At 32.2% G+C, this 69,964-nt stretch overlaps 2 protein-coding genes across 2 annotated transcripts; one reads left to right on the top strand and one right to left on the bottom strand.

The window, feature by feature from the left end:
* Window positions 1–55,167: 55,167 nt before the first annotated feature.
* LOC139849935 (coilin-like) lies at window positions 55,168–60,244 on the top strand. The gene is made up of 14 exons (XM_071839546.1): window positions 55,168–55,507; window positions 56,078–56,142; window positions 56,226–56,537; window positions 56,635–56,739; window positions 56,828–56,894; window positions 56,996–57,103; window positions 57,186–57,257; window positions 57,334–57,433; window positions 57,529–57,560; window positions 57,651–57,845; window positions 57,978–58,049; window positions 58,136–58,267; window positions 59,037–59,220; window positions 59,595–60,244. Exons 1-14 carry the CDS (start codon window positions 55,310–55,312, stop codon window positions 60,038–60,040), a joined length of 2,088 nt encoding a protein of 695 aa, XP_071695647.1. The 5' UTR covers window positions 55,168–55,309; the 3' UTR covers window positions 60,041–60,244.
* A 57-nt stretch (window positions 60,245–60,301) lies between these two features.
* LOC139850646 (protein-tyrosine-phosphatase MKP1-like) lies at window positions 60,302–62,847 on the bottom strand. The gene is made up of 2 exons (XM_071840198.1): window positions 60,689–62,847; window positions 60,302–60,593 (listed from the first exon to the last, which is right to left on the bottom strand). Exons 1-2 carry the CDS (start codon window positions 62,594–62,596, stop codon window positions 60,501–60,503), a joined length of 2,001 nt encoding a protein of 666 aa, XP_071696299.1. The 5' UTR covers window positions 62,597–62,847; the 3' UTR covers window positions 60,302–60,500.
* Between the last annotated feature and the right edge of the window lie 7,117 nt (window positions 62,848–69,964).

Raw genomic sequence — 69,964 nt, 5'->3', positions numbered from 1 at the left:
CCAAAGTACCGGATGCTTTAGTACTTCGAAATTTATATCATGTCCGAAGGAGGATCCCGGAATGATGGGGATATTCTTATATATATGCATCTTGTTAATGTCGGTTACCAGGTGTTCACCATATGAATGATTTTTATCTCTATGTATGGGATGTGTATTGAAATATGAAATCTTGTGGTCTATTGTTACGATTTGATACATATAGGTTAAACCTATAACTCACCAACATTTTGGTTGACGTTTAAAGCATGTTTATTCTCAGGTAAATACTAAGAGCTTCCGCTGTTGCATACTAAAATAAGGACAAGATTTGGAGTCCATGTTTGTATGATATTGTGTAAAAACTGCATTCAAGAAACTGATTTCGATGTAACATATTTGTATTGTAAACCATTATGTAATGGTCGTGTGTAAACAGGATATTTTAGATTATCATTATTTGATAATCTACGTAAAGCTTTTAAACCTTTATTTATGAAATAAAGGTTATGGTTTGTTTTAAAAATGAATGCAGTCTTTGAAAAACATCTCATATAGAGGTCAAAACCTCGCAACGAAATCAATTAATATGGAACGTTTTTAATCAATAAGAACGGGACATTTCATATTTCTTCTCTAAAATTCCAAACGAAAAATTATTTTAAGCGGTTAAATTGATAGACATCCAAATTTTCTGGTTCGTAGTAATAGTTGGATTTATTAGTGGCGAGTTGTGGGCTTCCGATTTAAAGGGTCCTGGCTACCTGCTGCATCTATTGGCTATTCGAAACATGGGCAAAATCAGAAAAGTCTTTTAATTTGATAACTTATATAATTTTTAGTTTTATAACTAATAGGATAATTAGTAAATGCACCACATTGTAGCTAAATTTTGGTAATAGCGCATTATGGAAAATCTCGAGAATATTTTGGAAACTCTTTATGACATCCGAAATCAATTTAATCAATACTCTCAAACGGGTGTTGATGACAATTCATTCGGTCAATCTTGGATCACGAATGACGAAACAATAACTGGTTGTGAAATCTGTGGAGATTATCACTCAACATGGGAATGTTATTATTACGTTTCTATGGAAAATTATGCACCCATAGAACCTGAATGGAATGATTATGAGGAATACAATTCAAATTGGAATTATTTCCAAGAATATATCCAAACTCAACAACCAGAAGACGAGGAAAATTATGTGCCTGAAAATTCTTTAGATTATATGAAAATCAAACTCGAAGAACTTGATGCTCAAAATGAACAAATGAGAGAGTTTGTAAATCGGCAAGCTGAAACTCTATCAGATTACACACCTGTTGATCTGAGGAGTCGTGTGCAAGAAAATCTCATATCATCGAATTTTGATGAATTCGAGAGCTCCGAAATCACCAATTATCCCGATGATACTTTTTATTCAGCTTTACCAATTTCACAACATATCGACACATTAGCCTCTACCGACGAAATCATCGATCAATCAATGAATGAAGAAGAAGTAAGGGTGACAAATTGGTACTCTTGGAAAAACGATAACGTTGAAAATTTTACCCCCGAGACCAAAGTAGTGGGACCGATAAGTACCGTTAATGAAGAAGAATCTACTTCAATCCCGAAATTCACCATTCCACAACCTTCCAACCCAATATTCTCAATAGATGAGTCATCCATCGAAGATGAACTACGAGCTGTAATAGATATTGACACCTCGAATTTCACCCAATTGGGTAATAAAGGTGAAACCTTTGATCCCGAGAATGAACGGAAGGAAATGTTAGGAATTGTCTACCCTATAGTATGTATGTCGGTGTATAACGATCCATTTGACCAAGAACCAGAAAAGAGACATATCCATTTACTAAAAGCTACACTTAAAAAAGAATTAAGTAGTGACAATCGGGTGATTCTAAACTTTAAACCCATTGATATATTATACACCACCCGATATGTAAATAACTGGCTCACTATTTTAATTCATGGAACTTATTCTACCGACTTCAAATGTCGCTAGCTAAGTGTGGGGAAGTCTAACCCCACTTAACGTTAAATTAGGGGTTCGGGTTAGTGCATAACTCGTTAATAAAAATGCATGATGAGTTAGGGTAAAGACGTATTTTCAAATATTAGATAACAGTTCAGAAAAGCAACCGTTTTTGAAGAAAAACATGTGTGATAAAACAAGAAGGAATGAACGATGAGGCGCGCCATCAATCATTCGACAAGCTTTGTAATTACAAACTGGGTATTTTCAATCACTTTTCTACACTAATCACCCTCATGAATTTATAATTAGAGTCTGATTTCATGCAAATGAGGGCATTGCATGATCTCAAGTGTGGGGAAGGGTTATAAATTCTCTCGGGTTTATACTTGGCTTATTTTCTAAATATTGTGAAAATTTTAAAATTTTTCAACTAAATGAATTCAAAATCATGTTATACATATTTATGAACGATAAAACTAGGCGTTAATACCGAAATTATTGTTACCCTAAAAAGAGGACATAAATTGAGAAACAACTAGAACGCTTGAATTTATTTATTAAGATATAAAAAGACGCATGAAACAAGCCAAATGTGGGGAGAATGTACCAAGTTATTCAATTAAAAACTATCTATCACATGTTTCTGTAAAGTTATTGCAGGTGCTTTTGTTTTGGACTAAATTAACTGTTTTACCCGATTTATTGTAATACTTTTGAAAGAATAGATGGATCTACACGATAAATCAATTCCATCATTAAAAGGAAGTAAAGTCTTCCGGAAAAGACACACGCTTCTTGATTTAGGTCAAGAAGTTGTCGTCCAGACCAGCTGTAGGTTGACGAAAAATCTAGAAAAGTCATCTCTAAAATCAGCAGGAAATCCACGGATCTCAGCATAAAACAGGGTCGCCAAGTGGTCAGACTTATCCTAACCATGAGAGGATCTGTCTTGTAAAATGGGGAGGACGCCGTGCAAATTAGCTAGATAAGACTAATGAATCAGATCCCCAGAAAGGATAATCTCCTTAAAAGATCAAAAATCAGCTTTTAAGCCTGATATTACTCAATCCTAGAGATGGACCTTAAAGATTGAGAATTACAAACTCATGGAATTCGATGATATCTAAACTCGAGCTTGAACGAGAAAATATTTTGATCAAAATTATAAACCAATTTGTTTTCTGAAAACCCATTTTCAATGCGTTCATTACCATTGAACGTAAAATCCTAGGAATTCACCTGGAATTCATTAGGTCACCTGAACCAAATCGGGTGTCAACCGTAAGAACGGTGGTTGCATAGCATGGTCAAAGACAGGACCTTGTGCCAGACCGAAAAATCATAGGATGATCTTTACTATTGCTCCTACAAAGGATAGTAATAGCATTCGACACGTTTTTGGACCATAATCAAATGCATGTCATTAGACATTGCCTTAACAGTTGCTTGTTCATCGCTTTCCTTTACAACCGGACGGTAGTTTGCCGAAAGATAATATACGGGACAAGTAAACTGGACGTGTTGCTTTCCTAAATACAAGGTTAGCAAGTGGGTAACACAAAACCGCAAGTGTTGAGCTAAAATTTTCAAATCTAAAACCCACAAAACCCACAAAAATATTTTGCAAACACCGGTGAAGGGTTATTCCGGAAAACTTATCTAGGGTAAAAGCTAGATTGAATTTTTAAAAGATCAAATGTTTTCATAAAGATCCAATTTCCTTAAAGGATCTAAATTTTTAATAGTCATGTGGGACTGTAAACCACACCGTTACTATCATTGTTTATACCGCCGTATCAAAATCACTGATGTATAAAGTGTGAAGAATAAAGAAGTGATTCGTGTGATTTAATTTCAAGTTCTGTATTGCTTGAGGACAAGCAACGTTCAAGTGTGGGGATATTTGATAGTGCTCCAAATGAACATATATTTAGTAGCAATATCCTTCCAATATGTAAAGTTTTCAGTTGCAATTGTTCTATTTTCAAGTAATATTCGTTTAATTAAATAAGTGCGAAGATAAAAGGCGAAAACGAAGATTCGAAGACAAAACCGTCCAAAAAGCTCAAATGTACAAGATACAATCTAAGTGGTTCAATTTATTGATAAGAAACGTCTAAAAATGACAAGAGTACAAGTTGCGGAACGCAAAGTACATGATATTAAATTATACGAAAGGACGTTCGAAAATCCGAAACCGGGACCTGAGCCAACTATCAACGCCCGACGCAACGGACTAAAAATTATGATTCAACTATGCACAAGAATATAATATAATATTTAAATAATTATATAAATTATTTATATATTATATATATTTAAATAAAACGTCGACAAGCAAATGGCCAAAAATTGGTGAGCTGCCCCAGGGAACTCCGCACTCGCGGAGCTGTGAAGGCTTAAACCTCCGCACTCGCGGAGCAGCCAAAATCAGAAATGTCCTATAAATGCAACGAGCTTCTGCCGAGTTTTACACAAAAAAATAAAAATAAATAATACTCCCTTTGTAATAATATATATATATATATATATATATATATATATATATATATATATATATATATATATATATATATATATATATATATATATATATATATATATATAGTATAGGTTAGTTTTATATTAGTTAGTTTGGGTTATGTTAAGGTTATTTTACGGGTTTTGAAGTCAAAATTCTATCCGTGTAACACTACGCGATAAATAATCAATGTAAGTTATGTCCTCCTTTTTAAAATTAATGTCTCGTAACTAAGTTATTATTATGCTTATTTAATGCCGAAGTAATCGTGATGTTTGACTAAAAATATTAAAATTGGGTAATTGGGCTTTGTACCATAATTGGGGTTTGGACAAAAGAATGGCACTTGTGGAAATTAGACTATGGGCTATTAATGGGCTTTATATTTGTTTAACTAAATGATAGTTTGTTAATTTTAATATAAAGATTTACAATTGGACATACCTATAAATAACCATATACACTCAATCGGACACGATGGGCGGGATATTTATATGTACGAATAATCGTTCATTTAACCGGACACGAGAATGGATTAATAGTTAATAGACTTATTAAAACAAGGGTGAAATTATGTACAAGGACACTTGGCATAATTGTTAACAAAGTATTAAAACCTTGGGTTACACGCAGTCGACATCCTGGTGTAATTATTAAACAAAGTATTAAAACCTTGTTACAGTTTAAGTCCCCAATTAGTTGGAATATTTGACTTCGGATATAAGGATAATTTGACGAGGACACTCGCACTTTATATTTATGACTGATGGACTGTTATGGACAAAAACCAGACGAACATATTAAATAATCCAGGACAAAGAACAATTAACCCATGGGCATAAAACTAAAATCAACACGTCAAACATCATGATTACGGAAGTTTAAATAAGCATAATTCCTTTATTTTCATATTTAATTGTACTTCTAATTATCACATTTTTATTTATTGTCATTGTATTTAATTGTACTTTTAATTATTGTACTTTTTAATTATCGCAATTTCATTATCGTTATTTATTTTACGTTTTAAATTAAGTTATATTTATATATTTTACACTCGGTTTTAACTGCGACTAAAGTTTTAAAATCGACAAATCGGTCATTAAACGGTAAAAACTCCCTTTTATAATAATAATATTACTTATATATATATTTGTATTTATATAAATTAAAACTAATATAGCGTTAAGCTTTGTTTAAAAGATTTCTCTGTGGAACGAACCAGACTTACTAAAAACTACACTACTGTACGATTAGGTACACTGCCTATAAGTGTTGTAGCAAGGTTTAGGTATATCCATTCTATAAATAAATAAATATCTTGTGTAAAATTGTATCATATTTAATAGTATTTCCTAGTAAAATATAAGCTATTTCATATACGCCTCACATAACATCAAATGCCAATATAATGGTACGCCAAAAGAAGATCCAAACGAATATCTTCGAACCTTTAATAGGATTTGTACTCTATTCAAAATCAGAGAAGTTGAGGATGAACAGATCTATCTCATGTTATTTCCCTGGACTTTAAAGGGAGAAGCCAAAGATTGATTAGAATCGTTACCTGAAGGGGCGATTGATACATGGGATGTTTTAGTTGAAAATTTTCTTAAACACATCTTTCCGGCATCTAAAGCTGTGAGACTTCAAGGAGAAATTGTTACGTTCACGCAGAAGCCAAATGAAACTCTATATGAGGCGTGGACAAGATTTGGAAAGTTGTTAAGAGGATGTCCTCAACATGGTTTAGATACTTATCAAATAGTACAAATATTCTACCAAGGATGCGACATTGCTACACGAAAAGACATCGACATAACAGCTGGTGGTTCCATTATGAAGAAAACCGCAACTGAAGCTTACAAAATTATTGATAACACAGCATCCCACTCACATGAGTGGAATCAAGAAAAAGATATCTTTCGTTCATCTAAAGCGGCTAGAGCCAATTCTAGCCATGACTTTGATTCCGTTTCCGCAAAAATAGATGCTTTCGAGAGACGAATGGAAAAAATGAATAAAGATATTCACGTAATACGAATCAGTTGTGAGCAATGCGGTGGACCACACTTAACGAAAGATTGTCACATTGAACAAATCATGGAACAACGTGAGAATGTTTCCTACATGAACCAAAGGCCGGGAAATAATTATCAAAATAATTATCAACCGCCAAGGCCAAAATTTAATCGAAATCAAAACATTCTTTACAATCCAAATGGACCCAACAACAACTAGTACAACCAACAAGGTCCGAATAACCAACCAACTCAAAACAACACTTTCAATCAACAAAGACCTAGCTTGTATAAACCACCACAACAAACATAAGAGAAAAAGCCAAATCTGGAAGAAATGATGGCAAAGCTAATGGAATCTCAAACACAATTTATTACATCTCAAACCCAAACAAATGAGAGGTTTGATCAGTCATTAAGAACTCAACAAGCTTCCATTTTGAATCTAGAAAAACACGTAGGTACTCTTGCTAGCATGATGAGTGAGAGGGAACAAGGAAAGCTACCGAGTAATACTGAAGTAAATCCTCGGAATGAGAATGTTAATATGGTTTCAACAAATTCTGAAAAACTAGATCCAGAAGATGGGAAGGTTTTAGATGTGAGTAACAATGAGGAAGTTACACCACCACCACCACCACCCGAGTATGTAAAGCCAGTGGTGGCACCATACAGACCACCCATCCTGTTTCTAAGAAAAGGAGTTGAGTATGAGCAAGTAATAGGTAATAAAGTTTGTGATACCTCTGGAAAGAAGAAGAAGAATAAGAAAGTGCAAGAAACAAAAACCGTAAAAATAAATCCGGTGAAGACAGTTCCACCAAAAGTTCCACCCAGGTTGGGTGATCCGGGTGAATTTATTGTTCCTTGTCTACTTAGTGATTGTGTTATGTATGATGCACTAGCAGATTTAGGTGCGAGTATAAGTGTTATGCCTCTTTCATTATAAAAGAGATTAGGAGTAGGTGAGTTTAGTGCAACGGAGATGAGTGTTCGACTATTTGATCAAACCATTAAGCACCCAGTTGGAATTACTGACAACCTACCCGTTCAAGTAGGTAATTTAACCTTTCTGGTCGAATTTATTGTCATTGACATAGAAGAGGACTCAAACGTTACTCTAATTTTAGGTCGACCATTCTTAGCGTCCACCGGGACGTTATTTGATGTAAGAGAAGGTAGAATGACACTTAGTAATGATGAAAAATCGATCACCTTTGTGAGTCAAAAGTCTAAATCTCCACCAACCAAAACCGTTGAACCAACAAAAATGATTGATAAGAACCATATTGTTTTACCAACTCCAACGGTAGTACTTAACAATAATAAAACGCCTAAGTATGGGGAAGATGAAGTAAAACCTAATGATGACTTGATAACAAAGAACCCCATTGTTGATACGAAATTAAATGACCCCTTTATTAATAGTTCAATGAAGAAACTTATTAAACGAATTCGCGATGCTAGAATCAATGGGAACTTTAAGTTATGTAACCGGTTAGTATCCAATCTATCGCCTAAAGAAAAGGCAAAACTAGTTGAATTTGTGGATATTACACAGGAATTCGACCAATGGCTAAAAGCAAAAGTCACAGATATGCAAGTTGATTATGGTCTAAAAGAAATTGACGATGAAGTTAATCACAATTTTGACACCACAATTACCTAAGTATGGGGAGATTCAAATGTTCTAAAAAGAAAACGTTGTCTAGAGTTAGTTGTTCTGTTCTCGTGTAGTTCCGAGAATGGAATCCGATTGGTCTTTTCCACTAGCAGACACTAAAGAACTAGTTTTCTCCCCCCATTCTGAATTTTTTTTTTGTTTTGTAGGTTTTGTATGAAATTAATACGCTTTTTAAAATTAATGTTTTGTGTGAATTTAAAAACAAAAATTTACTTTATTTCATTATGTTTAAAAAAAATGATTTCTAAAATTCGTCGTAAGTTAAAGACTAGGTCATGGAACCGCAATTGCTTTACTCGAGGGCGGGGCGACAAATTTTGTTATCATTATTTTTAATATTATTGATCTAAAGTATACAAAAAAAAAAAACCCAAAAATCTATGTTTTTAAAACGATCGCTTTAAAAACGACACATTTTAAATTTTGTCGAGGGACAGACTAGGTAAACATACCGAAACTACCTAAAGTAAAAGGAAACAAAATTTTAAAAAATTATTCATTTAAATTGTTTTAATAAATAAAGGTTTTTTAATATATATATATATATATATATATATATATATATATATATATATTATATGTTTGTAGTTTATCTTATGTACAAAACAGGGTAAAACGGCGCACTTTCAAAGACTGGCATTAAAGTTCAGCAAAAGCTACTAATTTTGACGACAAGACGCAAAATATCAAATGTGATATAAAATAATATGTTTGCAAACTCGGTATTTTTAATCACTTTTCTACACTAATCACCCTCATGAATTTATAATTATAGTCTGATTTCATGCAAATGAGGGCATTGCACGATCTCAAGTGTGGGGAAGGGTTATAAATTCTCTCGGGTTTACACTTAGTTTAATTGCCAAATTTTGTGAAAATTTGAAAAATTTTCAACTAAATGAATTCAAAATTATGTTTATACATATTTATGAAAAATAAAACTAGGTGTTAATGCCGAAATTATTGTTACCTCGGAGAGAACATAAATGGAGAAACAACCCAAAACGTTAGAATTCATTTAAAATGGAATAAAGGAGAATAAAAAGGCAAAGAAATAAAATAAAAAGCTAAGTGTGGGAAGAATTTACTAATTTCTTTAAAACACATATCACATATTTGGTACAGATTATTGCAGGTACTTTTGCTTTGGACTAAACTAATCAGTTTTACCCGATTTACTGTAATATATTTGAAAGAAAGATGGATCTACACGATGAATCAATTCCATCATTAAAAGGGAGTAAAGTCTTCCGAAAAAGACACGCGCTTTTTGATTTAGGTCAGGAAGTTGTCGTCCAGACCAGTTGTAGAGTCTACGAAAAACCTTGAAAAGTTTTCTCGAAAATCAGCTGGAAATCCACAGACCTCAACATCAACAGGGTCGCCAAGTGGTCAGACTTATTCTAACCATGAGAGGATCTGTCTCGTAAAATGGGGAGGGCGCCGTGCAAATTAGCTTGATAAGACTAATGAATCAGACCCCCATAAAAGATAATCTCCTTAAAGATTAAAAATTAGCTTTTAAGCCTGATATTACTCAATCCTTGAGATTGACTTTAAAGATTGAGAATTACAAACTCATGGAATTCGATGATATCTAAACTCGAGCTTGAACGAGAAAATATTTTAATCAAATTAAAACCGATTTGTTTTCTGAAAACCCATTTTCAATGCGTTCGTTACCATTGAACGTAAAATCCTAAGAATTCACCGAAATTCATTAGGTCACCTGAACCAAATCGGGTGTCAACCGTAAGAACGGTGGTTGCATAGCATGGTCGAAGACAGGACCTTGTGCCAGACCGAAAAATAATAGGGTGATCTTTAATATTGCTCCTACAAAGGATAGTAATTGCATCCGACACGTTTTTGACCATAATCATCTGCATATCACGAGACATTGCCTTAATAGTTGCTTGTTCAACGCTTTCCTTTACAACCGGACGGTAGTTTACCGAAAGGTAATATACGGAACAAGTATACTGGACGTGTTGATTTCCTAATACAAGGTTAGCAAGTGGGTAACACAAAACCATAAGTTTTGAGCTAAAATTTTCAAATCTGAAACCCACCAAACCCACAAAAACATTTTGCAAACACCGGTGAAGGGTTATTCCAGAAAACTTATCTAGGGTAAAAGCTAGAATGAATTTTCAAAAGATCAAACTTTTTCATAAAGATCCAATTTCCTTAAAGGATCTAAATTTTTATAGTTATGTGGGACTGTAAACCACAATGTTACTATCATTGTTTATACCGCCGTATCAAAATCACTGATGTGTAAAGTGTGAGAATAAAAAAAGTGATTCGAGTGAAGTGTGATTTAATTTCAAGTTCTGTATTGCTTGAGGACAAGCAATGCTCAAGTGTGGGGATATTTGATAGTGCTCCAAATGAACATATATTTAGACACAATATCCTTCCAATATGTAAAGCTTTTAGTTGTAATTGTTCTATTTTTATGTAATATTCGTTTAAATAAATAAGTGCGAAGACAAAAGAAGAAAACGACGATTTGAAGACGCAAATGACTAAAAAGCTCAAAAGTACAAAGTACAATCCAGGTGGTTCAATTTATTGATAAGAAACGTCTCAAAATTACAAGAGTACGAGCCGCGAAACGCAAAGTACAAGATATTAAATAGTACGCAAGGACGTTCGAAAATCCGGAACCGGGACCAGAGTCAACTCTCAACGCGCGACGCAACGGAGCTAAAATTACAAGTCAACTATGCACATGAATATAATACAATATATAAATAATTCTTAAAATTATATATATATATATATATATATATATATATATATATATATATATATATATATATATATATATATATATATATTATATAATAAAACGTCGGCAAATAAGAAAACAATAATATGTGAGCTATCCCAGGCGGCCATGCGATCGCATAGCCAAAAGGCACAAAATCCATGCGATAGCATGGGCATCAGAACCTGGCCAAATGCTATAAATAGCCACGAATTCGGACGAGCTCAACACCTCTTTTTCATTTTCCTTTCTTTCTGTAAACAATATAATATATATATTATTAATTATAATTTTAATTTTAATTTAAGTTAATAATAATAAGGTTATTGTAAGAATGTTTTACGGGTTTTAAGTCGAAATTCTGTCCGTGCAACGCTACGCGATTAATCACCACTAAAAGCTATGTTCTTCCTTTTTAAATTAATATCTCGTAACTAAGTTATTATTATGCTTATTTAAGCCAAAGTAATCGTGATGTTGGACTAAAAATTAAGATTGGGTTATTGGATTTTGTACCATAATTAAGGTTTGGACAAAAGACATACACTTGTGGACATTGGACTATTGACTATTAATAGATAGGGGGTATTGTCTAATCGAATGACAACTCATTAGAATCTGTCGAACCTATCTTCAAATTAGTTAATCTAATAATTATTAAAATGATTATGTATGTTTTATTTAGTGACGTTTATACGACATCTTTTACGATCATTTAATTAATTATTCGGGTTAGGTAATTGATTATTCATTCTGATCAAGTGGGTAAATTAATATTCATATCTCATTAAAACAGGGGTGGATTACATACAAGGATAATTGGTGTAATTGTTAACAAAGTAATAAAACCTTGGATTACACGCAGTCGATAACCTGGTGTAATCATTAAACAAAGTATTAAAACCTTGTTACAGTTTGAATCCCTAATTAGTTGGAATATTTGACTTCGGGAATAAGGTTAATTTGACGAGCATTTTATAATTATGACCGATGGACTATTATGGACAAAAACCAAATAGGTATCAAATAATCCAGGACAAAGGACAATTAACCCAGGGTAATAAATTAAAATCAAAACGTCAAACATCATGATTACGGAAGTTTAAATAAGCATAATACTTTTATTTCATATTTCATCGTATCTTTATTTACTGTCATTTTAATTACTGTAATTTACTTTATCTCAATTTAAATTCTGTCATTTATATTATCGTCATTTATCTTTACGCTTTATTTAAAATCGACAAACCGGTCATTAAACGGTAAAAACCCCCTTTTATAATAATAATAATAATACGACTTATATATAGTTTTTAAAAAAATAGCGTTAAACTCAGCCATCTCCCTGTCGAACGAACTGGACTTACTAAAAACTATACTACTTTACGATTAGGTACACTGCCTATAGTGTTGTAGCAAGGTTTAGGTATATCCATTCTATAAATAAATAAATAACTTGTGTAAAATTGTAGCATATTTAATAGTATTTTGCATTAAAAATATAACTATTTCGTACACCTCCGCTCGCACATCAATAACACAAGTGTACATGATTCGATGTATTTTATTGATACTAAAAGGTCTTGCTAGGTGTTTTAGTATAGCCCAACAACCTTGAAGAACACTGAAAGCTCGTTCCACGTATTTTCTCTCGGCTTCTTGAAAACGTTTAAACTTTACATTTTTTGGCTCAATTGGACATTTAAACGACTTGACAAGTGTTGCCCATTCTGGTTGCATCGTAACGTTGATCAAAAAATTTAAAATAATCGAGTCACAGTTGAGAATCATATGATAGAATAGCATGACCAATACGATTAAACAATGACTTACTCATTCGGAATCGATTTCAAAAATAATCACCCGAAAATGTTGGATTATCCGAGAAATAATCATTGTACAAACGACTACCGGTATCAATCCGATCTCTTTGTAACCGGCGTCTTCTTATAATTGTATGAGAATTTCGAGCTTCATCTTCTTTGTCCATTGCATCAAGCGAATCGAGTAAGTTAAGCGTGTTGTAACCGTCTTGAATTAAATCTTCATCGGAATCGAACTTCGCGCTATCACTATCCGTCACGCTCTCGCTCTCACTTTGAGAATTCAATAAATCATCCATATCCATTCAATTTTTTTTCAATTTGTTTGTAATATGATTAGAATGTTGGTGTGATTTTGTTTATTTGAAGTGGTAATATATATAGTAGTGGTAGTTATGTACTAAAAGATAAAAAATAATAATATAGCCGTTTAAATTAAAAATAAAAAACATAAAAATCACGTGGGGCCCACCAAAAGAGTCGTTACCTTCGTCACAGGACCCACTGGCGAGCCAGTGACGAGTTGCTGGTTATGGTGGTGATCGGTTGGCGATGGGTGGGGACCCCGGTGTAGAGACCCGTCCTAATCCATCTGGACGAAGTCATCAACATTTGGTTACATCGCGAGGTACTTGACCTCTATATGATACATTTTACAAACATTGCATTCATTTTTAAAAGACAAACTTTCTTTACATCGAAAGTTGACAGCATGCATACCATTTCATAATACAACCAACTATAATTGACTTAATAATAATCTTGATGAACTCAACGACTCGAATGCAACGTCTTTCAAAATATGCCATGAATGACTCCAAGTAATATCTCTAAAATGAGCAAATGCACAACGGAAGATTTCTTTTATACCTGAGAATAAACACACTTTCAAGTGTCAACCAAAAGGTTGGTGAGTTCATTAGTTTATCATAATCATTCATTTTCATCATTTTAATAGACCACTAGATTTTCATTTCCATTTCTCATAAATATACGTCCCATGCATAGAGATAAAAATAATCATTCATATGGATTGAACACCTGGTAACCGACATTAACAAGATGCATACAAGAATATCCCCTATCATTCCGGGACATCCATCGGACATGATAAAACAACATCGAAGTACTAAAGCATCCGCTACAACGGATGGGGTTTGTTAGGCCCAATAGATCTATATTTAGGATTCGCGTCAATTAGTAGATCGGTCTACTAATATAACAACCCTCATATTTTCATACCTGAATTGACTAATTTGACTATAGGGTTGTTATCCATACATAATATATAATTAAATTTGACATTGATCAAATATTTATTTTTAGTCGACACTTTTTGTTAACTAAAGTTTACACTAATTATATAAAATAACTTTAGTTAATATTAATGTGTATTATATTTAAAACTATATGTAACATAATTATTAATTAAATGATAAGTTATTTTAATCATTATATATATTTTTAGTTTATAAAAAAAATAAAATTAAAAAGAAATAAGATTTTTTTTAATAAATTAAATAATGAGCCCATGAATTTTGACTAAATATTTTCAAAAATAAAAACTTATTAAAAACATTTTTAACATGTTTTTATTATTTTGTCAAAATTGTCACCTTTATTTTATTATTTTTTTTCTTTTCACCAACCATTTTTTACCTATAAATACATGTTTCCTCATTCATTTTTTCTTTCCAAACACAAAAACTTAAGTTATTCTCTCAAAACTTTGAAGAAAATTTGAGGTACTTTCTATTTTTATTAATTTTTTTCAATATTGTCATTTATATTTATATTTATTGTATATTCTTTGTAAAATTCAAAATTAATTATGTTTATATGTTATAATTAGTATTATAAGTGTTATGATGCATAAAAATAATTTTGATAATTTATGGAATATTATTTATAATTAAATACGAATTATGTAGTGTTTAAACGTAAAAATAATGTAAAATTCATAATAAATACTTTTAACCAAAAATAAAATATATATAATTTTTTTCTGAGTTTTTAAAAATTATATAGATCTGAAAAAAATTATAAAAATAATTACTTGAGTCGAATTGGTATTTATTATATAATTAAACTCTATTATTATGTAATTCGAAGGTAAATTAAGAATAAATATAAAATAATAAAAAAATATTTTTTTAAATATTTTTCTACAGGTTATTAGACTAATATAAACTTATAAAAATTATAAAAATAATTATTTGGGTTTATTTAGTAATTATGTAGAATTAAAATTGTTTTGTGAATACATTAAGGGTAAAAATAAAAATAAATACAAAAATATAATAAAAATGTTTTCTTAAATTTTTCTACTAATCTATATGATTAACTAAGACTATAAAAATTATGTATGTAATTTTTAGATATTTAATTTATTATTTAGACATTTTTGAATAATGTTCGATTAATAAAACACTATTATTTTTGAAGTAATTTAGGTATTTATTTAAAGGTAATTATATTTAATATATATAAGACGTACTAAGGTATAATAACTAAATATTAAATAAAACTTAGGTTATATTATCACATATATAATTATTAAGTACATTAATAATTCGTTGTGTGTATACACCTAAAGTGAAGGTTAATCAAAGATAATGTGTAATTCATGTGAACTTCATCGCTACTCACGGTCGTAAGTGAATGATGTCTAGGTTGCCATTTATGGGTAAGCTTGTGGATCTCGAATGCCATGACTTAGATTCTGGTCAAGAATCCTGGGCCCCCGGTTACATCTGGTCATTCCTGACTTATTTGATAGCAACGAAGTTTGAGTAGAGTTGTACAACATCTTGCTAAAGATTAACCCGAACTTTCTAAAATTAGAAAATTACTATAAGTGGAAACTTTCCATAAATAGTAACCTTCCGAAAATGGAAATTCTTTAGTGAACCATTACTATCAATATAGTACTATATACTATTGTCTGTTAGGCAATGTCTGATCATACGTTCTATCTCTAGGTTGAGATCTCGGTCACGTCCTTCCGTTCAATTCTTTCGTGTGCTACTAAGGTGAACTTCATAGCCCCACTTTTTACTATTTCATAACTGTTTTACAACTTTTGGGGTGAGACACATGCTTGCTTTATAACTGTTTTACGCTTAGACACAAGTACTAAATTGTTAACTATGCTGTCATGCTTTGATTCATGCTAAATCCCTACCGTAATATCGTCAATTGATACGTTTAAATGCAAACTTAATTATTGTGAGTAGGCCTATTGAGAGTAACGTCTCTAACCATTCGACCGTTGGTCTTTGGTTACATAATAATGATTCCACGACACTGAGAGTACAAGGTGTCATAGGGTAAATTGTTTAGTAGCGATATTACAAACTACAGCAACACTTTTAGATTGATATTTCTATATCAATCAACTTTAAACTAAATCTTGTGGTCTAAAACTTTGGATATTATTTATAAACCTATGAATTTCACACAACCTTTTTGGTTGACACTTTAAGCGTGTTTTGTCTCAGGTGATGATTGAGCTAGCTGCTACTTGCTACTAGATGATTGATGTATGCTTTGCTGCTTGCATGGAGTCCATCATTCATATTTATCATTTTGTTTAAGACATTTTCCATTTACTGTACTATTATGATGTAAAACTTTGAATAATGCTTCCGCTGTTTATTTAATAAATAAAACGTCTCATTTAGAGTCGTTCTCGCTTATACAACTGTGTTATGATATGATTGGTCACAATTACCCCTGGTCCATTTTGGGGGTGTGACAGATTGGTATCAGAGCAGTGATGTTGTAGAGAAACAGGATTGCATTTTAAGTGTGCCTTATACAATTAGGTACCCTAGCAATGTAGGACTACAACTTTCCTTGACTATAGGGCCTTTAATTGTTGCCTTTAATTGTTAAATGCTACACTATACTTTAAAAACTTTACTTATCTTAGAATGCCAAGTCAATCTAAGAACTCTGTTCACTTTTCTAAGTATTATCCAATTACGCCATCGCGTTTAAATGTGACACTACGATTTCTGAAATTCTTGACATTCCTAAGTCATCTATCATGGTTTGTGTATTACATATGTATTACATGAAATATTATCCATGAATTTTGAAACTCCTATATTTGTTACTATTCATACTCAAACGTATATAACTCCCTGTTATATCACGTACCTATATGCCTTATGCATTTATGCATCGGTTTGTGAACCAGAAAATGTTATTGAGTTATCGAGAATCTCAAAGACATTATAATGTCATCACTATTCATATTCATTACTTTCTTTGCTTTCTTATTGTTTTGATCATTGAATTTTCCTGACGGATGACGTCTACGAAACTATAGAATAGTAAGCGTTTGGATTACTGATTTAAAGGATCCTATAGCTCAAGCCCCTAGACCTGAATAGGACATTACGAATTGAAAATCTTTAATCAAAAGATTACCAGATTACATACTTATCATCTAGACACATCATACTACCATTATTAGCGTATAGACACATCATATCTTATTATATCTTATCGTATCTATCTCAATAATCTTTGTCTAACACTTTTCCTAAATTTCCTCTATAAATTACGGAAATCTTTTTGCTACATATACATATTCAAGGAGATGAATATATCATCCAGTATTCAACACTAATCTCATATCAAACCCTAAATCAAATCACATAATATGGATTTCTCAACCGATTCCTCGAGCTCCAATGGCAGTGTAACCGGAACAAACGAACCAATCAGCCATCATCTATTTTGGATGAATTGGGGATGGATTCATAGTAAACTTAATCAATGGAGACAAGAAGAAGGTAATCCCTTCCACCAACCGAATTCACCTCGTGGTGAAGAACCTGAAGCATTTACCAGCGAACCCGTTTGGAACACTATTTTCACCCTCATTTCCAGGATATCCAGTCACGAATATATAATATCTAAAATTCTAGATCTTATTCATCCACTTGTCCGAACCGCCAATCATCCCGGAATAATAGAAGAAGTCAACGAGCTTCGCGCTCGAGTGGTGGCTCTGGAGAATATGGTGCGAAACCTACGAACACCAGCGGTAGCACCAACAGCATAACCAGTACCATCAGCATCACCACTAACAGCATCAGCATCACCAACAACAACATCTGCATTTCACGCCTCAACATCACACTCAGTACCTCGGATATCAACATCATACGCCCCATAGATACCAAGGAATATTAGTAATAATGAGTTAAGATGTATTGACTCATTCTTCCTGAAGAATTATATATGTATACTTTATATATATATGGTTTGAAACAATAATAAATCTTTTCGTACTAATCTATTACGTGTAAATCTTAACTAGTATGTACTACTTGGTTAATTCATATCACTAATATGCTATAATGTACATCCTTCGTTAATGACTTAATGATCGTTAATCACTGCTTCAGCACAATAAACTCCATTTCATAATAAATCAAGTGTATTATTCAAATACATGTCTGATTTTACACTTCCATTTTCGATGTACTCGAAACTTTTTAGAAAACATTATTCGTGTCTTGTGAATTTCACAAGAATTCCACGAGTACCAACATCATATACCGAGGCATATCAATAACAATGAACGATGAAGTATTGATTCATAACTCCATTAAAGAAATATTCTGCGACGATTATGTAATCTCTCAAGTTTTGAAGATTATTTATTCTTGTTCCAACCGCAAATCAAATGATTTTAATATTATATTAACTCATTAAATCTATATTATATTTGAAGATTACATATATGAACGTATATCTCCATAAAGATTGTAATTAAAGTTCTTTTGTACAAACTGTTAATTGTGAAAATATTTTAACGGGTAGGTAATACCCGAGAAATATTTATATCTCACATTAATATGTTGCATTGTACATTCTTCAATTCTGATTCAATAAACAGTAACTATACTACTTACGTTCACAAGATATATGTATCCGTTCACTAAAGAACAACCATTTTCGTACAAATTCAATTACATATTCTAATTTTGACATATCAGAATCCAAGTAAAGCTTTAGCAGGTGTTATCTTCCTAAAGATTACTAAATTCATATATATATTCATTCGTATTCTATGATGAATTATCACATCAAACCATCGAAATTATCGTTCATTTCTTTTGAAATCAACAACGCCTATTCATCAACCATTAGATCCGTTGACGATTACAATCAGCGTTTAATCATCCAAAAACGAAATTTCTTGAAACCATCTCGGATTGATAACCAATGATTCAAATATGGCTGCATTAAATGCAGAGGAAATAGCAAAATTGTAGATGGTCTCAATGGCAAAAAGTTTTATAATAAAGAATGGTACGTTGGAAAAGCTCAAAAGAAAATTTGGAACTGAAAAATGGATTGAGCTAACCATGGAGGAGACCAAGGACAAATACAAGGACCAAACCCTATATTCAAAGAATCCAGGTAATTCTGGATCCGATGAATTCTTTAGAGAATATCTTGCTCCGAAGTCATGTTAAAAGCTTGCGAAAAAATTTTCTTCATCAACTTTCGAACTTAGAAATTCCAAAATATCATCATAAATATCCCCTATATTTCTGATGATATCATCATAATGATTCTTGTCCGCAATTAATTATCTCTTTGCGATATCTTTATAATATCATAAAGGAAACTGTATTAGTTTCTATATTCTGTAAAATTCAAGTTTAAATTATGAATGATTTGCAGAAGTGTTGGGAATTGAAGCATGAGTTAGTATAATATAATGACGTCAGGCCAACGTGATTATATTACAGTAAGTCATGCTAAATTTTTAATGGAAGATGATGATTCATAGACTGTATAAATCACCATTCGCCATGTTACACGACTCTTACATTCTATTTAACCTCTAAACATATCAAGAAAATATTTTTCTTAATGATTCGGTCTTTTCCGAATATTCTGGTAATTTGACAAATCAAATCGCGCTATTACCTTTCCTTTCTAATTTATAAATTATGATCATTCGAAACTTCATACCTACGAGTTCTGGACCATTATTCGCTTGACTTGAAGTCGGGAAGAAGAAACAAAAGCATAAAGCACCAACATATAAGGGAAAATATAAAGCCCGATAACGACTCCAAAACTACAAACCGTGTATATCAATGTGTATAGCAATATAAAGACACGGGAGAATTAAAAATACTATAACCCCAAGAGCATAGTAGAAGTAAACAGATTCCTCTGGTAGTAAAATAAAAAGAAGAATGACTGCATATATGGTCAATATAATAACAAGTATCAATACAGGATTGAGCATATTAACAAATCTTTTGGAAGTATGAATTTAGGAAGAAAGTATAGAAGTGGTGAAGATAATGAAACGAAAGAAGCTAATTTATAGCAAAATTTTCAAACACGTCAATCAAGGCAATTCACCGCATTTAATCAAAGAAATCTCAAAATTCCGTGAATACCGGAGAATCAAATCTTATAGATTACGAAGATTTCTTTTAATCCCTTGAATTCCGGAAATCAATCGTGACTACGTCAAAAGTTAAGGCGAACATTTAATTTTCTCATTCACTCTTTTACGATAGCTTCGTTTATACGCTTCCTATAATCGAATCATTTTATCCATATTATTAAATAGTGATAAAACTTTATTTTTCAACTCATATTCATCATTAAGATATTCTTGTTGTAAACAATGATGATCTCTATCAAATTTCATGAATATGATTTCACGAACTCCTCTCTGTCTTATCTGCCCCAATATTGTGGCATAAACGCTCAAGGTTTTAAATGAGCACAATATTATTCATAACATATTTCATGTATCTAATTTACTGAAATGACTTGTAAAACATCATCATTTTGAATGATCTCCGCATTAATAATAAAATGCACTTCGTAGAAGAACTTGTAGAAATTATGGTTTGTATGATTTTAATTCTTGAAACAGAACAATATTCTATCCGTTGGAATTCACGCAAGGCCCCGAGCATACCTGGAAACGTGAAAATCAAATAAAACGTAAATATCCTCGTCTATGTATGAACAACACCGATTAATGGCAACAACTAAATTTCGGGACGAAATTTCTTTTAACGGGTAGGTACTATAATAATCTTGATGAACTCAACGACTCGAATGCAACGTCTTTCAAAATATGCCATGAATGACTCCAAGTAATATCTCTAAAATGAGCAAATGCACAGCGGAAGATTTCTTTTATACCTGAGAATAAACATGCTTTCAAGTGTCAACCAAAAGGTTGGTGAGTTAATTAGTTTATCATAATCATTCATTTTCATCATTTTAATAGACCACTAGATTTTCATTTCCATTTCTCATAAATATACGTCCCATGCATAGAGATAAAAATAATCATTCATATGGATTGAACACCTGGTAACCGACATTAACAAGATGCATACAAGAATATCCCCTATCATTCCAGGACATCCATCGGGCATGATAAAACAACATCGAAGTACTAAAGCATCCGCTACAACGGATGGGGTTTGTTAGGCCCAATAGATCTATATTTAGGATTCGCGTCAATTAGTAGATCGGTCTACTAATATAACAACCCTCATATTTTCATACCTGAATTGACTAATTTGACTATAGGGTTGTTATCCATACATAATATATAATTAAATTTGACATTGATCAAATATTTATTTTTAGTCGACACTTTTTGTTAACTAAAGTTTACACTAATTATATAAAATAACTTTAGTTAATATTAATGCGTATTATATTTAAAACTATATGTAACATAATTATTAATTAAATGATAAGTTATTTTAATCATTATATATATTTTTAGTTTATAAAAAAAATAAAAATAAAAAGAAATAAGATTTTTTTTAATAAATTAAATAATGAGCCCATGAATTTTGACTAAATATTTTCAAAAATAAAAACTTATTAAAAACATTTTTAACATGTTTTTATTATTTTGTCAAAATTGGCACCTTTATTTTATTATTTTTTTTCTTTTCACCAACCATTTTTTACCTATAAATACATGGCTCCTCATTCATTTTTTCTTGCCAAACACAAAAACTTAAGTTATTCTCTCAAAACTTTGAAGAAAATTTGAGGTACTTTCTATTTTTATTAATTTTTTTCAATATTGTCATTTATATTTATATTTATTGTATATTCTTTGTAAAATTCAAAATTAATTATGTTTATATGTTATAATTAGTATTATAAGTGTTATGATGCATAAAAATAATTTTGATAATTTATGGAATATTATTTATAATTAAATACGAATTATGTAGTGTTTAAACGTAAAAATAATGTAAAATTCGTAATAAATACTTTTAACCAAAAATAAAATATATATAATTTTTTCTGAGTTTTTAAAACTTATATAGATCTGAAAAAATTATAAAAATAATTACTTGGGTCGAATTGGTATTTATTATATAATTAAACTCTATTATTATGTAATTCAAAGGTAAATTAAGAATAAATATAAAATAATAAAAAAATATTTTTTTAAATATTTTTCTACAGGTTATTAGACTAATAGAAACTTATAAAAATTATAAAAATAATTATTTGGGTTTATTTAGTAATTATGTAGAATTAAAATTATTTTGTGAATACATTAAGGGTAAAAACAAAAATAAATATAAAAATATAATAAAAACGTTTTCTTAAATTTTTCTACTAATCTATATGATTAACTAAGACTATAAAAATTATGTATGTAATTTTTAGATATTTAATTTATTATTTAGACATTTTTGAATAATGTTCGATTAATAAAACACTATTATTTTTGAAGTAATTTAGGTATTTATTTAAAGGTAATTATATTTAATATATATAAGACATACTAAGGTATAATAACTAAATATTAAATAAAACTTAGGTTATATTATCACATATATAATTATTAAGTACATTAATAATTCGTTGTGTGTATACACCTAAAGTGAAGGTTAATCAAAGATAATGTGTAATTCATGTGAACTTCATCGCTACTCACGGTCGTAAGTGAATGATGTCTAGGTTGCCATTTATGGGTAAGCTTGTGGATCTCGAATGCCATGACTTAGATTCTGGTCAAGAATCCTGGGCCCCCGGTTACATCTGGTCATTCCTGACTTATTTGATAGCAACGAAGTTTGAGTAGAGTTGTACAACATCTTGCTAAAGATTAACCCGAACTTTCTAAAATTGGAAAATTACTATAAGTGGAAACTTTCCATAAATAGTAACCTTCCGAAAATGGAAATTCTTTAGTGAACCATTACTATCAATATAGTACTATATACTATTGTCTGTTAGGCAATGTCTGATCATACGTTCTATCTCTAGGTTGAGATCTCGGTCACGTCCTTCCGTTCAATTCTTTCGTGTGCTACTAAGGTAAACTTCATAGCCCCACTTTTTACTATTTCATAACTGTTTTACAACTTTTGGGGTGAGACACATGCTTGCTTTATAACTGTTTTACGCTTAGACACAAGTACTAAATTGTTAACTATGCTGTCATGCTTTGATTCATGCTAAATCCCTACCGTAATATCGTCAATTGCTACGTTTAAATGCAAACTTAATTATTGTGAGTAGGCCTATTGAGAGTAACGTCTCTAACCATTCGACCGTTGGTCTTTGGTTACATAATAATGATTCCACGACACTGAGAGTACAAGGTGTCATAGGGTAAATTGTTTTGTAGCGATATTACAAACTACAGCAACACTTTTAGATTGATATTTCTATATCAATCAACTTTAAACTAAATCTTGTGGTCTAAAACTTTGGATATTATTTATAAACCTATGAATTTCACACAACCTTTTTGGTTAACACTTTAAGAGTGTTTTGTCTCAGGTGATGATTGAGCTAGCTGCTACTTGCTACTAGATAATTGATGTATGCTTTGCTGCTTGCATGGAGTCCATCATTCATATTTATCATTTTGTTTAAGACATTTTCCATTTACTGTACTCTTATGATGTAAAACTTTGAATAATGCTTCCGCTGTTTATTTAATAAATAAAATGTCTCATTTAGAGTCGTTCTCGCTTATACAACTGTGTTATGATATGATTGGTCACAATTACCCCTGGTCCATTTGGGGGTGTGACAGATTGGTATCAGAGCAGTGCTGTTGTAGAGAAACAGGATTGCATTTTAAGTGTGCCTTATACAATTAGGTACCTTAGCAATGTAGGACTACAACTTTCCTTGACTATAGTGCCTTTAATTGTTGCCTTTAATTGTTAAATGCTACACTATACTTTAAAAACTTTACTTATCTTAGAATGCCAAGTCAATCTAAGAACTCTGTTCACTTTTCTAAGTACTATCCAATTACGCCATCGCGTTTAAATGCGACACTACGATTTCTGAAATTCTTGACATTCCTAAGTCATCTATCATGGTTTGTGTATTACATATGTATTACATGAAATATTATCCATGAATTTTGAAACTCCTATATTTGTTACTATTCATACTCAAACGTATATAACTCCCTGTTATATCACGTACCTATATGCCTTATGCCTTTATGCATCGGTTTGTGAACCAGAAAATGTTATTGAGTTATCGAGAATCTCAAAGACATTATAATGTCATCACTATTCATATTCATTACTTTCTTTGCTTTCTTATTGTTTTGATCATTGAATTTTCCTGACGGATGACGTCTACGAAACTATAGAATAGTAAGCGTTTGGATTACTGATTTAAAGGATCCTATAGCTCAAGCCCCTAGACCTGAATAGGACATTACGAATTGAAAATCTTTAATCAAAAGATTACCAGATTACATACTTATCATCTAGACACATCATACTACCATTATTAGCGTATAGACACATCATATCTTATTATATCTTATCGTATCTATCTCAATAATCTTTGTCTAACACTTTTCCTAAATTTCCTCTGTAAATTACGGAAATCTTTTTGCTACATATACATATTCAAGGAGATGAATATATCATCCAGTATTCAACACTAATCTCATATCAAACCCTAAATCAAATCACATAATATGGATTTCTCAACCGATTCCTCGAGCTCCAATGGCAGTGTAACCGGAACAAACGAACCAATCAGCCATCATCTATTTTGGATGAATTGGGGATGGATTCATAGTAAACTTAATCAATGGAGACAAGAATAAGGTAATCCCTTCCACCAACCGAATTCACCTCTTGGTGAAGAACCTGAAGCATTTACCAGCGAACCCGTTCGGAACACTATTTTCACCCTCATTTCCAGGATATCCAGTCACGAATATATAATATCTAAAATTCTAGATCTTATTCATCCACTTGTCCGAACCGCCAATCATCCCGGAATAAAAGAAGAAGTCAACGAGCTTCGCGCTCGAGTGGTGGCTCTGGAGAATATGGTGCGAAACCTACGAACACCAGCGGTAGCACCAGCAGCATAACCAGTACCATCAGCATCACCACCAACAGCATCAGCATCACCAATAACAACATCTGCATTTCACGCCTCAACATCACACTCAGTACCTCGGATATCAACATCATACGCCCCATAGATACCAAGGAATATTAGTAATAATGAGTTAAGATGTATTGACTCATTCTTCTTGAAGAATTATATATGTATACTTTATATATATATGGTTTGAAACAATAATAAATCTTTTTGTACTAATCTATTACGTGTAAATCTTAACTAGTATGTACTACTTGGTTAATTCATATCACTAATATGCTATAATGTACATCCTTCGTTAATGACTTAATGATCGTTAATCACTGCTTCAGCACAATAAACTCCATTTCATAATAAATCAAGTGTATTATTCAAATACATGTCTGATTTTACACTTCCATTTTCGATGTACTCGAAACTTTTTAGAAAACATTATTCGTGTCTTGTGAATTTCACAAGAATTCCACGAGCACCAACATCATATACCGAGGCATATCAATAACAATGAACGATGAAGTATTGATTCATAACTCCATTAAAGAAATATTCTGCGATGATTATGTAATCTCTCAAGTTTTGAAGATTATTTATTCTTGTTCCAACCACAAATCAAATGATTTTAATATTATATTAACTCATTAAATCTATATTATATTTGAAGAATACATATATGAACGTATATCTCCATAAAGATTGTAATTAAAGTTCTTTTGTAAAAACTGTTAATTGTGAAAATATTTTAACGGGTAGGTAATACCCGAGAAATATTTATATCTCACATTAATATGTTGCATTGTACATTCTTCAATTCTGATTCAATAAACAGTAACTATACTACTTACGTTCACAAGATATATGTATCCGTTCACTAAAGAACAACCATTTTCGTACAAATTCAATTACATATTCTAATTTTGACATATCAGAATCCAAGTAAAGCTTTAGCAGGTGTTATCTTCCTAAAGATTACTAAATTCATATATATATTCATTCGTATTCTATGATGAATTATCACATCAAACCACCGAAATTATCGTTCATTTCTTTTGAAATCAACAACGCCTATTCATCAACCATTAGATCCGTTGACGATTACAATCAGCGTTTAATCATCTAAAAACGAAATTTCTTGAAACCATCTCGGATTGATAACCAATGATTCAAATATGGCTGCATTAAATGCAGAGGAAACAGCAAAATTGTAGATGGTCTCAATGGCAAAAAGTTTTATAATAAAGAATGGTACGTTGGAAAAGCTCAAAAGAAAATTTGGAACTGAAAAATGGATTGAGCTAACCATGGAGGAGACCAAGGACAAATACAAGGACCAAACCCTATATTCAAAGAATCCAGGTAATTCTGGATCCGATGAATTCTTTAGAGAATATCTTGCTCCGAAGTCATGTTAAAAGCTTGCGAAAAAATTTTCTTCATCAACTTTCGAACTTAGAAATTCCAAAATATCATCATAAATATCCTCTATATTTCTGATGATATCATCATAACGATTCTTGTCCGCAATTAATTATCTCTTTGCGATATCTTTATCACATCATAAAGGAAACTGTATTAGTTTCTATATTCTATAAAATTCAAGTTTAAATTATGAATGATTTGAAGAAGTGTTGGGAATTGAAGCATGAGTTAGTATAATATAATGACGTCAGGCCAACGTGATTATATTACAGTAAGTCATGCTAAATTTTTAATGGAAGATGATGATTCATAGACTGTATAAATCACCATTCGCCATGTTACACGACTCTTACATTCTATTTAACCTCTAAACATATCAAGAAAATATTTTTCTTAATGATTCGGTCTTTTCCGAATATTCTGGTAATTTGACAAATCAAATCGCGCTATTACCTTTCCTTTCTACTTTATAAATTATGATCATTCGAAACTTCATACCTACGAGTTCTGGACCATTACTCGCTTGACTTGAAGTCGGGAAGAAGAAACAAAAGCATAAAGCACCGACATATAAGGGAAAATATAAAGCCCGATAACGACTCCGAAACTACAAACCGTGTATATCAATGTGTATAGCAATATAAAGACACGGGAGAATTAAAAATACTATAACCCCAAGAGCATAGTAGAAGTAAACAGATTCCTCTGGTGGTAAAAGAAAAAGAAGAATGACTGCATATATGATCAATATAATAACAAGTATCAATACAGGATTGAGCATATTAACAAATCTTTTGGAAGTATGAATTTAGGAAGAAAGTATAGAAGTGGTGAAGATAATGAAACGAAAGAAGCTAATTTATAGCAAAATTTTCAAGCACGTCAATCAAGGCAATTCACCGCATTTAATCAAAGAAATCTCAAAATTCCGTGAATACCGGAGAATCAAATCTTATAGATTACGAAGATTTCCTTTAATCCCTTGAATTCCGGAAATCAATTGTGACTACGTCAAAAGTTAAGGCGAACATTTAATTTTCTCATTCACTCTTTTACGATAGCTTCGTTTATACGCTTCCTATAATCGAATCTTTTTATCCATATTATTAAATAGTGATAAAACTTTATTTTTCAACTCATATTCATCATTAAGATATTCTTGTTGTAAACAATGATGATCTCTATCAAATTTCATGAATATGATTTCACGAACTCCTCTCTGTCTTATCTGCCCCAATATTGTGGCATAAACGCTCAAGGTTTTAAATGAGCACAATATTATTCATAACATATTTCATGTATCTAATTTACTGAAATGACTTGTAAAACATCATCATTTTGAATGATCTCCGCATTAATAATAAAATGCACTTCGTAGAAGAACTTGTAGAAATTATGGTTTGTATGATTTTAATTCTTGAAACAGAACAATATTCTATCCGTTGGAATTCACGCAAGGCCCCGAGCATACCTGGAAACGTGAAAACCAAATAAAACGTAAATATCCTCGTCTATGTATGAACAACACCGATTAATGGCACCAACTAAATTTCGGGACAAAATTTCTTTTAACGGGTAGGTACTATAATAATCTTGATGAACTCAACGACTCGAATGCAACGTCTTTCAAAATATGCCATGAATGACTCCAAGTAATATCTCTAAAATGAGCAAATGCACAGCGGAAGATTTCTTTTATACCTGAGAATAAACATGCTTTCAAGTGTCAACCAAAAGGTTGGTGAGTTCATTAGTTTATCATAATCATTCATTTTCATCATTTTAATAGACCACTAGATTTTCATTTCCATTTCTCATAAATATACGTCCCATGCATAGAGATAAAAATAATCATTCATATGGATTGAACACCTGGTAACCGACATTAACAAGATGCATACAAGAATATCCCCTATCATTCCGGGACATCCATCGGACATGATAAAACAACATCGAAGTACTAAAGCATCCGCTACAACGGATGGGATTTGTTAGGCCCAATAGATCTATACTTAGGATTCGCGTCAATTAGTAGATCGGTCTACTAATAAAACAACCCTCATATTTTCATACCTGAATTGACTAATTTGACTATAGGGTTGTTATCCATACGTAATATATAATTAAATTTGACATTGATCAAATATTTATTTTTAGTCGACACTTTTTGTTAACTAAAGTTTACACTAATTATATAAAATAACTTTAGTTAATATTAATGCGTATTATATTTAAAACTATATGTAACATAATTATTAATTAAATGATAAGTTATTTTAATCATTATATATATTTTTAGCTTATAAAAAAAATAAAAATAAAAAGAAATAAGATTTTTTTTAATAAATTAAATAATGAGCCCATGAATTTTGACTAAATATTTTCAAAAATAAAAACTTATTAAAAACATTTTTAACATGTTTTTATTATTTTGTCAAAATTGGCACCTTTATTTTATTATTTTTTTTCTTTTCACCAACTATTTTTTACCTATAAATACATGGCTCCTCATTTATTTTTTCTTGCCAAACACAAAAACTTAAGTTATTCTCTCAAAACTTTGAAGAAAATTTGAGGTACTTTCTATTTTTATTAATTTTTTTCAATATTGTCATTTATATTTATATTTATTGTATATTCTTTGTAAAATTCAAAATTAATTATGTTTATATGTTATAATTAGTATTATAAGTGTTATGATGCATAAAAATAATTTTGATAATTTATGGAATATTATTTATAATTAAATACGAATTATGTAGTGTTTAAACGTAAAAATAATGTAAAATTCATAATAAATACTTTTAACCAAAAATAAAATATATATAATTTTTTTTTGAGTTTTTAAAACTTATATAGATCTGAAAAAAATTATAAAAATAATTACTTGGGTCGAATTGGTATTTATTATATAATTAAACTCTATTATTATGTAATTCGAAGGTAAATTAAGAATAAATATAAAATAATAAAAAAATATTTTTTTAAATATTTTTCTACAGGTTATTAGACTGATAGAAACTTATAAAAATAATAAAAATAATTATTTGGGTTTATTTAGTAATTATGTAGAATTAAAATTGTTTTGTGAATACATTAAGGGTAAAAACAAAAATAATTACAAAATTATAATAAAAACATTTTCTTAAATTTTTCTACTAATCTATATGATTAACTAAGACTATAAAAATTATGTATGTAATTTTTAGATATTTAATTTATTATTTTGACATTTTTGAATAATGTTCGATTAATAAAACACTATTATTTTTGAAGTAATTTAGGTATTTATTTAAAGGTAATTATATTTAATATATATAAGACTTACTAAGGTATAATAACTAAATATTAAATAAAACTTAGGTTATATTATCACATATATAATTATTAAGTACATTAATAATTCGTTGTGTGTATACACCTAAAGTGAAGGTTAATCAAAGATAATGTGTAATTCATGTGAACTTCATCGCTACTCACGGTCGTAAGTGAATGATGTCTAGGTTGCCATTTATGGGTAAGCTTGTGGATCTCGAATGCCATGACTTAGATTCTGGTCAAGAATCCTGGGCCCCCGGTTACATCTGGTCATTACTGACTTATTTGATAGCAACGAAGTTTGAGTAGAGTTGTACAACATCTTGCTAAAGATTAACCTGAACTTTCTAAAATTGGAAAATTACTATAAGTGGAAACTTTCCATAAATAGTAACCTTTCGAAAATGGAAATTCTTTAGTGAACCATTACTATCAATATAGTACTATATACTATTGTCTGTTAGGCAATGTCTGATCATACGTTCTATCTTTAGGTTGAGATCTCGGTCACGTCCTTCCGTTCAATTCTTTCGTGTGCTACTAAGGTGAACTTCATAGCCCCACTTTTTACTATTTCATAACCGTTTTACAACTTTTGGGGTGAGACACATGCTTGCTTTATAACTGTTTTACGCTTAGACACAAGTACTAAATTGTTAACTATGCTGTCATGCTTTGATTCATGCTAAATCCCTACCGTAATATCGTCAATTGCTACGTTTAAATGCAAACTTAATTATTGTGAGTAGGCCTATTGAGAGTAACGTCTCTAACCATTCGACCGTTGGTCTTTGGTTACATAATAATGATTCCACGACACTGAGAGTACAAGGTGTCATAGGGTAAATTGTTTAGTAGCGATATTACAAACTACAGCAACACTTTTAGATTGATATTTCTATATCAATCAACTTTAAACTAAATCTTGTGGTCTAAAACTTTGGATATTATTTATAAACCTATGAATTTCACTCAACCTTTTTGGTTGACACTTTAAGCGTGTTTTGTCTCAGGTGATGATTGAGCTAGCTGCTACTTGCTACTAGATGATTGATGTATGCTTTGCTGCTTGCATGGAGTCCATCATTCATATTTATCATTTTGTTTAAGACATTTTCCATTTACTGTACTCTTATGATGTAAAACTTTGAATAATGCTACCGCTGTTTATTTAATAAATAAAACGTCTCATTTAGAGTCGTTCTCGCTTATACAACTGTGTTATGATATGATTGGTCACAATTACCCCTGGTCCATTTTGGGGGTGTGACAACTAATTCCTAGGTTACCAAGCAAAAGGGGCATATTCGGCTTCGATCATTCAACCATAGAATGTAGTTTCGATTACTAGTGTCTATTTCGTAAAACATTTATAAAGCAGCGCATGTATTCTCAGTCCCAAAAATATATATTGCAAAAGCATTTAAAAAGGGAGCAAATGAAACTCACGATAATGTATTTTGTAGTAAAAATACATATGATGACATTGAACAATGCAGGATTGGCCTTGGATTCACGAACCTATATCATTTGTATATTTATTAATACACATAGTTGTAATCGAACAATTATATATAGATTTTATTAGTTATATCCTTTTTATATTAATAATATATATACATTATTTATGTAAGTGTAGTTATATAAAATTTATACTAAATTCCATTTAAAATTATATATTTATATTATATCTTAGATTATGTGTTATATATGTTTATTTTATATATATATATATATATATATATATATATATATATATATATATATATATATATATATCATTTATTTGTTAAAACTTTACTTTTAGTATTACTAATGATAATATCTGAAATAATACCAATAATAATACTAATATCAATAAAATGCTAATATTATTATAATTCTATTAATAATATTATTAATGATAGTTTTTAATAATAAATCTCATGATAATGATAATATCAGTAGTTTTTAATAATTTAATAATAAAGACTAGGAATATAATACTGTTTGATATTAATACTTAATAATAATAGTTGTAACAATCTTATTACTAATGGTAAATTTAGTAATAATTCTTTTATTAATAATAATGATAAAAATTATAAGATGATACTAATACGAATTTTAAATAAAATAGTAGTAACTTTTTATTGTTTTCATCATAATACTAATAATAATAATAATACTAATACTTAATAATAATAATAATAGTATTAGTAACATTGGTAATGATACTACTGATAACATTAAGAATGATGTTACTCAATTATAATATTAGTAGTGATAATAATAGGAACTATATTACTGATACTAATTTTTAATAATCATGTTATTAATAATAATATCGATAATAATTAATAATATCATAATACCAATCAATAATATTAATAGTAATAATAATAATAATACTAAATAATAATACTTGATATTAGTAATAATAATCATAACATTCTTAACAGTAATCATACTAACAACCATAATAATATTGATACATAATAATAACATTAATAATAATAATAATAATAATAATAATAATAATAATAATAATAATAATAATAATAAAATAATAGTAATAATTATAATAATAATGATAATAATAATAAACTACCTCAAGTAACAAGTCCTAAAAAGATTAATGTCCCTGCCAAGGTTCGAACACGAGACCTCTTGTTCACACCCAACACTCCTCTTAACCATTGAGCTGCTGCTCTTTTTCTGATTAATACCCAAAACTAAATTACATAACTCGTATCATCATAATATCCATCATCTTAATCATTTTGAAATAACATGATCACAGTTTAAACCCCAACACTCGCAGCCCAATACTCTAGTACACAGCCCAATATAGGCTCAACCCAACTGCATGTTGTATTGGCTCAAGATCACGGCCCAATAATGCAATAACAACGGCTAGATTGTTAGGCTCCCACCATGCCTTCGAGTACCATCACAGCCCAACAGTGCCCAGCGGCCCACAGGTACAATTCTTAGAATTTGTCTGTTACATCTAAAAGGCCTACGTCCCAAAATAGTTTCCCAACCTACTACAATTAAATTACGATTCCTTTATTTTTTTATAACAGAAAAAAATAAGCCGCCACAACAAATCCTCTTTATCATTATTTTAAGCCTTTTATAAATCAAGTAGAACTATATTTTTAGTGGATGTCGGCCACATTCATAAAATAAATAGATATGAATGGCGTTTTTGAATTGGGTGTGATCAAATAGAAACAAAATCCTCCAGTTGTGGTGTAATTAAACAGAATCTAGAAATATAGCAGTTATATTGAAATTAAATGGGTTTTGGATGGTGTTCTTTTGTGGCTTACGACTGTAATAGAAACAGAAAAAGAAGATAACACGCAGAAGTTTCAGTTTGGTGGTGAGGATGATCAAACAGTAGCAACAAGTTGAAGAATAAAGGTTAGGGTTTTATGTTAAAATTAAACTTGCAAATTTAATAGGTTTTATGCCTTGATCCCTTCACGAAAAGAGTTGTAATTCTTCCAAGTAATAATCGTAGATCATCTCATATTCTGTAATAGTGATATGTAAACGTGAAATAGCATAAATGGGTTTCGTTGATTTTAATGGTGATCAATATGGTGGGTTTCGGTTTAGAGATTTATGGTAGTAACCGTAACGAAGAGGAACCTGGACAACATCGTAACAGTAGTAACTTTGATGGCATTTTTATTCATGTAAACCAGCGAGTAGAAGCATGAAACAACGGGCAAGAAAACAAATATTAATGATGATGGTGTTCAAACAAGGAGGTGGGTTTGGATCGGTTCCATGGTTTTTGGGTTGGGTTGAGACGGCAAGAACCGAAACAAAGAACACAAGGGTGATGGTTTGTTGGTGATTTGTTCAGAAGGTATGAAATGGGTTCGTTGGATTGAAAGAAAAAAAAATTGTGAGTGTTGGGAAAGGTGGTTGTTCATAAGTGATTGTACATGGTGGTTGTGTGGTTCCTCGTTTGCAAAAAGAAAACAGAAGACAAAGGTGTAGCAGCAGCTGATTCATAAAAGAAAAACTGAAAAAGGTTTGCAATTTTGGTGATCGAACAAAAGAGAAAACACTCGTTTAAACTACTACTCTGGACCCATTTTCCCAGTGATCGCGACTTATCACTTTACAGCTCATTTACTAGTTTGTCAACATGGGTTCACGAGAAAAGAAAAAGGAATGGACTATTTGATAAAGATGTTTAACGGATTTCATCTAATTATGTAATTAATATTAATAATTTATAAATATAAATTTAATAATAATAATAATAATACTTTTAATATTAGTAATAATAAATAAAGTACTAATATTAATGATAATAATAATATGTTGTATTATAATAACAATTATAATAATTTTAATAATTTTAGTAATAATGATAATACTAATAATACTAATAATAATATTAATAATTATATTAATGATAATAATAATTAATAATAATAATAATAATAATGATTTTAATTAAATTAATATTAATAATAACAATATTAATAACAATTATATTAATAATTAATAATAAGTAACAATGATAATAATAATTAATGATAATAATAAGCATACTACGTGACAACCCGTTAATTTTCGACCAAATTTAAACTTTATCTTTAAATGATGTAATATTTTTGACACGATAAGCAAAGTCTGTAATGTTGAAATCTCAAAACTTTGAACTGTGTTCATGTAATCAATTACCTTTTGACTGTGCTCGACGATTCACGAACATTTATGTGTATATAGATACGTATATATAATATAGTTATATTAATTGAAAACGTTAACAAAGTATTAGATGTATAATACTTTACATAAACGTATTTGTTTCAATATATGTTTAATATATTTATCGACGGAATTAAAAGATAATATCAAATGATTGAATTATCAGATACATTGTAATATGATTACGGGTCTATGTTATGAGGTCCACCGTGATTTAAGAAATCTATTCTTTTTGACAACATTCGAAAAATGGTAAAGTGATTTATAAGTAAGAACAAATGTGTCAATTAACGGGAACTAGACAAGGGTTAGTGGAGTTTCCTGTTCAATTTCCTATATAGGTGTTAACTAGTTAACTTTCATATTATTTAGGGTGAAAGTGAAATTTGGGAATATAGATAACTTAGGAAATAGATATCGAAAAGTTAAGTAAATCGACATTTTACATTAAGATGGTTTCATACGCTTATATTAATCATTGGGCTTTATCCCACGTTTCACTAACAAACGGTAATATAAAAAAAAAAACTTGAAACCTATTATGAGTATATTTAATTCTACTTTTCTAAAACATTTTATGATATAACGATTTCCATTATTTTAACCTTTTAACAAAATGATTCTTAAAAATATTTAGTTTTGGAAAACAAAATTATCATATTTAATTGATTTAGTTTCAAACGTACAAAAACGTTTTCAGTTTAAAAAAAACTTTATTACTAAAACGTATATAACTTTTATAAATATCTAGAACCACTTTTGACAACTCATTACTTAACCAGTATGATAAAGATAATGATATTTATATTTTATTTTATTAAATATCTATAACTATTTAAATTAATTTTATATATATTTATACGCGTATTATACGTACATAGTTTTATACTTTTTAACTTTACCTTTACTTTACTTTTACTTTACTTTAACTTTAATAATTCACTTTAATAATTCATACTTTAATAATTCACTTTAATAATTCATACTTTAATAATTTACTTTAATAATTTATACTTTAATAATTCACTTTAATAATTCATACTTTAATAATTCACTTTAATAATTCAAAAATCTATTATAAATAGAATTAAATAGGTTTCATTATTTCATAGAAACTTGAAAATATATTTCTCTAAACTCTCTCAATCGATTTACATATATATATTTACTCCACATTATTATTAGTATTATACATAAAATATTACGACGAGGTCATGAGCGGGTTATTTCAAAACGGGTTTCTCAAGCGGGATGGAATTAAGAAAATTATGGGTTATAGCTATGGAGGTGATGGATATTATTCGGGGGTATACTCGTGAGGGAAATCTAGTGTTTATCATCTCCGTTGCATCTACGTACCTTTCCTGCAATATTGAATGTGATGCCCCGTACAAAACCATCGTGTACGAATCATCAACAACAGGATCATTACAAGGTCAAACACTATATGCTATTTCAAAATACGTTTGCATTCATGAAAAAAATTGATGTCTTAACCAACATCAATGTTTAACAACCAAAGTATGCTTCAATGAATAGAAGCAAGGATAGTAGTATGTGACCCATAGGTCGTTACAAATCATAGTTTCAAAAGTAATAATGTTTATGAATGCAAGATAAACGTTCATGCAGTGACATCTCTAAAGCAGCGGGTGTCTACAGCAAGACTAGTACACAGCGGAAGCTAGCAACCTTAAGCACCTGAGAAAAACATACTTAAAAATGTCAACACAAAGGTTGGTGAGCTATAGTTTAAGTATAACAGTATGTAAGGTAGGCCACGAGAGTTCAGTGCTACAAAGAGCGTTTCAAAACAGTATGATAAAGTATATGTTTAACCGTGGGCACTTGGTAACTAACTTAACGTTTATACCCCTAAAAGTACACTTGGAAAGTGCTATGTATACGAAGTATTAAACACTCGTTAAATGCTAGCGCGACTAGCCCAAGTGGGGATGTCAAACCCTATGGATCCATATCTAAGATTCGCGTTCACCGGTTCAAAAACCAATGACTAAACGTTACCGAGCTAAAGGGAATGTTTATGCCGTTGTATAACCCACACATATATAAGTTTAAGTACTCATGCCTAGTATGTAAAACATAAAATGCACATGTATTCTCAGTTCCCAAAATAGTTAAAGTAAAAAGGGATGCTATAACTCACAGTGGTAAAGTAGTGGTAAAGTCGAGTCGGGAAATAAGCAAGTACGTAGGTCCGGAAAGTCCTCAACCTAAGTCAAATAGTACTAAGTCGGTAAATCATCCGAATAGGTTTAAATGTATGTAAACTAGGTCTTAAGGGTCATCATCATTCATCATCAAACAAAAGGTGTAAAGCAAGTTTCGTTCATGAAAAGAGTTTAAAACAAAGGCTGAGTTCGATCAGTCACCACGGCCTCTATACCTACTGAAATAAGGTGAGACCAGTGGCCATGGATCCGTATATGAGTCCTTTAGTTGTGGTAAAAATTCCAGAAGCAAACTCATCTTCGTTTGACCGTGGTGATGGTCTAAGTGCGAGTAGGTCAGAATTTTCAGCACAACGTTAAAAGGACATAGTGACGATCGGAGGGCCATAAATCCTAAACCGTAACTCGGATTAAGACGATTCCTAAATGAAAAGTTATCTAATAGAATAGAGCTAACTGAAAATCATCTTTACAGTAGCCCAGGTCGTACTAAAAATCATCTTTACAGTGCGGTTCCGGTGGGTTTCTTGGTACTCGATGCTTATCACGGTTCTCATCCTTGATGCATATAGTTTCAAGTGTACAACTCGTTGATGTGTTTGCATCATCTTAACCAAGGTTTCACCATCATAACACTTGTGTAAGTCTAAGACATGTAGCACAACTCAATTAAGTGTTGTATGTAGTTTGATGAATTAAAGTTACATCAAAGTCTTAGATTTAACACATACACGAAATATAAGAGTAATATTGAACTACAAACTAGAAAGTAAACTAACTAATCAAGATCTTAAGTTGTAGAACATAGTTCTTAGTTAGATCTTGAAGATCCAAGAACCAAAAGTCTAGATCTAAAGTTATTAAGTTAAATCTAACACAAGTGTATAAAGTTATAACTAAAGAGTTACACTTCCATGTTCTTGAACTTTCAAGTTAACTTTTGTTCAAGGAAAATGAGATCAAAGTTAACTAGTAACATTTGACCAACAACAACCAAAATCACGATTTTTAAACATGAACAAGTGAAGAAATAAACTTAAATAAACAAGTAACAAGTCATGGTTGTTCATACTTTAAAGATTCAAGCCAAAGTCTTGATCTTTAAGAAAAGTAAACTTTAAGTTTACAATCATGAATCACAAGTATGATTTACAACATATGAACTTACAATCTTTTAAAACAATAAATGTAGAACATAACTAGTAAGTTAGGTTCTTGTGTGTTCTTGTAAATACAAGATAATATGAAGAATTAAACTAGGTAGTTTGATTCTTGTAACTTGTAAGTAACAATTAACAAAGACAAGTAACTAAACAACAATCAAGAACAAGTGATAAAAGCAAACAAATGATGATGATATGAGATGCAAGGTTTCGGTTTTTGCAAGGAAAAGAAGAGAAGAAAAAGTTCATATTACTTACAAGTATTTGAGAGAAAAAGAGAGAAAAGTTGAGAGAAATTGTGAAGTGAGTTTGTGTGTGAAAAGTGAAACGAATACAAGTAAGTAAGTAATGTAAAAAAAAAAGATTTGAACACCCCTTCCTCCAAGGGTGGCCGACGGTTTTGGGGTTCCGGGGGGGGGGGGGATTAGTCCACAAGGTCCTTGCATGTAAAAGCTTAAAAAGTTGGTTACAAGGTGTATTTGCATAGGAAGTAGCATGTAACTAGATGTAATTGTGTAGTAACAAGATTCCATAAGCATTAAGCAAGCTAGTTAAGTTTGAAAGTAATACTAGCATAAATAAATGGGCTAACTAGTCCATTAAAGAAGTAGGGTGGGCTCCTTAAGTCCATTAACACTAATAAAAGCCCAAGTTCCATTAATTAACAAATTAATCCAATAAAAGCCCAAGTAACTAACTAATAACTTTAGTTAATTAAAATGATTAATAAAATTAATCATGAATGTAAATAATACTTGAAAATATTATTCGTGTAATGTACGCGTGTCACAAAGATGTTTCGGGGCATCTAAAAGTCAAGTATGGTAACATGTTAATGTATATAAACAATACATTCATTAAATCACAAGTATTAATAATAATTATTAATAAATAAACGTTGGAAAATCCAGGGTCGTTACATTGAATCTCAATATTGATACGTGAGCACTCATAACTTAACTTTTATATATTATTAGTGTATCCCTGACTAGTGCTCGAGTATATAGGATCATGCATGCTTGTATGTTTATTATTGTCGTTAGATAGGTTATGTTGAAACCTGAATTAAATACATATGCTACTGAGATAAGGTATATGATATGCATGTCGTTGGAAAGCTAGCGAAAAATTAAGAACTTTTCCTTTAGAACTCGTGTGATTTCGATGAACGGATTAAAAGATATAGTCAACTGAATTATTATTAATTTTAGTATATTTATTGTTAAAATGATTATTATTACTATCGTCGTTATTATCGTCGTTATAATTATTATCTAATAATAATAATTATTATTATTATTATCAATATCATTATCGTTATAAGTATTATTATTAAGAATTGTCATTTTTATTAGTATTACTACCGTTATTATCATTAAAATTATTATTTAACATTATCATTACCATTATTACTATTATCATTATTATTATTATTATTATTATTATTATTATTATTATTATTATTATTATTATTATTATTATCATTATTATAAATGCGATATAAAAGAGGATTAAAAACTATTAAACAAATCGATTAGGAAATAATGAGTATGAGTATCATGATGAAATTAAAATATGGTAAGATATTGATTTAGATAAAAATATCATTTTCAATATTTTTATCATTACTATTACTATTAAAAGTATTATTAATATTAAAACTATCATTTTTACTAAACCTATTATTGTTAATAGAAATATCATCGTTATTATAAAATATCATTTTTATTATCATTTTAGCATTATTATTAATAAAAATTATCATTTTTAATAGAATTATTATTTTTATGAAATATTATTATTATTACAATTAATATTAAAAAGTTTCGTTATTATTAAGATTATCATGATTAGAATTATCATTTTATCATAATTAATATCGTCTTTAGTAAATATAAATATTATTATTATTATTATTATTAGAATAATAATAATTATTATTATTACGATATAATACAACTTTTACTTATTATTGTTATTATCAATAACAAATAAATATGTGATACAAAGATATTTTTACCACACGTAATATAATTTACATTAATATTACATACCACTATATTTTTATGATATTAAGTGAACTTTATAAATTATATTACTTAAGATATATACAAGTATATTTTTAGCATATATAAATTTTAATATAAATTTTTATTTATTAATAAATGACTTGTATTATTTTTACTTTAATGAAATCTGATAAATATATTTAAATATATAAAATGACTATTTAAGTTATATAATAAACATGAATAAAATTTTGTAAATCATCTTGAGTCAAATAGACTTTTGTTGACTTTTGTATATCGATCTCGAGCATTAGGATTGCGATACACTATGACCTGATCTAAATTATTAGACAGTTATTGACCAACATATAAATATATATATACTTAATGTAGGTTCGTGAATCCGAGGCCAACCTTGCACTTGTTCAATGACGTCATATGTATTTTTACTATGAAATACAGTATTGTGAGTTTCATTTGCTCCCTTTTTAAATACTTTTGCAATATATATTTTTGGGACTGAGAATACATGCGCAGCTTTTATAAATGTTTTACGAAATAGACACAAGTAATCGAAACTACATTCTATGGTTGGATTATCAAATCGAATATCACCCCTTTTAGCTTGGTAGCCTAAGAATTAGGGAACAAACACCCTAATTGACGCGAATCCTAAAGGTAGATATTGTAGTGACCCAAACTTTTCCATGTTTATATATATTAATTGAGATTGATATTTACATGATTAAATGTTTCCAACATGTTAAGCAATCAAACTTGTTAAGACTTGATTAATTGAAATATGTTTCATATAGACAATTGACCACCCAAGTTGACCGGTGATTCACGAACGTTAAAACTTGTAAAAATTATATGATGACATATATATGGATATATATATAGTTAACATGATACTATGATATGTAAACATATCATTAAGTATATTAACAATGAACTACATATGTAAAAACAAGACTACTAACTTAATGATTTTTAAACGAGACATATATGTAACGATTATCGTTGTAAAGACATTTAATGTATATATATCATATTAAGAGATATTCATACATGATAATATCATGATAATATAATAATTTAAAATCTCATTTGATATTATAAACATTGGGTTAACAACATTTAATAAGATCGTTAACCTAAAGGTTTCAAAACAACACTTACATGTAACGACTAACGATGACTTAACGACTCAGTTAAAATGTATATACATGTAGTGTTTTAATATGTATTTATACACTTTTGAAAGACTTCAATACACTTATCAAAATACTTCTACTTAACAAAAATGCTTACAATTACATCCTCGTTCAGTTTCATCAACAATTCTACTCGTATGCATCCGTATTCGTACTCGTACAATACACAGCTTTTAGATGTATGTACTATTGGTATATACACTCCAATTATCAGCTCTTAGCAGCCCATGTGAGTCACCTAACACATGTGGGAACCATCATTTGGCAACTAGCATGAAATATCTCATAAAATTACAAAAATATGAGTAATCATTCATGACTTATTTACATGAAAACAAAATTACATATCCTTTATATCTAATCCATACACCAACGACCAAAAACACCTACAAACACTTTCATTCTTCAATTTTCTTCATCTAATTGATCTCTCTCAAGTTCTATCTTCAAGTTCTAAGTGTTCTTCATAAATTCTACAAGTTCTAGTTACATAAAATCAAGAATACTTTCAAGTTTGCTAGCTCACTTCCAATCTTGTAAGGTGATCATCCAACCTCAATAAATCTTTGTTTCTTACAGTAGGTTATCATTCTAATACAAGGTAATAATCATATTTAAACTTTGGTTCAATTTATATAACTATAACAATCTTATTTCAAGTGATGATCTTACTTGAACTTGTTTTCGTGTCATGATTCTGCTTCAAGAACTTCGAGCCATCCAAGGATCCGTTGAAGCTAGATCCATTTTTCTCTTTTCCAGTAGGTTTATCCAAGGAACTTAAGGTAGTAATGATGTTCATAACATCATTCGATTCATACATATAAAGCTATCTTATTCGAAGGTTTAAACTTGTAATCACTAGAACATAGTTTAGTTAATTCTAAACTTGTTCGCAAACAAAAGTTAATCCTTCTAACTTGACTTTTAAAATCAACTAAACACATGTTCTATATCTATATGATATGCTAACTTAATGATTTAAAACCTGGAAACATGAAAAACACCGTAAAACCGGATTTACGCCGTCGTAGTAACACCGCGGGCTGTTTTGGGTTAGTTAATTAAAAACTATGATAAACTTTGATTTAAAAGTTGTTATTCTGAGAAAATGATTTTTATTATGAACATGAAACTATATCCAAAAATTATGGTTAAACTCAAAGTGGAAGTATGTTTTCTAAAATGGTCATCTAGACGTCGTTCTTTCGACTGAAATGACTACCTTTACAAAAACGACTTGTAACTTATTTTTTCGACTATAAACCTATACTTTTTCTATTTAGATTCATAAAATAGAGTTCAATATGAAACCATAGCAATTTGATTCACTCAAAACGGATTTAAAATGAAGAAGTTATGGGTAAAACAAGATTGGATAATTTTTCTCATTTTAGCGACGTGAAAATTGGTAACAAATCTATTCCAACCATAACTTAATCAACTTGTATTATATATTATGTAATCTTGAGATACCATAGACACGTATACAATGTTTCGACCTATCATGTCGACACATCTATATATATTTCGGAACAACCATAGACACTCTATATGTGAATGTTGGAGTTAGCTATACAGGGTTGAGGTTGATTCTAAAATATATATAGTTTGAGTTGTGATCAATACTGAGATACGCATACACTGGGTCGTGGATTGATTCAAGATAATATTTATCAATTTATTTCTGTACATCTAACTGTGGACAACTAGTTGTAGGTTACTAACGAGGACAGCTGACTTAATAAACTTAAAACATCAAAATATATTAAAAGTGTTGTAAATATATTTTGAACATACTTTGATATATATGTATATATTGTATAGGTTCGTGAATCAACCAGTGGCCAAGTCTTACTTCCCGACGAAATAAAAATTTGTGAAAGTGAGTTATAGTCCCACTTTTAAAATCTAATATTTTTGGGATGAGAATACATGCAGGTTTTATAAATGATTTACAAAATAGACACAAGTACGTGAAGCTACATTCTATGGTTGAATTATCGAAATCGAATATGCCCCTTTTTATTAAGTCTGGTAATCTAAGAATTAGGGAACAGACACCCTAATTGACGCGAATCCTAAAGATAGATCTATTGGGCCTAACAAACCCCATCCAAAGTACCGGATGCTTTAGTACTTCGAAATTTATATCATATCCGAAGGGTGTCCCGTAATGATGGGGATATTCTTATATATGCATCTTGTTAATGTCGGTTACCAGGTGTTCACCATATGAATGATTTTTATCTCTATGTATGGGATGTGTATTGAAATATGAAATCTTGTGGTCTATTATTATGATTTGATATATATAGGTTAAACCTATAACTCACCAACATTTTTGTTGACGTTTTAAGCATGTTTATTCTCAGGTGATTATTAAGAGCTTCCGCTGTCGCATACTTAAATAAGGACGAGATTTGGAGCCCATGCTTGTATGATATTGTGTAAAAACTGCATTCAAGAAACTTATTTTGTTGTAACATATTTGTATTGTAAACCATTTTGTAATGGTCGTGTGTAAACAGGATATTTTAGATTATCATTATTTGATAATCTACGTAAAGCTTTTTAAACCTTTATTGATGAAATAAAGGTTATGGTTTGTTTTAAAATGAATGCAGTCTTTGAAAAATGTCTCATATAGAGGTCAAAACCTCGCAACGAAATCAATTAATTTGGAACGTTTTTAATCAATAAGAACGGGACATTTCAGTTGGTATCCGAGCGTTGGTCTTAGAGAACCAGAATTTTGCATTAGTGTATCTTATCGAGTTTGTTAGGATGCATTAGTGAGTCTGGACTTCGACCGTGTTTACTTGAAAAATGATTGCTTAACAAATTTTGTTGGAAACTATATATTTTTAACATGTGAATATTATGTGATATATTAATCTCTTAACGCGTTTGATATTATGTGATAGATGTCTACCTCTAGAACAAGTCCCATTGACTCACCTAATAATAATGAAGAGTCAAATGTAAATTGGAATGATTCGTGGACTGATTCACAAGTTCTCGAAGAGGAACCGGAAGAAGAGTCGGAACCGGAAGAAGAATTGGAACCGGAAGAAGAATCGGAACCGGATGAAGAAATAGAACCGGTGGGGGAAATAATAAAATGGTTAAGTAAAAGAAAATCCTCAACCAACCGACCAAGGTTAATTATGGTCAATGGTGTTTCCGCCAAGGAAGCAAAATATTGGGAGGATTACCAATTCTCCGATGAATCGGATTCCGACGAGAATTCCGATGATGTTATAGAAATTACCCCAACTGAATTTAAAAAGGCAAAAGAAAATAATAAGGGAAAGGGCATAAAAATAGAGAAATCTAATTCCAACCCCGATGAACTTTATATGTATCGTCAACCCCCGAAGTCCTTAAGTTGTAACAATGACCCGGGAACCTCTAAACCACCAGGTTTTTCTAAACCAATGTGGAAAACGACGGCTCGTATTAGGGGAACATCATATATCCCTAGAAACTTGGCAAAACGAACCAAAACCGAAGAAGAAGAAACAAGCGAGTCGGAATAATATAGTTGTATTCGTGTGGTGTAATATATGTAATATAGTGTGCTTATGCTTTATGATATATGTAAAAATTGCTTGTATTAATAAGTATTTTTTTTATGAATCTAACTCTTGTCTATTTTACAGTATAAAAACACAAAATGGATAGACAACCCAATATTTTAAGAGACCTACCCGGAGACATGATTGATGAAATCTTGTCTAGAGTCGGTCAGAATTCTTCGGCACAACTATTTAAGGCGAGATCAGTTTGTAAGACATTCGAAGAACGTTCCAAGAATGCCTTGGTTTATAAAAGATTTTCGTTCGAAAGATGGGGGATATCACATTGGGAAATCCATAAGTTACGATGTGTTTACTTTGACGCATATATTGCGGGGAACCCAAATGCTATTTTACGCAATGGGTTAAGAAATTATTTTGACTCAATATATCCGAATATTGGACTTCGTGATTTAGAAAAAGCGGCTAACATGCAACATAAAGAAGCATGTTATGCTTACGGATTAGTAATGTTCGCTTCTCACCAAAGTGAGAACAAGAACATCGGGCTACAACTATTAAACAAAACGTTTCCACAAGTGACGGAGTAGGTAATTGGGGTAAGAAATGAGGTTTTTAGATTGTTACGGGACTGTTGGACATTACGTAACCCTCGTCCCTTTGACGACGTTACAACACGCTGTCTTATCAACGGCCATAACGGTTATGTTCCACAAGACCAAGGATGGGAAGTAATCCTAGTAAAATCAGAATGCATGACTTGTTTCTGGACGTATGAATTACGTGTCTTTATTGCTTTTGCTGAACGACTTGTGTACTAGCTAGAATTATCTTCACAACCATCTTGTATCAAATTTATTGTGTGCTATATTTCATGCTATATGTAAAATAAGCAGTATTCTAAGTTTGTAAAATATTGTGTAAAAGTTTGAACGCGAAATATTATTATAATCAGTTTTTCATATAGAATTGTAGTAGTTGAATTGTATATTAGCTACTAAGTATGAACTTAACGGGTAGGTACTACCCGAATTTAAACTTATAAAACGCTAATATGAAGAAAAAGCTTTTATAAATGAGTTCATATTATGCTACGAAATACTATTAACTACTCTTAATATTCTGTATGATTAACTTGTTCCATTTGACTATTTTGAAGGAAATGGCACCGACTACTCGACACACCGTGAATATGAATGAAGAGGAATTCCATACTTTTCTAGCTTCAAACATAGCCGCAGTATAGGCTGTGCTACATACCAACAATAACCTTGGATCTAGCAGTACAGGAAATCGTGTAGGATGCACCTACAAAGAATTCACTGCCTGCAAACCTTTAGAATTTGATGGAACCGAAGGACCGATCGGATTGAAACGGTAGACCGAGAAGGTCGAATTGGTGTTTGCCATAAGTAAGTGTACTGAAGAGGACAAAGTGAAGTACGCTACGCATACCTTCACAGGTTCTGCGTTAACATGGTGGAATACCTATCTAGAGCAAGTGAGACAAGATGATGCGTACGCACTACCGTGGTCAGCATTCAAGCACTTGATGAACGAGAAGTACCGTCCCAGAACCGAGGTCAATAAGCTCAAGACACAACTTAGAGGGTTACGAACCCAAGGATTTGATATTACCATGTACGAAAGACGATTCACAGAATTGTGCCTATTGTGTTCGGGAGCATTCGAAGATGAGGAAGAGAAGATCGACGCGTTTGTGAAAGGATTACCGAAAAGAATCCAAGAAGATATAAGTTCACACGAGCCCGCCTCCATACAACAGGCATGTAGAATGGCTTACAAACTAGTGAACCAGATTGAAGAAAGAATTAAAGAACAGACTGCTGAAGAGGCCAATGTGAAGCAAGTCAAAAGAAAGTGGGAGGAAAACGGTGATAAGAATCACCAATACAACAACAACAGCAATTACAACAATAATCGCAACAATTATCCCAACAATCGCAACATCAATCGCAACTACAACAAATGGCCCAACAACAACAACAACAACAACAACAACAACAACAGCAACTACAACAATCATCCCAACAACAATAATAACCGCAACAACAACAACAATCAGAAGCAGCTATGCCAAAGGTGTGAAAAGTATCACTCGGGGTTCTGCACCAAATTTTGCAACAAGTGTAAAATAAATGGTCATAGCGCGGCGAAGTGTGAGGTCTACGGACCAGGGGTTAATAGAACGAAAGGAACAAATGGTGTCGGAACGAGTAATGGCGGAGCAAGTAGTGTCGGAGCAAGTTATGCCAATGTAGTTTGTTATAAATGTGGAAAACTGGGCCACATTATTAGAAATTGCCCGAACCAGGAGAACACGAATGGACAAGGCCGCGGAAGAGTTTTCAATATTAATGCGGCAGAGGCACAGGAAGACCCGGAGCTTGTTACGGGTACGTTTCTTATTGACAATAAATCTGCTTACGTTTTATTTGATTCGGGTGCGGATAGAAGCTTTATGAGTAGAGATTTTTGTGCTAAATTAAGTTGTCCATTGACGCCTTTGGATAGTAAATTTTTACTCGAATTAGCAAATGGTAAATTAATTTCAGCAGATAATATATGTCGGAATCGAGAAATTAAACTGGTTAGCGAAACATTTAAGATTGATTTGATACCAGTAGAGTTAGGGAGTTTTGATGTGATAATCGGTATGGACTGGTTGAAAGAAGTGAAAGCAGAGATCGTTTGTTACAAAAATGCAATTCGAATTATACGAGAAAAAGGAAAACCCTTAATGGTGTACGGAGAAAAGGGCAACACGAAGCTACATCTTATTAGTAATTTGAAGGCACAAAAACTAATAAGAAAAGGTTACTATGCTGTTCTAGCACACGTCGAGAAAGTACAAACTGAAGAAAAGAGCATCAATGATGTTCCCATTGTAAAAGAATTTCCCGATGTATTTCCGAAAGAATTACCGGGATTACCCCCACATCGATCCGTTGAATTTCAAATAGATCTTGTACCAGGAGCTGCACCAATAGCTCGTGCTCCTTACAGACTCGCACCCAGCGAGATGAAAGAACTGCAAAGCCAATTACAAGAACTTTTAGAGCGTGGTTTCATTCGACCAAGCACATCACCGTGGGGAGCTCCTATTTTGTTTGTCAAGAAGAAAGATGGTACATTCAGGTTGTGTATCGACTACCGAGAGTTGAACAAACTTACCATCAAGAATCGCTACCCACTACCGAGAATCGACGACTTATTTGATCAACTACAAGGCTCGTCTGTTTATTCAAAGATTGACTTACGTTCCGGGTATCATCAAATGCGGGTGAAAGAAGATGATATTCCAAAGACTGCTTTCAGAACACGTTACGGTCATTACGAGTTTATGGTCATGCCGTTTGGTTTAACTAATGCACCAGCTGTGTTCATGGACCTTATGAACCGAGTGTGTGGACCATACCTTGACAAGTTTGTCATTGTTTTCATTGATGACATACTTATTTACTCAAAGAATGACCAAGAACACGGTGAACATTTGAGAAAGGTGTTAGAAGTATTGAGGAAGGAAGAATTGTACGCTAAGTTTTCAAAGTGTGCATTTTGGTTGGAAGAAGTTCAATTCCTCGGTCACATAGTGAACAAAGAAGGTATTAAGGTGGATCCGGCAAAGATAGAAACTGTTGAAAAGTGGGAAACCCCAAAAACTCCGAAATACATACGCCAGTTTTTAGGACTAGCTGGTTACTACAGAAGGTTCATCCAAGACTTTTCCAGAATAGCAAAACCCTTGACTGCATTAACGCATAAAGGAAAGAAATTTGAATGGAATGATGAACAAGAGAAAGCGTTTCAGTTATTGAAGAAAAAGCTAACTACGGCACCTATATTGTCATTGCCTGAAGGGAATGATGATTTTGTGATTTATTGTGACGCATCAAAGCAAGGTCTCGGTTGTGTATTAATGCAACAAACGAAGGTGATTGCTTATGCGTCTAGACAATTGAAGATTCACGAACAAAATTATACGACGCATGATTTGGAATTAGGCGCGGTTGTTTTTGCATTAAAGACTTGGAGGCACTACTTATATGGGGTCAAAAGTATTATATATACCGACCACAAAAGTCTTCAACACATATTTAATCAGAAACAACTGAATATGAGGCAGCGTAGGTGGATTGAATTGTTGAATGATTACGACTTTGAGATTCGTTACCACCCGGGGAAGGCAAACGTGGTAGCCGATGCCTTGAGCAGGAAGGACAGAGAACCCATTCGAGTAAAATCTATGAATATAATGATTCATAATAACCTTACTACTCAAATAAAGGAGGCGCAACAAGGAGTTTTAAAAGAGGGAAATTTAAAGGATGAAATACCCAAAGGATCGGAGAAGCATCTTAATATTCGGGAAGACGGAACCCGGTATAGGGCTGAAAGGATTTGGGTACCAAAATTTGGAGATATGAGAGAAATGGTACTTAGAGAAGCTCATAAAACCAGATACTCAATACATCCTGGAACGGGGAAGATGTACAAGGATCTCAAGAAACATTTTTGGTGGCCGGGTATGAAAGCCGATGTTGCTAAATACGTAGGAGAATGTTTGACGTGTTCTAAGGTCAAAGCTGAGCATCAGAAACCATCAGGTCTACTTCAACAACCCGAAATCCCGGAATGGAAATGGGAAAACATTACCATGGATTTCATCACTAAATTGCCAAGGACTGCAAGTGGTTTTGATACTATTTGGGTAATAGTTGATCGTCTCACCAAATCAGCACACTTCCTGCCAATAAGAGAAGATGACAAGATGGAGAAGTTAGCACGACTGTATTTGAAGGAAGTCGTCTCCAGACATGGAATACCAATCTCTATTATCTCTGATAGGGATGGCAGATTTATTTCAAGATTCTGGCGGACATTACAGCAAGCATTAGGAACTCGTCTAGACATGAGTACTGCCTATCATCCACAAACTGATGGGCAGAGCGAAAGAACGATACAAACGCTTGAAGACATGCTACGAGCATGTGTTATTGATTTCGAAAACAGTTGGGATCGACATCTACCGTTAGCAGAATTTTCCTACAACAACAGCTACCATTCAAGCATTGAGATGGCGCCGTTTGAAGCACTTTATGGTAGAAAGTGTAGGTCTCCGATTTGTTGGAGTGAAGTGGGGGATAGACAGATTACGGGTCCGGAGATTATACAAGAAACTACCGAGAAGATCATCCAAATTCAACAACGGTTGAAAACCGCCCAAAGTCGACAAAAGAGCTACGCTGACATTAAAAGAAAAGATATAGAATTTGAAATTGGAGAAATGGTCATGCTTAAAGTTGCACCTTGGAAAGGCGTCGTTCGATTTGGTAAACGAGGGAAATTAAATCCAAGGTATATTGGACCATTCAAGATTATTGATCGTGTCGGACCAGTAGCTTACCGACTTGAGTTACCTCAACAACTCGCGGCTGTACATAACACTTTCCACGTCTCGAATTTGAAGAAATGTTTTGCTAAAGAAGATCTCACTATTCCGTTAGATGAAATCCAAATCAACGAAAAACTCCAATTCATCGAAGAACCCGTCGAAATAATGGATCGTGAGGTTAAAAGACTTAAGCAAAATAAGATACCAATTGTTAAGGTTCGATGGAATGCTCGTAGAGGACCCGAGTTCACCTGGGAGCGTGAAGATCAGATGAAGAAGAAATACCCGCATCTATTTCCAGAAGATTCGTCAACACCTTCAACAGCTTAAAATTTCGGGACGAAATTTATTTAACGGGTAGGTACTGTAGTGACCCGAACTTTTCCATGTTTATATATATTAATTGAGATTGATATTTACATGATTAAATGTTTCCAACATGTTAAGCAATCAAACTTGTTAAGACTTGATTAATTGAAATATGTTTCATATAGACAATTGACCACTCAAGTTGACCGGTGATTCACGAACGTTAAAACTTGTAAAAACTATATGATGACATATATATGGATATATATATATAGTTAACATGATACTATGATAAGTAAACATATCATTAAGTATATTAACAATGAACTACATATGTAAAAACAAGACTACTAACTTAATGATTTTTAAACGAGACATATATGTAACGATTATCGTTGTAAAGACATTTAATGTATATATATCATATTAAGAGATATTCATACATGATAATATCATGATAATATAATAATTTAAAATCTCATTTGATATTATAAACATTGGTTTAACAACATTTAATAAGATCGTTAACCTAAAGGTTTCAAAACAACACTTACATGTAACGACTAACGATGACTTAACGACTCAGTTAAAATGTATATACATGTAGTGTTTTAATATGTATTTATACACTTTTGAAAGACTTCAATACACTTATCAAAATACTTCTACTTAACAAAAATGCTTACAATTACATCCTCGTTCAGTTTCATCAACAATTCTACTCGTATGCACCCGTATTCGTACTCGTACAATACACAGCTTTTAGATGTATGTACTATTGGTATATACACTCCAATGATCAGCTCTTAGCAGCCCATGTGAGTCACCTAACACATGTGGGAACCATCATTTGGCAACTAGCATGAAATATCTCATAAAATTACAAAAATATGAGTAATCATTCATGACTTATTTACATGAAAACAAAATTACATATCCTTTATATCTAATCCATACACCAACGACCAAAAACACCTACAAACACTTTCATTCTTCAATTTTCTTCATCTAATTGATCTCTCTCAAGTTCTATCTTCAAGTTCTAAGTGTTCTTCATAAATTCTACAAGTTCTAGTTACATAAAATCAAGAATACTTTCAAGTTTGCTAGCTCACTTCCAATCTTGTAAGGTGATCATCCAACCTCAAGAAATCTTTGTTTCTTACAGTAGGTTATCATTCTAATACAAGGTAATAATCATATTCAAACTTTGGTTCAATTTCTATAACTATAACAATCTTATTTCAAGTGATGATCTTACTTGAACTTGTTTTCGTGTCATGATTCTGCTTCAAGAACTTCGAGCCATCCAAGGATCCGTTGAAGCTAGATCCATTTTTCTCTTTTCCAGTAGGTTTATCCAAGGAACTTAAGGTAGTAATGATGTTCATAACATCATTCGATTCATACATATAAAGCTATCTTATTCGAAGGTTTAAACTTGTAATCACTAGAACATAGTTTAGTTAATTCTAAACTTGTTCGCAAACAAAAGTTAATCCTTCTAACTTGACTTTTAAAATCAACTAAACACATGTTCTATATCTATATGATATGCTAACTTAATGATTTAAAACCCGGAAACACGAAAAACACCGTAAAACCGGATTTACGCCGTCGTAGTAACACCGCGGGCTGTTTTGGGTTAGTTAATTAAAAACTATGATAAACTTTGATTTAAAAGTTGTTATTCTGAGAAAATGAATTTTATTATGAACATGAAACTATATCCAAAAATTATGGTTAAACTCAAAGTGAAAGTATGTTTTCTAAAATGGTCATCTAGACGTCGTTCTTTCGACTGAAATGACTACCTTTACAAAAATGACTTGTAACTTATTTTTTCGACTATAAACCTATACTTTTTCTGTTTAGATTCATAAAATAGAGTTCAATATGAAACCATAGCAATTTGATTCACTCAAAACGGATTTAAAATGAAGAAGTTATGGGTAAAACAAGATTGGATAATTTTTCTCATTTTAGCTACGTGAAAATTGGTAACAAATCTATTCCAACCATAACTTAATCAACTTGTATTGTATATTATGTAATCTTGAGATACCATAGACACGTATACAATGTTTCGACCTATCATGTCGACACATCTATATATATTTCGGAACAACCATAGACACTCTATATGTGAATGTTGGAGTTAGCTATACAGGGTTGAGGTTGATTCCAAAATATATATAGTTTGAGTTGTGATCAATACTGAGATACGTATACACTGGGTCGTGGATTGATTCAAGATAATATTTATCGATTTATTTCTGTATATCTAACTGTGGACAACTAGTTGTAGGTTACTAACGAGGACAGCTGACTTAATAAACTTAAAACATCAAAATATATTAAAAGTGTTGTAAATATATTTTGAACATACTTTGATATATATGTATATATTGTATAGGTTCGTGAATCAACCAGTGGCCAAGTCTTACTTCCCGACGAAGTAAAAATTTGTGAAAGTGAGTTATAGTCCCACTTTTAAAATCTAATATTTTTAGGATGAGAATACATGCAGGTTTTATAAATGATTTACAAAATAGACACAAGTACGTGAAACTACATTCTATGGTTGAATTATCGAAATCGAATATGCCCCTTTTTATTAAGTCTGGTAATCTAAGAATTAGGGAACAGACACCCTAATTGACGCGAATCCTAAAGATAGATCTATTGGGCCTAACAAACCCCATCCAAAGTACCGGATGCTTTAGTACTTCGAAATTTATATCATATCCGAAGGGTGTCCCGGAATGATGGGGATATTCTTATATATGCATCTTGTTAATGTCGGTTACCAGGTGTTCACCATATGAATGATTTGCGGGTTTTGACGGTGCAGAGGAGGTGATACTGATGCCTGTGCCCCTCTTTCCTCTTTCATCGCACTCGGAGTACTCTTCTTCAATAATCTTTTGTTTATCTCTATGTATGGGATGTGTATTGAAATATGAAATCTTGTGGTCTATTATTATGATTTGATATATATAGGTTAAACCTATAACTCACCAACATTTTTGTTGACGTTTTAAGCATGTTTATTCTCAGGTGATTATTAAGAGCTTCCGCTGTCGCATACTTAAATAAGGACGAGATTTGGAGTCCATGCTTGTATGATATTGTGTAAAAACTGCATTCAAGAAACTTATTTTGTTGTAACATATTTGTATTGTAAACCATTATGTAATGGTCGTGTGTAAACAGGATATTTTAGATTATCATTATTTGATAATCTACGTAAAGCTTTTTAAACCTTTATTGATGAAATAAAGGTTATGGTTTGTTTTAAAATGAATGCAGTCTTTGAAAAACGTCTCATATAGAGGTCAAAACCTCGCAACGAAATCAATTAATATGGAACGTTTTTAATCAATAAGAACGGGACATTTCAGATATACAGGCACTAACTCCCCCATACTGAAAAATGGTATGCTTTAGTACTTCGAGTTTATATTATACAGATGGATTTCTGTTTTGGGGATATACTATATGCATGATGTTAATGTCGGTTACCAGGTGTTCAATCCATATGAATGAATTTTAAACACTTGCGAGTGTATGATTATTGAATAAATGAAATCTTGTGGTCTATTAAAATTATGGAAATGATTGATTACGATAAACTAATGAACTCACCAACCTTTTGGTTGACACTTGAAAGCATGTTTATTCTCAGGTATTAAAGAAATCTTCTGCTGTGCATTTGCTCATTTTAAAGATATTACTTGGAGTCATTCATGGCATATTTCAAAAGACGTTGCATTCAATTCGTTGAGTTCAATAAAGATTATTATTAAGTAAATGACAGATTAAGTCATTTATAGTTTAGATATATTATGAAATGGTATGCATACTTGTCAACTTTCGATGAAATGAAAGTTTGTCTTTTAAAAACGAATGCAATGTTTGTAAAATGTATCATAATGAAGTCAAATACCTCGCGATGTAATCAACTATTGTGAATCGTTTATAATCGATATGAACGGGGCATTTCATACTAATTAATTGTACTGATGATAATAATAATATGATATTATTAATAATAACAATAATGATAATTTTAATAAAATTGATAAATTTAATAATAATTAATAATAATGATAATGATAGCTATAAAAATGATAATAATAATAATATTGTTAATGATAATAATATAAAATTATATTATTTTCTAATAATTATAATAATAATGATAATGATAATAATAATATCTAATACTAATATTAATTATAATAACATATATATATCTATATACATATTTAAATATAGATGTATCTATTTACATATAGTTGATCGTGAATCGTCGGGAATGGTCAAAGGTCAATGATTACATGAAAATAGTTCACAGTTTTTGAGACTTAACATTATAGACTTTGCTTATCGTATCGAAATCGTATAAGAATGAAGTTTAAATTTGATCGGAAATTTTCGGGTCGTCACACCCGGGTAAGGAACCATAGCATCCGGCCTAATCATGTTTAGTTTTATCAAAAAGAATGAAGAAATCATTAACCCAAGATATAATTACGGAGCTTAATTAATTAAGATCTGTACGTTTTTTTTTATTTTTATTCCATATAGCACGTTGATCAAGACATCACCATCACTGTAACTAAAATTTCACGGGGATGGGGTTTTAGACCACGGAGGAGCACGGCGGACGTCAACCACTCCAAAATCCCCCTAAATTCCATCAAACACACTCTCTCAAGTATCTCTCGTTCTCTTTCCATTAAACACCGTTTCTTTCTAAGACTGCATGTAGTAAAATGGGAACGCCATCGTTACGCCTCCGTTTAGTTTTCGAAGATCGATCAATACTCACCAAAATACAGAGATCAGATGGAATGAATCAGAGCTGGATCCTTCTTAAATCACAACAATATCGCACTATTTCTGATGTCTGCACTTATCTTCTTCACATTTTCCAACTTCATCGTTCGTGCCCTAACGGCATCATTCTCTCTGTAACTACCTCTCTCTCTCTCTCTCTCTCTCTCTCTCTCTCTCTCTCTCTCTCTCTCTCTTTTTTCCTTTTCTTTTTTTCCTAATATCTCTATATCTAAGTATAGCTCTATGTACCAGTGATAATGTAATGTATATGTATATTCTAAAACCCTAAATTCTCATATTTCAGTTTAAATTTAATAATTAATTTTGGTAAGGCTTTGTACTATTCTAAACTTTCCTCTGCCTATAATTATGTCATTTTAGTTTATTATCATTATATTTGTACTTATCATTTTTTTTTTTTTTTTTTTTTTAAGTTCATCGTTTTGAAATGTTAAGCTGTTAAAAGGTAACAAAAACAAGGATGCTAAAAATATAATTTTATACACATGTTTGTTCCATTCTCTACTGTCCTGTTTGTATGATTTATTTCGTGTATGACCATTTGTTTAGTTGTTTGAAATACGCGTGATTCGAAATTTGCAGTTAATGTTGAGTTGCTGTGAAATAAGTGAACTTTAGTGTTTGTTATGCTATTTTATCTGCAAGTTATGTTGTATGGGTAGTTACTTTTCCGTTCTTTGCAGATGGATGGTTTTGCATTGCCACCATTCGAGTCAACTGAAATATTACAAGATAAGGAAATTATCAGGTTAGTTTAACTAATACCTATTTAGTATCATTATAACTATTCTTGGTTAATTGGTTAATATGTACGATTCTTGTTGTTACTAGTGTGAAAAAGAGAGGTGGGGCAACCTTAGAGGTGGCAGATGGTGATAAGTTGCTCGACGAGGCTGAAAATGATAAAGGTTTACTACTTCTAGCTAATGATAAGGAAACAGGGGAATACGAAAGCGAATCTGAGTCTGAACGGGTCGATGTAGAACACTCTGAAGATGAAGAATTACCTGTAGATGCAAATTCTAGGAAAAGAAAAGCCAATGAGAATCTTGAGAACGTGAAGTTAGTCCTATCTTTTATACCCTTGTTTTGTTATAAATTGTTTTTGCTCGCCATTTTGTCTCGAGTTACGTGCAGCAATCAGTTTCAAAACACAAATCCAACACCCCGTATAATGACTGTGTTTCCTTAATTTGGTACTATATGTTTCTGTGTGTTGCATATTTCTTTTCTTTCACAGTAAGAAGATGAAGATACCAGACTGTAAGAGTAAAGCAAGTGAGGAAACTAACACAATTGCTGCAACAAGTAGTAAAAAAGTTAAATCTTCCTCTATTATAAAACGGTAATAATAATAATAATAATAATATCATTAGCATGTATGGACATTTTTGGTTTTAGGTAATTTTTTTCTCATTTATCATGTCTTACAGGAGTAAAGAGCTTCAAGAGAAAATTGAAGAAGCCAATCAAGAGACTACTGCTCCAGGGGCCAAAAAGGTTTGTAATATTAAATTAGCAATATTAGGACATAATTTATGAGACTAAGTGTTGTATGACAGAATTTTTAGTTAATCATTTTCTGTTAATGAGTTTAATAGGGGCTAACACTGAATTTTAATAAATACCAGCTCATTAGTAGATCTGCTAGACGAAAGAAGGCTAAGAGACAATGGATGCGAGAGCTAGCTAAAATTGGAAAGAAGAAGGTAAGTGTTTGACTTATTTAGTCAAAGAATATCCAAAAACGTTGAACTTTTAATATGCATTTCCTGTATGTTGAAATTGCAGACACAGCCTTCTTCAAAGCCTGAAGTAACAAGAGCTAAAAACAAAGAAGCTAATGGTCAGCCAAAAGGACTCGTAAGTAATTAATTGTGCACCAAACTTTTTATAATATAAAGTAGAGTATTTATTGATTTATTCTTCCAACTTGCAGCTACACTGGAAACAGGCATCTAAAATGCCTGTGCAGAATGGAGATGTGGGCCCATCTGGGACAAAGCCTGGCCATATTCGGTTTGAATACACGAATGAAGGTGGATGCTTAGATACGTTGTACCGTAAATGCATGTTGTACATTGATATTTTATTGTCATTGCTGAGTGCTAATTATCATTCTTGTTTCTTTCAGATCAACCAAGAAAACAGATTGGAGTATCAAGTGTATGTTTATCATGCTCATATTTAACTCTGAAAAAGTTGTAGATAGCTTCTGATAGTTAATTATTTGGCTCTTAAACCTTTGTGTTTTAGGAAATTTCTAAGTGGAAAGGTAGCAACAACAAGAGAAAGGGTCAAAATTGGAGTAGAGATAAGTTTTCAACAGCTCGAAAGAAAGAATCTAGAAGATCAACTATAGAATCTTTCAAAGTGTTGTTTAAAAATGCACAAGTACCTGTTATTGATCCAAATGATTTTGACAAGCTTCCTCCTTGTTCTGAACCTAACGTATCTCTCTCTCTCTCTCTCTCTCTCTCTCTCTCTCTCTCACACACACACACACACACACACACACGCGTGCACGCAAACGTGCACGCACACGTTTAATTGCCTGATTATGTAAATTTCTGTAATTTGCAGGAAGGTGATGTGATTGCATATCGTCTTCTGGAATTGAATTCTTCATGGATACCTGAGTTTTCATCTTTTCGGGTACCTTGATTTATAGAAGCAACTTTGTTGAAAGTGTCTGATATTATTCGTTTATTTGTTGGGTTAAGAGTCAACTTACATTGCAGGTTGGAAGAATATCATATTATGATGCCAGGGACATTGTTTTGATTCAAGTTCCAGAATACCCTATTGCTCCAGAAAACATCAATGAAGATGGGCCCAATGGCTCTGTCTATGGAGAAGATGGTACTTTAGAGGTACTTAAACCTTTCAGCACGTGCTAATGTTCTCTAGAGTTAGCAATTTTGATTACCTAAATGGGTCGATTTGGTTGTCTTGTATCTCTAATGGGTTAAAATTTAAAGATGAAAGGATCTAACTAGAAATGCAGTGGGTCAAATGGATCTGAAAGTCTCAAAGTCCATTCAAATTATTCATAACAACATCCTTAATCATTTAATGAACAACAACAACAACAACAATACCCAATTCCACCAAAGTGGAGTATGGGGGAGGTTAGATGTAGACAGTCTTTCCTCTACCCTAGAGTAAAAGGGAAGTCATCCCTCTACCCACGGCTACCTATCGGTCAGCGGGTAAAAAAAGTCGTCCCTCCCTATACTAGAGGACAGAGAGGCTGCTTCCTATGGACCTCCGGCCAGAAAAAACCATGAGGTTAGCACATTGAATGAAAAAAGGTTATATTTTTTTGTAATATTGTTTTCTCAAATATGTTTAGCACATTGTTTACTTGTATTTTTATTGAATACACTTAAAGAATAAACAACTTTGTTTTCGGGTCGCCCTGTACCTGTTCAACTTTGGATTGAAGTTTTTAGATTTTGCCCAATGTCTAATATGCCGTTTTGCCACCTTTAGTGCTATCTATCTCTCTATTCTACTGTGTCTGTTCTATTTGTGTGGTTCCTCATTTGGTCCCCAATGTCTTGCTTATCGAGACCTTTGGCCTAGTACTAAAAGTGAAATGCCTCATCTTTAGGTACTAAAAATTTCTCTTTTGTGTAGATAAACTATTCAGCTCTTGTTGATGTACGCATCGTTAAGCAATATGAACCAGATGCTGAAAAAACTGTGAATGATAATGGTTGTCGAACTCCTCTAAGTGATGGTAAAGATAAAGATGTTGCAGAAAACTTGGTGTACAACAGTAATGACAACAAAACAGATGCCTCAAAAGACTCCAATCCAGGTATGTGTGTGTATATATATATTTATCAACCTTAGCTAACTGATAAACAAGTTTGACAGTTAAAATGACTTTAAACATAAAAATTTCATTCATGAGTTTGATCCAAGTTAATCATAACAATGATGATTATCTAGTTACTATTAGTATTGCCTTCACATCATACATGTCCTCCTTGGTAGCCTATGGTTCTTATTGTAGCATGTATAATGCTATTACATGTATATCTAGTGTATGAGTTAACTATATTATTTATAGGCAAGGTTTTACTGTTAGATTCTAAATAATTCTGTAAAAGGATATTTTATTAAGACGAAATAGTGAAACATGTTGTATCTACTTATATATATTCTTGCTGACACATCGACCATGGTTAGGAGATGGTGAAGTATCTGCATGGGATCGGTTCAGCAAGGTAAACCCTGAGGTCGACCCTTATGTGCTGAACCAGTGTTCGTATGATGCGGGTGGTCCAAGTTCAAGCACAGGTCCAGATGCTAATAAAGCTTCATCCGAGGATAAAGAATTGGACAAGGCTAATTCTTTGGACCCACCTTCTTCAGAAAATAATGCCAGCTGGACAAACTTACAGAAGACGGGACCCACTGAGAACAATTGTGAAACAGGAAGTTCCTGGGGAAGGCCATGGTCCGAATTTGTAGTCTCGAGGCCCAGTTCAGCCAAACAAACAAACTGGCAGGTTGAAAGTTCTCGTGGCAATGAAAGACCATGGTCACGCGGGGCCCCAAGAGGTCGAGGTCGTGGCCGTGGTCGTGACAATGGACTTGGACGTGGTCGAGGACGAAATGGTAATATGATGTAAATGTAATCGTTTGTTTAAGTGAAGTGTTTATCGAGGCCGAGCCTATGTGTGAAACTATGGCTATTTTGAGGTATGAGACCCAGTGCTCTATACTATATTATATTATAATTATGTAATGTAATACAAGTCTATGCCATTTCATATTATACACTTTTGAGATTTGGTTATTAAGTATCTTTGTATAAAGGTTGATATATCAGTATTTGGTGGAATAACCATATACTTCTACTTTTAATCTGCCTCAAACTGCCAACATCTATATATCCAAATTTAAGATATTAAATAAGATGGGAATTGTTCAGTTCCTGCAAATTATTGATAGCTACATTGAACTTAGAAGAAACTGAAATAAATACATTTGGAGTTTATACTTGTGATTAGTTTTAGAACTTGAAACTATACAGGTTCCACATAACGGAATAAAATAAGACCATTATGCCCCTTTAGCTAATTTTCTGATTCATCCATTTTGATCTTTATCTGCTGTGTTTTGGAATGAGAAACAGTGAAGATGCTTCCATAGTTGATCTGGTTCATCGCCTTCTCTGACTATCTGTTCATTAAAATAGGTCATAGTTAGTAATAGATTTGACTAAACAATCAAGGTAACATTTGTAAGCTTTGTGATTACTGATTCGACGTATTTACCTGAACAATAGAGCTTGTTTCTAGGCCTTTACTAAGAAGAAACTCATTACCAACCATTTGCCATTCGACATTGTTGTCTGAGAAATCATGCCCCACCCATATATACAAAACACCCGACCCGTAAGTTATATACACACAACTTGAATCAGGAATACCCAAACCTCCCGTTTCGACCCTCTCCATAGTAGGCCACTGATAAAGAACATAACTCCCATCGTAAGTTACATCGTCTTCTACTGTAGATTCTTCAACATCTTCCATGCTTTGATCATCCATAGAAAACGACCATGTCCTGACCAGATTCTTTGGAATCTCTCTCGATTTTGTGTTAGGGTTTAGATTAATACCAGGTTCCGAGGCTTCTAATACAGATAAATCAGACCAGTTAGATGATGTGGGTGAAAACGAGAACGAGTTCGAGTAATCAGACGTTGAAGGTGAGATCGAAGGAGATATCGTATCGAATTTTCTTGAATCTTCAACAAGAAACGAAGAAAACGATTCGCGTGACTCGCATTCAGATTCATCACCTCCATCTCCCTTCTTTGTCCATTTCTGATTGGCTGAAAACGAAGAACACGAATCAGGAGAAGCACCGGGTGACTCGACTTCTTTAACCGAGGTAATCAACTCCTTCATCACTCCATTAGCAAACTTCCTTCTCAATCGTTCCCAACCGCTTCGCCTAGCTGGCAAACACATCTCCGAATCGTTTCCCCTTATCGAAAAAGGTGGAACCACCCCACTATTCGCCGCCTTACCAAAAACCCCAAAATCGATATCATAGTCATCGACTCTCCTTTGACCAACGGTACATTCTATTAACCGATCCTGACCTTGATCGTTCCCAAGTGCATTCCAAAATTCAATCGGTTCATCACCTTCTTTTATGGTCAAAGCTGGACCGTTTGCCTTCTCATATCGAATAACCTGTGATGCTGCTAACCTCGAGCTCTCATACATTAACGAATCACAAATCTTCCCAATCCACACATAAACAGCAGAAGGAACGTTAACAATAAACGCCCCACGAGAATCAAGAGCCATTGCATTAGGTCGAGCCAATAGTTTCGGTACTAAGTGAAGCGGTGCGTACGAAGAATGAGGGGCAATTCTGTACATTCTCAAAACTGAACTCGGGCTAACCGGCATGGCATGAACCCGTTTCTGACACTGTAGAAGCTGGCTCGCAAAACCCATGTTTGGGTTAGTTACACCTCTCGCAGCTTTCACTTGTTGAAACGCTGTTTCGAAGCTTTGACCTTCTCTCCACATAAGATATGCTATGACCAAAGACGTCGAACGTGATACCCCTTGACAACAGTGAACGAAAACTCGCCCATTTTGCTCCCTCACATCCTCAAAGTAGTCGAAAACATCATACAGAATAGATGTAATATCTTCAGATGGGCTGTCTTGAAGCCAGAGTGTTTTGTACACCAAATCATTCTTGAAATACTCAGGACACACAAAACCGACACAGTTCAAAACATGTGTGATCCCGTTTTGGCGAAGAACATGACGGTTCTTGGCAACTGCATCACTTCCTAAAAACACATGTTCTATGATCCTTGAACATTCTTTATCGAAAAAGGCAAGTTTATCTTTCTTGAATTCGAATTCCCTAGGTGGTTTACCTAAATTCTTATTCAAATTCAACGGCGGTTTAGGTTTAACACCAGGCGTGGTTGGCGCAGTATGAGGCCATACACCGAGATCGTCAGAACTAGCCCTTGGCCACTCGTCAGCTTTCGGTCTGGAAACCGAAAGAGGCTGAAGAGGAGGCAAACAAGCACGTGCCTTGCCAGCCGCCCATGATGCTGACCGAGAATATGTTTTCTGATTATGTTTTTGACCGGGCGGCGGCTTTGGCTGTGGTGGCTGTGGACTGTCTTTTTCTTCGAACATGTTAGTTTTAGGTAAAAAATGAAAAAGTGATTATACCCATGTGAGGATGGTTCTAGGAAAGGGCAGCAATAAACTGATTTGGAGTGTTTTGTTTGAAGAAGATCAAGTCCAAGTAAACAACTTAGCTATCATGTAAACAACAAGATTAGAGATTAAGAAAATAAGTAAAGAAGAATTCAGAAAAAGTAGGCGGAAATTGTTGAACTAAGACTTGGCAAGGAATATTAATATATTATTAATTAGGGTAATATAGAGTTTTGAATGATATTATTATTAAGGAACTTGAAGATGAAGAGTTGCATAAAGGACGTTAAGTTGGTGGTGGCCAATTTTGACCGGGAAATTGAAAATCAAGAATTGGTCAAAGTGACAGCGTCATGTTTGAATTTCTGTTACTATCGATAGATTAGGACTGCTATACATGACTGTACTTGTCCTTGGCAACTTTGACTCAAGATATTTTGCCTCTTGACTCGGCAAAACGAATCAAGTTTTTAGCCTTTTAGGTACGTTCCGTTTTAACTTCTATCTAACGGTGCTTTGTTTAACACGTTTAACACGTTGAATGCTAAATGATCTAGCATTTAAAGCGTCTTTTTCTCGACCTATGAATGATAGATGATGTTGAATAGTTCAACATTCAATGTTGAACTATTAAGATCTGAAATTTTCTCTTAACCATTAAACACGTAAATTTTATATAACATTCTTTTTAAATTATACCAAAAACACTTATTAAACAAGCATATTGTAGTTTTTATTCATGTTAATGGTTAATACGAGAATTTTACATTATTCACATTAACTGTTCAATAGAATTATCAAAGAGGTTAATGTCATTTAGAAACAATTTCATTCGATCCATTCGAATCATTCAGATTATGAACCAGCACTTAATCATTTAGTATTATCAAATACACACTAAAACTACTTTGTTAGTACTAATTTATGACGGAGATGCTTATTTGTTTTGTTCTTGATGTTCAACAATATCTCGTGTGGAGCTGGTTTTCTTCATTGCATCCTCCTTGGGTTTTTAGAATTGGGTGTTTTCTTGACTTTTTAGTTTTTTAGACGGTTAGTAATTTTATTCGGAACTATTTTTGTTTGTCTTAAAAATATCATTCGTTACTGTAAATAAAAATAAACAATTACTCCATTTGTTCCATAAAAAGAGTCCACATTAGTATTTATATATGTCTCAAAATAAATGTTCATCACTGAAAATAATACTAAAAAGTCACTAAAAATCTAATACTACCCTTTTTATATATGGAAGTCAGCAAAACATTTACTCATAATTTTTTATTTCACTTACTTTGTTAAGGAAGCTAATTAATTCAGTTAACATATTAAATGAAGGATAAAATAGACATTTTAACAATATATCTTAAATCATTTCAATTGCTTTATTAATTCATTTCTGTTGTAATTTAGTTGTTTATAACAACTCTTAGTATACTAATTTAGATACAAACTTCTTATAATATAAGAGTAGAAATTATATGAGAGAAAGAAATATAATACTTGTATAAGTATATTAGAAAATGGTACACATGATTTACATTCATCGGTGCATATTTATAACACTTAAAATACTGTACAATCACGAGATATGCATTACAAGTCAATTTCAATATTGGACTTTTGTGGAGTGTGATATAAATTATCAGCCACCCACTTTTGACTTTAGTATCACAACACTTCCCCTTGGATGATAATTTATTTTCATTAGAGATCAACTAGTACTGCCTCGTTAAAAACCTTGCTAAAGAAAAATCTAGTGGGATAAAAACTTTAGCCAAGGGAAAAAGAGTGCAGCATAGAGTTGACTCCCTCTCAAGTAGACATCGTTGAGTCGTCACATCTTTTGAACTTGCCTCATGCCAATATTGTGAACGTGTGTTCTGAAAACAGCGGTTGACAGTGCTTTGGTATAAAGATCAGCAGCGTTGTTGATTGAACGTATCTCATTTTAATCTGGTTGTCTTTCACGAGATCTTGAGTATATGAGAAGAATCTGAGGTTTTCATCTGAAACTGTATCATCTAAATTTTTTATGTACAAGTTTAGCCCCTGTGATTTGTCTACAGTCTCCTTCATGGTTTGCTCAAACCCTTGTTTCAATTCCTATTCCCTTTTAGTCTTTTCTGAGCCTTACCAACATACCATTTTTTTCCATCACACTTATGACCGTTAAGACCGTCTATGGCTTTGGCGCCTCGTCAGCATTTATATTTTGTTCTGTCACTTTTGATACTCTTCTTTCATTTGTATTATGCAAGCTGCATTATCTTCATATATAGTTGTTGGTGAAGATAGTTGTTGGTCTTTTATAGCGTTCTAGTCCACAAGAATTGATCTCAACCAAACACATTTTCGAGTAGTTTCATATAATGCAATCACTTCGTCATGATTTGATGATGTTGCAACAAGTGTTTGTTTTAAGAACGCCATGATTTTGTGGTGCCTCCATTTAGGAATACATATCATTTGAGAGTTATCTTTATGAGGATTTGATGAATGACCCGTATATACATAATCAACCAAATCTTGTTTTGAAGCGTTAGAATAAAATAATTTTAAATCAGTAGTTCCTCGAAGGTATCGAAATATTTGTTTGATCCCATTCCAGTGTCTTTTGGTAGGAGCTGAGCTGAATCTTGCCAACAAATTAACTGTAAAAGAAATGTCAGGTCTTGTACAATTTGTAAGATACATAAGAGCTTCAATTGCACTAAGATATGACACTTCTGGTCCCAGAATATCTTCATGATCTTCACAGGGATGAAATGGATCAGTGTCAACATTAAGTGATCTAACAACCATAAGAGTAGTTAATGGTTTTGCCTTGTCCATATTGAAAACGTTTTAACATCGTTTCTGTATAAGCTGTTTGATGTACAAGTAAATCATTAGGCATATGCTCAATTTGTAAACCAAGGCAATACTTGGTTTTTCCGAGATCTTTCATTTCAAATTCTTTCTTTAGAAGTTGAACGACTTCATGAATCTCTTTATTTGTACCTATGATGTTAAGATCATCGACATAAACAGCTATAATCACATATCCGGATGTTGTTTTCTTAATGAAAACACATGGGAAAATAAGATTATTTGTATACCCTTTGCTTATCAAGTAATCACTTAATCGGGTATACCACATGCGACCCGATTCTTTCAACCCATATAAAGACCTTTATGATTTAATGGAATACATTTCCTTGGTTCATTAAATGCTTTTGGATACCTTAAACCCTTTAGGTATATATATATATATATATCACTATTAAGTGATCCATATATATAAGTAGTAACAACATCTATAAGATGCATTTTTTAAGAAACTGCCATGTTGATTAAGTATCTAAAAGTAATTGCATCTATTACAGGAGGATAAGTTTTTCTCATAATCCATTCCTAGTCTTTGAGAGAAATCTTGAATTACAAGTCTGGCTTGACCTTGTAAGTTCATTTTTCTTATTTTCTTTTCGAATTAAAATTCATTTGTATCCCATACATTTCACATCTTTAAAAGTGATAACTATTGATCTGAAATTTTTTCTTTTATTGGGCGATTCAAATTTAGTTCGTATTTCTCCTTTCCAATGATCCCGATCATGTCTATTTTGACATTTCATGACAGATTTTGGTTCTGGATCATCATCATCATTCATGATGTCATATGCAACATTATATGAAAATATCTCTTCAAGATTTTTCATTTCATTTCGGTTCCATAATATTTTTGAATGTACATAATTGATTGAAAATTCTGTATTGACATTATCAATCTCCTCTGCACAAAGAGTATTGATTTGTGGTTCTTCTTGAACATTTTCTTTTACCTCATTATCAGCTGCTTTTATTTTTAAGGATTTTTATCATTTGAACCAATTGGTCTCCCACGTTTCTGGCGTGACGAAGACTCATGAGTGACATTATTGCCAGCTTTTGGAATTTCAATTCTAGCTTAAGCATTTACTGCTGGTATATATATATATGATTTAGTCACTCCCTTTTTTTTATCTGTAAATGCATCGGGTAATTTATTTGCAACTTCTTGCATATGCATTATTTTTGAACTTTTATTTCGCATTCTTTTGTGCGATGATCAAGATACCTTAATTGATGTTCACATCATGAAACATCATTTTTTTTCATTTATCCCCCTAATGTAGGGAACAATTTTTCATTAAAATGACAATCAGCAAGAACGTGCTGTAAAAACATTACCCGTCATGGATTCAATATATCTTATGATTGAATATGTGTAACATCCCGCATTTTTTCGTTAAATTATTTTAACGCCCGTCTTTTTATTTTATATAATACCCTTCGTATCTAGATTCGTATCTTCCGTTACTTAGCGTTTCTAATATTCACGTTGTTTAATTTTAACATCTCTCGTTTACTCTAGCGTATTTAAAATATTTCGTCCGATCAATTCCCGCACCTGACTACAAACTTGAGGGACTAATCATGACTAGTGGCCAAAGTGATGACTAGGTCAACTAGTCAACCACTTCACCACCACTCATTCATTCACTCATCTCTTTCTCTCTTCCTCCTACTTCCACTTTTTGCTCTCAACTCCCAAATTCATTAAATAATCATCTAAATTCGATCTAGGAAGCTCACAACAAATCCGATTACATATTTGGAATCCTCTCTTCACCCTCTACAACTTGATACCAACTTCATCTCATTTGGGTAACTTTCTAAAAACTCTAGATTTCATATTCTTGATGTTCTTGACTTAAAAGTGTGTTAATTAGTGTCTATGGCTCAAGTCTAACATGAATATGTGTTTGGTTTGTTCGATTTTGTTGTTTTGAGTAACTAGCATGAACTCTTGAAATGGGTTAGTTTAATCCTTGATTTTAGTTGATTAAATGTTGTTAGATGTTAAACCTCATGTATTAAATGTGTTACTAGCATCATTAGCTTCGTTTTGGTATGTTAGTTGACTTAGAAAAACTTCATAAACAAAGTAGATGAATTCATGATTCTTGATTAGGGTTTGATGAACTTTTAAATGAACTTTTGGTGCATTGAATGCTTTGAAATGTTGTTGGTGAGTGTTTAGTTGCAATGTGTGTTTAATTACATTCGAAACAGCATATCATATATGTATATTGGATCACCGAATCATGAAATGAGATTTATGAACTTAGATGCAATAAATGATGAACATTTAATGCGGTTTTGGTTATTGTAAATGTGGAATTGATTGATGAAATGTGTTTAGTCATTTTCCTTGTCAAAATACCTTTTCAACGGTGTAAGATACATGTTCTAAGTGTTTTCGGTTCACAAATTATGTTTGTTTGAGTTTTGGTTCGTGCACTTGTGTGTTTTCAGCAAACAGGGTCTGTGTACTAATCTGGACGCCATCCAAACTCTTGGACGCTGTCCAGCCCTTCACAGTTGGACGCCGTCCAGCCAATCTGGACGCCGTCCAAATGAACTGCAGAATTCTGATCAAGTTGGTCGTCCACCGTTTAATTCTAACTATGCTACGCACCTCCGATTAACATGTAACTTGTTCTTACATGCTCATATATGATTATAAAACTCAGAAAAATTGTCCGAGACCCGACCCGACCCGAACGTGTTGACTTTTTCGTTGACTTTGAATTAACCAAAGTTGACTTTTATCCAAACGTAACCGAATACTTATGCAATCGTTCTAACATGCTTTTATACTTGTATCTTGCATGAAACTTGACAATGTGACTCACATGCTATATTAATCGAGTCGTAACGAGCCATAGGACTAATTGAACACTTTGACCGACTGTGTTTACCGATATTGATACAACCTATTTGTTTAGGTCAAGACTAGCATTTGTTCTTGCACACGTTTACCTTGTGAAGTACCTATTTAACCGTGCACTCAAGGTGAGATCATAGTCTCACTTTTACTCTTTTATACTTACATTTGGGATGAGAAAACATAAACGTTTCGTTTTACAAAGTGAACACAAGTACGAAAACAAACATTCTACGTACGAGTTAGAACAAAAATGCCTCAATTCGATTATCATTAGTTACACTTGCCGAATGTTAGCGAGAACTTATGTTGTATGGCCATATGGGTTTGGCAAACCCTCATTCGAACGGTTCGCTACCGTTATGCGGATGAAATATATTTTCGAGAATCAGTGTGTGTTCTAACACTATGTGATGGGGTAACGTTAGTTAAGCCTTGATAATTGGGTGCTCGTGATAACAATTTTAGAATGAATTAACTATTGCTTCAACGTTATAAATCTTGTGGTTCAACTTACTTACTTACGTATTCACTTACTAAACTTATGATTTCACCAACGTTTTCGTTGACAGATTTTCTATGTTTTTCTCAGGTCCTTGAACGATATGTGTTACATGCTTCCGCTCACTATTTTTGATACTTGCTTGGATGTCGAGTATACATGCATACATGGAGCGTCTTTTGACTTTACTTAAAACTGTGTCGCATAGGTTTCAATTGTACTTTAAAACGTTGTAACGTATTAGTCATCGAACTACTTTATAAACTTTGAAACATCTTTACATTTGAAATGAATGCAACATATTTTGGTCAAACGTTGTCTTAAAGACTTATGACCACGTAACGGGACCTAAGTAGACGACGCCGTCAATGACGATTTTGTCCGGTCGCTACAGATGGTATCAGAGCAATGGTTGTAGGGATTTAGAGTTCATTAGTGTCAACCCCGAGTCATAGGGTACATTAGTGAGTCTAGACTACAATCGGCATATAGACTTGAAGTAGGAATTACTTGACTACTTGTGCATTTATACTCGAACTCTTCTATTCATATCCAACTCTTATTCCATCTTAATCTCACGTTGTTTAATTTGATTGACACGCCACCCTGAATTAGGGTAATATAATTGTCGGGATTATATTACGGTGACTCTTATGGACATTCCGACATTATGACATAAAGAATTTAAGGCGAGTCAAGGAAAATTTTCTTGCTATCTTTATTCCATATCACGATTAGTATTATTGAGAATACTAATCAACGATATTCTTACGTTTTCAAGGAACAATGGCTCACCGAGGTTAACACGATACTTCTCCCGAAACTCTCGAACAAGCTCTCCAACGAATGATAGCCACCGCCATAGACGCGGCCATGCCCAGCCACTCCAACAACAACAACGACCATGGATCCCATAATTCAAACGAGGGATGTTCTTACAAGAATTTCATAAGGTGCAAACCTCCCACTTTCGATGGAACTGGGGGACCGGTTGCTCTCACCCGATGGTTTGAGCAAACGGAAACCATTTTTAGCATAAGCGGTTGTCGGGACCAAGATAAGGTCAAGTTTTCCACCTCACTTTCGCCGG

The sequence above is a fragment of the Rutidosis leptorrhynchoides genome, chromosome 5 (genome assembly GCF_046630445.1).
Source record: "Rutidosis leptorrhynchoides isolate AG116_Rl617_1_P2 chromosome 5, CSIRO_AGI_Rlap_v1, whole genome shotgun sequence".
Taxonomy (NCBI): Eukaryota; Viridiplantae; Streptophyta; class Magnoliopsida; order Asterales; family Asteraceae; genus Rutidosis; species Rutidosis leptorrhynchoides.
Note: the sequence above shows the minus strand (reverse complement) of the source record. Positions and strands in the feature narration are given on the sequence as shown.

Coding starts and splice junctions, on each gene's coding strand:
- LOC139850646 (XM_071840198.1), bottom strand. CDS start 62,596: ATGTTCGAAGAAAAAGACAGTCCACAGCCACCACAGCCAAAGCCGCCG. Junction 60,594..60,688: donor AAACAAGCTCTATTGTTCAG/GTAAATACGTCG, acceptor TTTAATGAACAG/ATAGTCAGAGAAGGCGATGA.
- LOC139849935 (XM_071839546.1), top strand. CDS start 55,310: ATGGGAACGCCATCGTTACGCCTCCGTTTAGTTTTCGAAGATCGATCA. Junction 56,143..56,225: donor CAAGATAAGGAAATTATCAG/GTTAGTTTAACT, acceptor TGTTGTTACTAG/TGTGAAAAAGAGAGGTGGGG. Junction 56,895..56,995: donor CTGCTCCAGGGGCCAAAAAG/GTTTGTAATATT, acceptor TGAGTTTAATAG/GGGCTAACACTGAATTTTAA.